Source organism: Glycine max, chromosome 2, assembly GCF_000004515.6.
Source record: "Glycine max cultivar Williams 82 chromosome 2, Glycine_max_v4.0, whole genome shotgun sequence".
Classification (NCBI taxonomy): domain Eukaryota; kingdom Viridiplantae; phylum Streptophyta; class Magnoliopsida; order Fabales; family Fabaceae; genus Glycine; species Glycine max.
The window spans coordinates 16363245-16435333 of NC_016089.4; the positions used below are offsets into that span (position 1 = coordinate 16363245).

At 34.1% G+C, this 72089-nt stretch overlaps 1 protein-coding gene and 1 long non-coding RNA gene across 5 annotated transcripts; both read right to left on the minus strand.

The window, feature by feature from the left end:
• Positions 1-2129: 2129 nt before the first annotated feature.
• LOC100804122 (hydroxyisourate hydrolase) lies at positions 2130-12009 on the minus strand. The gene is made up of 12 exons (XM_006575808.3): positions 11907-12009; positions 11261-11316; positions 11033-11108; positions 10856-10927; positions 10660-10747; positions 5533-5791; positions 4741-4856; positions 4284-4501; positions 3830-3858; positions 3645-3732; positions 2899-2989; positions 2130-2547 (listed from the first exon to the last, which is right to left on the minus strand). The coding sequence occupies exons 3-12, from the start codon at positions 11091-11093 to the stop codon at positions 2301-2303; spliced, it is 1269 nt and encodes a 422-aa protein (XP_006575871.3). The 5' UTR covers positions 11094-11108; positions 11261-11316; positions 11907-12009; the 3' UTR covers positions 2130-2300.
• A 12876-nt stretch (positions 12010-24885) lies between these two features.
• Positions 24886-26863, minus strand: LOC121173111 (uncharacterized). Of its 4 annotated transcripts, none has more exons than XR_005887322.1 (3): positions 26089-26863; positions 25870-26001; positions 24886-25184 (listed from the first exon to the last, which is right to left on the minus strand). It is a non-coding gene; the product is annotated as an uncharacterized lncRNA (long non-coding RNA). The 4 variants fall into 4 exon arrangements; XR_005887321.1 differs by having other exon boundaries at positions 25870-26019; positions 26089-26857; XR_005887320.1 differs by having other exon boundaries at positions 25870-25961; positions 26089-26826.
• Between the last annotated feature and the right edge of the window lie 45226 nt (positions 26864-72089).

Here is a 72089-nt window from a genome sequence, read left to right on the forward strand (position 1 = left end):
TAATTTTAATTTATAATAAATAATAAATAAATAAAATAAAAAAAAACTAAGAAGTCGGGGTGGCCAAAACCCAAATTTGTGTCATGAAATTATCCTCCTGCATCACTGTAGATCCCATTCAATAAAAATCTTATTTCTTGTCATGTAACAAAGAATTATACCATTTTTTTAGAATTGACATGCATATACTTAACAATAATGGCAATTAGCACGAGCAAACAATGACTACTTAGTGAGGCTAATGTTAGTTTGTATTCTCTATTTAAAATATTATGTTAGAATTTAATATTTTTTATCATATATTTTTATGCTTACTATAATTATTTTTATAAGAGTTTGAATGAATCTAATACATAATCCTTGCCTTCTACTTTTTTATTCTTTTATTTAAACTTGACGAAATCAGCATAATATGTAGTAATATAATATGAAAAAGCCACAATATTTTTTAACTATTATTGTTATTTAGAAATGATATAAATAAATCTGATGTATAATCAAGTATAAAAGTTAAATGTGTTATAGCACTAAGAAAACAATATGTTATAGGAGTTATGAAATAAGAAGAAGAAAAAAACAAAATAGAAATCAAATTTAAATTATGGAATTACAAATAAAAATTGTTTAATACAATAAAACACTCAAATGCAGAATATCCATTTATTACATTATGTCAATAAAAATATAATAAGCGTTTAATGGATGAATTTGGCCGTGCTTTGTTGCAAATACTATTGATTAAAATATAAAGTTAACTTGCCGAAATCATCATCATGATAAAAGCGTGTCATTTAATTGACCCAATTTTATAAAAATATCAACTACGACAACTTTATTACTCTCCCTTGTATGTTACAAAAAGGTAAGGAAACTTTGATTCATCATCAGTGACCAAAGAAAGACATGGTATCTCTTTAAATCTTAATATTTAACTTGCTGCCACCCAAAACTGTTGGAGATAGATAAATATTTTATATTTATTGGAATTGAGATAAATAATATTTGAACTTAAAAATTATATCAACCTTCTTGATGCATATGAATGAGACTTCTTGCAGCATTGTTGAATATATCAGATTGAAATATTGCCTTTGCCTAGACATGCTGGTTCCAAAAAAAGTTATCTTTCCTCTTTCAACTCTCCCCTTACTGCTCCCATGCAACAACATTTTTTGAGCTCGTTGCTTTGCTGAAGGCAGCTCCCTTACTATCCACATAAAATACACCATTCTCTGATGTCCATTAGCCCAAAAATATAAAATGAAAGAAATGAATATATTTATATTATAATTTAATATAAGTTTCAATTTTATTTTATGCATAAAAATATATTTTTAATTAATTTTAAACTCTTGAAATTTTTTATTTATTGATAAATTATTTTCATCATGTTTTTATTTTCAATTATTATATTTTTCATATTATATATTCTACTATTAATCATATATTATATCTTAAAATATTTTTTATCGAAATTAAAATAAAGTAAAAAAAAACACACTTAAGTACGTTAAAATAAATCATATAATATAAAATTATTCAAAAGTTAATAGAAAATTAAAATAAAATAAATTTAACATTTATTATTATCAATTTGGTGAAATATAATAATATAAAAAACGTGTACGAGGAATGAGTGAGAAAAATAAATAAATAATAAATCTGTTTTATTTAAAAAATGTAATAAGAAAATTTAATAAATATTTTAAGAATAAAAGGGAATAAAATATAAAAATTAGAAGTTAGGAATTAACGTATTTAAAAACATTACTTTATTAAAAAATGATAAAAATTAGTAAAAAAAATTATTTATCAAATAATCAAATAAATTTTTCAACTCATAAAAAAAATGAAATTAGTTAAAATAACTAAACATAATCTCTTTTAAAAGCATTACAAATTAATTTGGAAATAGCAAATAAAAATATTGAGTATACAAATACTACAAATAAAAGGAGAGTAATTTAATATGATTGAGAGAGAATTTTTTTTTCAAAAATAATATGCGAAATTAATGTAATTTAGAGGAAAGGGCAAAAGTAATATTGAAATTATCAAATTGAGAGAGTGAAAATGATGAAAGCTTTTACTCTAAATTACATTTCACATATTACTTTTAGTAAAATATCTTCAGAAAAGGAATATCTCTTTTAAACATTACCAATATTTGAGAGGAATTTTGCCCGGGCAGCTAGGCTCCCTCCACATAAATTCTTATTTTATGTATGTATACAAGGAAAAGTAAGCATAGCTAATAACACCACTAAGCATGATCTTGTGAAAAGAAATTAATAAAGAACCTACTCAAATAATTGGGAAACAAAAACAAGTGATGGATCCTTCTCAAGTTCAATAGTTCCAACTATAGAGGTCCTTCTACCCTTCAAAAACCGGTTGTACCATTTTGCAGAGAGCTTTGGGTATCTCTTCAACTCTGGATCATCCCTATCAACGTAGTATAGGCCAAAGCTCGACTTGTATCCATCTAGCAACTCGAACAAATCCAGGAAAGACCATGCAAAATACCCCTTTATATTTGATCCATCTCTGAGAAAATTTGGCAAGATATAGAAGATCAGAGAACACATTAGAGGTGTTTATGTGGACACTTTCAGGAAAAGAAAATGTTGTATTAAGTTCTAATGATAACCACTTTGTTCTTTCTATTTCAAGAATTTGTATTTTTTGCGTGTCAGTGTATGTTCTGGTTTGATTAATTCTTTGAGTAAGTCCCTTCTCAAGATGACTACAGAAATTAAAAACTTCATATATATAACAATATAGTTCAATAGATTTGTTATCCATAATTTAGATTCCCAAGTCATCCACAAAACTTTTGGAAGTGATTAAGAAAATATTTTTTTGATGTGTTGCATGAACTAGAGCAGGACTGCAAACCTTAAGGCATCAAGCACGCTACCAATATATCCATGCAAGTATTTCACCCTTGTCACGTCTTGCAGTGACGAATTACTTGCTGTCCGTTGACCTAACAACCCAAAATTTGATTCATCAGTAACTCAGCCCATTTAAGCTCGCAATGTTCCACACGAGCACCCTAGCTATCATCAGCAGAACTTCCTAATAATTTACCATTGGTACATGTACTATAAGTATACTGTATGGTTGAGTTCAAATTCCATGCAACTTAGGATGGCCATACATAGGAAAATACAAGTTAATAGCAATATGCTACTAACTAATGACATTGTTGGATACATGTATTAATGAAGTGGGAAAAGGTTATAAGAAAGAATTGACATGATTGAAACATTAAATGCTACCAAGTTGCTTTGTCTATTAGGTACATCAAAACTCTGACTCCAATTTAATATTCAACCCTCATAACAACTAGAGATGATTTTACTACAAAATATCCACCGGAATTATGTAATCTTCTTCAACTGTTACTCACTTTTGTCATTATATAACACTGTCATTTGGGAGGGGGTCATAGGAGGGGAAAACAAACCCACGCACACACATATAAATATATATATATATATATATATATATATATATATATATATAGAGAGAGAGAGAGAGAGAGAGAGAGAGAGAGAGAGAGAGAGAGAGAGAGAGAGAGAGAGTGAGTGAGAGAGAGAGAGAGAGAGAGAGAGAGTGAGTGAGAGAGAGAGAGAGACCATTTTCATGAATAAATATAGGAGGATTCCCATAAAGGAGCTTGAATTTATTCAACTCTTGACGCAAACCCCACGGTGTTATAAGGTACTAATCAATCAAGTAAAGCCAGTTAGTCATACAATGAAGTAATCTAAAAAATTGAACGAATTTATTATAAGACAAATAATTTTTATTTTATTGTTACCTCTTCATTTGAAAACAGATCCTCTCCAACTGCAAAATCAAGAAAGTGATGAGGCATTACATTACTTAGAAATGGATGAATCAGGCAATCGAGTTCATTATTGAAATTGATAAATTTAAATTATTCTACAACATTGTTCACATAATTCCCCAAAACCTAATTACTGAATAAATAATGCATTTGGTTTTTTTTTCATGTTTAAGATATTAAATACATTTATCTTTTTATTTAAATTTTTCAGATGAAAAGTATCAAGAGATTATTAGGTTATTGTAGAGGGATATTACATTCTTGTTAGAAATTGAGATGGTAAATGATGTGTAAGTTCAACAGGTTGGAAATTTCATAATGACGATGAAAAGGCGTCGTGAATTCAATTTCCACAGCAATCTTATATGACCAACTTTAATTTTTTTACTAAATATATTATCCTTAAACTTAACGAAGTACATACAGATATTTGCCGCCATGTCTGCAGTGAAATCTCTCAGTTGGTTCTTAAGGGCGTCAGAATTGTCTGAGACATTGAGATTGGTGTAGTGAATTACGCCTATGAAGTCAAATGAACCCTTAACTTGTTTAGATTCATGATTTGTGAAGGCCGGAATTCTTTCACCTGCATTTGTCTTCATGGAAATGGGATAGTCTCCATATTGCAGGGGTTCCATAATCCTGCAATATTAAAACAGGCTTATAATTAAATCTGCCATTCTTCAGCTATGTGTATGTCCAATGAAAGAAAGCAAGCTTTAGTGCCTTTAAGGAACTGAAGAAAGAATAGAAAAGCAGAAAGTTTAATGGATAAAACTTCATTTATATATATTCTTCTGTCTTAAGAGAACAAATAAGGAACACAAGGGGTAGAAAGAACTAAGAAGTAAAACTAACCAATTGTAGGGTCTGTAACTTACCAACCAACAAAAAAATCACGGGCTCGTTGAGATGCTACCCTGTCTTTTTCTGTATTTGTTTGAGGAAAAATCCCAAACGTGTAAATAGAGATACCAACAAATCCATGTTGTTTGTCCTGCAAAGCCACTTAAGTTACTTAGAAAATGGGAACATTCTTTGCTATCAGTGTCCGTATGAGAAGAATAAATGTCAAAAATATTAAGATTGAGAAGCAGATAAGGATCCTAAGTTTATAAGTTTAATTTTTATGCGTGCATAAAACCTATTACATTGTCCGCTAATAAAAAAATTATAACATCACTTTTAAGCTAGTCGGAGTAAGCAAAATCTTAATTAACAAACTTATGAAACATAATAATATGTAATTGGATAACATTACAAAAACTCATTACACTAACATTGCAAAGACTATTTTTTTTAAGTTTAATGCAAAGTATATAAGTGGCTTAAATACTTTTTTACTTATTGTAACTCAGCAGTTTTTTATAATTTTTTCGTCCTTACAAAATTATTTTTTTATTTTTAGTTTTTGTAATTTATGTTTGTTTTATTTTATTTTTTTATAAGGTTTTAGAAAATGTATTTTCACATTTCAAAATATTATCTTAAAAGAGTCTTTTAAGGATTAATAATAAAACAAATATAATTTATAATAATTAAAAATAAAAAAATAATTTTACAAGAACCAATAGGAAAAAACACTAAATGAGAAAGAATAAAAATATATTTAAACCTACATAAATTGAAGCTTTTGGCATTTAAACATATATATGTAAGATTAGGTGATATACCCTATATTTTCTCCAGTACAATCTAGCAGCCGAAGAATGTGATAACAAAATATGATGAACAGCCAAGTAGGGTTCATATGTTGAGTTGCCCATTGTGTCGTTTGTAGCACAAAATGGGGGAGAACATCGTCGAGGTGGGCTGTTTCCCTGATCATAACCACCTAAGGCGAAAACATTGGGCTCATTTACAGTGGTCCAATACAACACTCTGTCACCAAACTCTCTAAAACATACTTCTGCGTAGTATGTGAAGTCTTTTCTGCATTTATATCCAAGTAATTTATCCATTAGTATTTCTCGATTTTGTGCATGATTTAATAATATAAGGAGCTTGTTTGCTAGACAAAAGTTAACGCATGCACACCCATTTGTTAGGATAGCTACAATTTCAATATGCGGTGCAGGGGATTTTCATGAATTAATTTTAGTATAGGAGATATAAGGTTTGCTAGTTAAAGGATGAGGAGAGGGAGAGATAGGTCGAGGTTTCAAATTCTTCCAGTAACAAAAATTAATGAATTATAGTGCATGTTAACTGTTTGACTCTTGAAACAAATTTTTTAAATTGTTGCTAGTTTTTTTTTAGGATATGCTGTTATGCTGCAGATATGTTGTTAGGTTGTTATGCTGTTCAGATATGTTGTTAGACTGTTATGCTGTTTTTAAATTTATCTTCTATTTTTTAGGCAACAACCCATAGGAGTTTTATCTATATATTTTAGCATCTCTTTGTAAAATGCACTCTGCTTTTCAGATCAATAAAACAGCCTTTCTTCTGCAATAATATCCTGAGTTTCTTTATCTTTTAATCATTCGTATCTTTCTAAAAACAACAAATTGGTATCCTGAGCCTTATTCTGAGGGATCTGAGAGATTGAGAGAACCCATACACATTCAAAACACAAACACACATAACCTGGTCAGAATGAATCCAGAAGGTTCATCCATTCCACTTACACTTTCGCTGTTTGATGGTAAAAGTTATCATCTCTGGGCTTTTAGAATGGAAGCCTATCTCGAAGCAGGTGATTTGTGGGAAGCTGTTGAAGATGTGTACGAAGTCGAACCCTTGCCGGACAATCCAACGGTTGCTCAAATCAAAAATCACAAAGAAAGGAAGCAGAGAAAGTCAAAAGCAAAAGCAACTTTGCTTGCAGCAGTTTCATCCACCATTCTAGCCAGAATAATGACACTTAAAACAACCAATCAGATTTGGGACTTTCTGAAACAAGAGTATGAAGGAAATGAAAAGGTTAAAGGCATGCAGGTGCTGAATTTTATCCGAGAATTTGAGATGCAGAGAATGAAGGAATCAGAAACGATTAAGGAATACTCTGATAGGCTTCTTGGCATAGTCAATAATGTAAGGCTCCTAGGTACTGAATTTTCAGACGCTAGAATTGTTCAAAAAATTCTAGTCACAATACCTGAAAAGTTTGAAGCCACAATTGCATCTCTGGAGAATTCAAGGAATTTGTCAAGCATTACATTGGCAGAATTGTTGAATGCCCTACAAGCACAAGAACAAAGGAGGCTTATGAGGCAAGAAGGGTCTGTTGAGGGTGCTTTTCAGGCCAGATCACAGAATTACAAAGGAGGCAAAAATAACAAGAAGAAGCAGAGCAACAACAAAAATGGCCAAAGCAGCAAGACACGTGTCTTTTCACCTTGTCCTTATTGCAAAAAAATAATCACCCACACAACAAGTGTTGGTGGAGACCAGACATAAAATGCCACAAGTGTGGTCAATTAGGACATGTGGAAAGAATATGCAAGACTCAACAACAACAACAAGGAGAAGCCAAGGCTGTTGAAGATCAGCCTATGGAGGAGCAGCTGTTTGTAGCATCATGCTTTGCAACCAACACCACTACGGAGAGCTGGCTTATAGACAGTGGTTGCACAAACCACATGACTTATGATCGTGAACTTTTCAAAGAATTGGACGAGACAACTATTTCCAAAGTCAGAATTGGAAATGGAGCACTCATTGCAGTAAAAGGCAAGGGAACGGTTGCAATTGAAGGCCACTCAGGTTTGAAATTAATTTCTGATGTATTATATGTTCCTGAAATTAATCAAAACCTTTTAAGTGTTACTCAACTGCTGGAGAAAGGATATAAGGTGCTGTTTGAGGAAAAAAACTGTGTGATTAAAGATGCAAACAACATAGAAATGATCAAAGTTCAAATGAAAGGCAAGAGTTTTGTCTTGGACTTGATGAATGAGGAGCAGCAAGCAGCTGTACACAAAGAGGATGATAATACAATGCTTTGGCACAAGAGATTGGGGCACTTTCATCATGCTGCACTACTTTTCATGAAAAAGAACAACATAGTGAAAGATATGCCAGAATTAGACGATTTACCTCCAAACTGTGTTGCTTGCCAATATGGAAAGCAAACCAGACTGCCTTTTCAACAAACCAAGACTTGGAGGGCTTCACAAAAGCTACAGTTAGTACACACAGATGTGGGAGGACCCATGAAAACACCATCATTGAATGGCAGTAAGTATTATATTGCATTCATTGATGATTATTCAAGAATGTGTTGGATTTATTCTATGAAGTTTAAATCTGATGTTGCTGACATCTTTGTGAAGTTTAAAGCTTGGGTTGAAACTCAAAGTGGATGCAAGATGCAGGTGATCAGGTCCGATAATGGAACTGAATATACCTCTGAAAAATTTAACAAGTTTTGTGTAGATGCAGGCATTGAACATCAATTGACAGCACCATACACTCAGCAACAGAATGGTGTTGTCGAGAGGAAAAACCGAACAATTATGGAGATGACAAGGTGCTTACTTCATGACAAAGGGCTACCAAAGGAATTTTGGGCAGAGGCTGCACACACAACAGTTTTTTGCTGAATAGGTTACCAACAAAAGCTTTGCAGAAAAAGACTCCATTTGAAGCATGGCACGACTACAAACCAAAGCTAACAAATCTGAAGACATTTGGCTGCCTATGTTTCTCCTACATACCTCAAGTAAAGAGAGACAAGCTTGACAAGAAAGCAGAACCTGGAATTTTTGTGGGTTATAGCTCAACTTCAAAGGCCTACAGAATCTACCTACCACAGAGCAACAAAGTAATCGTCAGCAGGGATGTCAAATTTCTGGAGTCAGATAGTTGGGACTGGAAAAATGATAAGAGGTCTGAGTTTCAGGAGGAGAATGAAGATGTTGATGAAGAACCCATCAGAGGAACCAGATCACTTTCAGACATCTACCAAAGGTGTAATGTTGCTGTAATGGAGCCTGAGGGATATGAAGAAGCTACAGCTGATCAGAAATGGAGAAATGCAATGAAAGAGGAGCTTATAATGATTGAAAAAAATAAAACATGGGAGCTGGTGGACAGACCTAACCACAAGAAAGCGATTGGTGTCAAGTGGGTTTATAGAACTAAGCTCAACTCAGATGGTTCTGTAAACAAATACAAGGCAAGGCTTGTTGTTAAAGGATATGCTCAAGTGTTTGGTGTTGATTTTTCAGAGACTTTTGCCCCAGTTGCCAGACTAGAAACCATAAGAATGTTGATGTCTCTTGCTGCACAAAAAGGTTGGATTATACATCAAATGGATGTGAAATCAGCCTTCTTAAATGGATACTTGGAGGAAGAAATTTTTGTTGAGCAACCTGAAGGGTTCGTTGTTCAAGGACAGGAGGAGAAAGTATATCGATTAAGGAAAGCTTTGTATGGTTTAAAGCAGGCACCGCGGTCATGGTATAGCAGAATTGATGCACACTTGGTGAACTTAGGCTTCAAAAAAAGTTTAAGTGAATCTACTTTATATGTGAAGAAGACTAATGGTGAATTGCTTGTAGTATCTCTATATGTTGATGATCTACTGGTTTCGGGAAGCAGTGGGGAGCATATTGACAAGTTCAAGGAAGAAATGAAAGATGCTTTTGAAATGACAGACCTTGGAAGGATGACATTCTTTCTCGGTATGCAGGTGGATCAAAAACAGAATGAAATATTTCTTTGCCAGGAAAAATATGCAAATGAAATTCTCAAGAAGTTCAACATGGAAGGGTGCAAACCAACTGCAACTCCAATGAATCAAAAGGAGAAGTTTTACAAAGAAGATGGAGCTGAAAAAGTGGATGAAAAGCTGTATAGGAGCCTTATAGGCTGCCTAATGTATTTAAGTGCATCAAGGCCTCACATCTTGCATGCATTAAGCTTGTTATCAAGGTACATGAACTGTGCTAGTAGAATTCATTTTCAGGCAGCAAAAAGAATTCTTAGATATGTTAAAGGCACAATTGATTTTGGAATTAGATACCATTATGTTAAAAACTTCAGACTTCATGGTTATTCTGATAGTGATTGGGCTGGATGTGCTGATGATATGAGAAGTACGTCAGGTTATCTTTTTAGCTTTGGTTCTGGAATTTTCTCATGGTATTCAAAGAAACAGGAAGTAATAGCTCAATCCACAGCAGAAGCAGAATATGTTGCTGCAACTGCTGCTGTAAATCAAGCTCTTTGGATCAGAAAGCTTATGACAGATTTGCATATGGAACAACAGGACAGTACGCAGATATTTGTGGATAATCAAGCTGCAATTTCAATTTCAAATAATCCAGTGTTTCATGGCAAAACAAAACACTTCAAGATAAAGCTCTATTTTCTCAGGGAAGCACAAAAGGAAGGAGAAGTGAAATTAATTTACTGCACAACAAAGGAACAAAGTGCTGATATCCTAACAAAGGCGCTTCCTAAAGCTAGATATGAATTCTTGAGGCAGAGGCTTGGTGTGTGCTGTTCCAGAGTCAAGGAGGAGTGTTAACTGTTTGACTCTTGAAACAAATTTTTTAAATTGTTGCTAGTTTTTTTTTAGGATATGCTGTTATGCTGCAGATATGTTGTTAGGTTGTTATGTTGTTCAGATATGTTGTTAGGCTGTTATGCTGTTTTAAAATTTATCTTCTATTTTTTAGGCAACAACCCATAGGAGTTTTATCTATATATTTTAGCATCTCTTTGTAAAATGCACTCTGCTTTTCAGATCAATAAAACAGTCTTTCTTCTGCAATAATATCCTGAGTTTCTTTATCTTTTAATCATTCGTATCTTTCTAAAAACAACAGTGCAAGAGATCAGGAACATACATGATGTCACGACTAATCCATCCTCCATATTCATCTTCAAGTACCTGTGGAAGATCAAAGTTGTGTAGCGTGGCATGTGGTTGGTTTCCTGCTCCACGGAAATAGGGAAATATATCAGTTTTTTTATTTGGAGTGAATACGAGGCATGATTAATTTTGTAAGCTAATTAAGAAACTCGTATTTAATTAAGTTTAACCATTGCTGATAAGTTCGTTGATGAGATTGTTGTAGTACTGTAATCCTTTGGGATTGACGGGTCCTCTGCCATCTGAGGAGAAACAAAAGCATTTTCTTAAGTGTTGAGAAAGCTTTTACCCTAAAAAGAAATATAGATACATAAAATTCCAAGAGTTTGCGTTCAATATTACAGTACTTGGTAACAATCTTGACCATGAAATCGAAAATCTATAGGCATCAAGCCCTGTTTCCAGCATTAGCTGCACATCTTCCTGTATTATATATTTTCGTGAAAACAATTAATATCTTTTCAAGTCTTAAAGGGCATTATAAGTATAACAAAATAATGACTAAGCTTGTTTTCTTTGTCCAGCTTATGCCTCAATCTTTTTTATTTTCCACAAATGAGGTGCAGCGTATTCACCTTGTACTTGTGGTACCCATCACAGGCTACATCTCCATTTTCTCCATGGGCATATCCTGTTCATTAAAAATAATTGCATGAGACCCACGTTTCCTAAGTAAATGATCAGTAAACATGACATGCATCAGTGCTACGAACAAAAAGTAGTAATTTAAGATTTTGGAGGAATGAAAATTAAAGAATTTTTTTTACTAAGACCAAAACTAAAATTCACTCATTTTATAGAAATTGAAAACATATTTAATCATATTTTTTAATAGATTTCAGAAGAAATATAATTGTTAGAAAATAAAATTTTCTCTCCTCACTTTCTCAATTAGACATTTATAATATTCTCTTATTTGGATGCGCATTTCACGCACAATTTCCAACTAGCCAAAAACAAATTAGACGGGATGCTAGGTCCTTTTTATAATTACTCTTATCTTTATTTAGATCCTTTTAACAATTTATCCTTTTTAATATACTATCCTCCTTCAAGTCCAATTTATAAAAATCAAATTAGACGGGATGCTAGGTCCTTTTTATAATTAATATTTTTTTAAAAAAGAATTAACACATAAAATGTCACGTTAAATATCTATTTCTTTGAGGAAATTAAGAAATTTTCCAAAATTATCAAAGCCTATAATTGGTAACCACCAACCAGCGTAGGCAAAGGTGTCCCAGATGCTAGGAGTTCTTCCATCTTTGTTAGCAGCTCCTTCCACCTGTTTATAATTTATAATGATTATAACAACACCACTTTATACTATACTATATATTAATCTTTGCACAATACTTGCTAATCGGCTAAATTAAATTGCTTTTGGGACATATAAATAGAGTGATAGAAGAAATGAAATGATTCATAAGATACGAAGAAATTTGGTGAAGGGAAAACTGCAAGGAAGCTACGTTATAAACAGAACCTCGAAGAGAGTTAAGCTTCGTTCTCAGAAGGAAACAACACCAGAAAATTAGCCTTCCATAATTTCAACGAAAACATAGAACATAAATGAAACTAGAAGCAGAAAAATAAATAAAGATAAGAGCATAAAACGTAAATGAAACTAAGAACAGAAAACGTAAATGAAACTAAAGGCAGAAAGAAGAAACAAGAACAAAATTGTAATTAGAAGCAGAAAATGGAAAATTGCATTATGTGAACAATAGCATTAGAACAGAAAACGTAAAACCCTCAACCCTATGCTTTGAATAATAGTCTAACAGAATAGTCTTGCACGAATCCCAAGGCTGCTATTTAAAAGAGTCACTCAAAGTCACTGGGCCCTATTACATTATTCTGGCCCAAAACGAAATAAACACTGAACCACATAAAATAAAAATGCAATCTCCTAATTAGAAATTAACTAAGGTAAGCGCTATTTTATTTGCCCTCTTCAAGTCCACAACCAAAATCCGGATTAAGCCCAATGTTTCATTAATTCCTGAAATTAGATTAAAAACATCAAATTAGTTAAATGAGTCCAAATAATAAAACTGCCTAATTAATTTAACAATTAAGACTAATCAATAATTAAAATGGTGCAAAAAGAGTTTAAGAAATAGAAGAAAATGATGGCACATCAGAAGCAAAGCAATAATGATAGTGAGAAAGAGAGTTCTAGTTTCCATCACTTGGTGAGAGTTAAGAGAAATTGTAAACCATCCTTGTTGGGTGAGGTTGAGAGATATTCTCTTGTATTGAGAGAGTCTTTGCAATCCCACTTTTAATAGTGAAGATATGTATTGACATGGTCCTATAGTTTTTACCTTTCACGTTAAAATTTTTTGGTGTCATTTTTCTACTCTCTATCACTACTACAATAAAAGTATACTACATCAGTTATTTGTAGCTTACTACATCGGTTGTCGACTGTCGTTGAATTAGGCATTGTAGAAAGTATGGACGTTTACAACGACGGTTGTATTGAACTGTCGTAGAATGTATAACATTTTAAGATTGGTTCCTGCTCAGGACTGTCTTAAAATATACCACGTTCTAAGAAGGTCTTAAGGACAACCGTCTTAGAACGTATTATTTTTTTTAAAAAATAATAATTTCATTTTTTTGTAGTTGTCTCCATGTCAGCTATATTACAATGATTGACACCAATACACTGCTACTTAAGTGCCACGTAATAATTGATAAAAATGTGTGACCATTCAACTAATTAATGTGTAAGAAAATTCTTTTTGTCTATAACTATATTATAACAATCATTCATTCAGACCATTCTAATATGTAACAAAAGAAATACTAAAAGAATTATATATCCTTGCATACTTAAAGATGACTAAAAGACATGAAGAAAAAAAGAACCTTGTCATTTTCTCTGTCATACCTTAATTTCATCAGGGGACCTTCCTTTGCTAATGTTTTGATTCTTGCTAGCCGAATTGAGCGGCTTGATGCCAGTTGCTACTCAATCCGAAAGGTTTTTCGATGTTTCAGAAAAGAATGCGAAAAATACTCAAAAGGGATGACAAAATGGTCATTTTAAAACTTTTTCTGACCTCTAGCTCACCTAGACTAGCCTCTGGCTCACCTGGGCCACCAAATAACTTCATGATGAAGTAACCAGCTCGCCTGGGTGAGCAAGGTTGCTTCAAAATGAAGTTAACAGCTCGCCTTGGCGAGCTGTCATGATCCCAAGTGGCTGCTTTTGCTATAAATAAGCGTGAAGAGGGGCTAAGGAAGGGGTCCCAAGGTCCAGAGGTCTAGAATTGAGAAGAAAGAAGAGAAAAGAAGAAGAAAGAAGAGAAAAAGAAGCTAAAACACTGCCAAATCGCGACTACAATCGATTTCTAAATCGTTCTTCGGTCGTTCTTCATTTGTTCTTCATCCGGTTAGTGGTTGCTTTTAAGAATTTGAACTTGATTTATGGACCCATAGGGGTCCTCTCTATTGTTTTGTGCGTCTTCATCTCCTTCTTCGATCATCGGTAATCGCTTTTCTTTTGTAAAGTAAGTTTTAACTGATCATTAGCGTCGCAATTTATCTTTAAAAAATGATTGAAGATTAATAGGCAAAAACAAAATAAAACCAACTCATAAACTTCTTCATTTCAGCAAAAAAATCAAGAGATCGTTTCAAGGTCCAATGCCTTAACGATTCTCTCCTCTCATAAAAAATCAAGAGGTCGTTTCAAGGTCCAACGCCTTAAACGACTCTCTCCGCTTGTCAAAATTTAAAAGATCATTTCAAGGTCCAATGCTTTAAACGACTTTTGTTCGCAATAAAAATCAATCTTTCAAAAATATAAAATCAATGTAACACACAAAATTTCAGACTTAAAGAACTACGTAGGTCTGAATTCCTCATCGCACCTGAGGATAGTAGGAGGAAGGGCAACACCCTAGTCGACCCCAAAAAATAAAAAACATAAAAAAGGAAAAATACATAATTTTGAAGTCATGTCTTGCACACTCGATTAGAGGTTTCCGTCCCTTGTGACGGGCACGTGGGGTGCTAATACCTCCCCCCTACGGAAACAACTCCCAAACCCTCATTTTCAAAATCTGCAGACCATCGTCTTTTTGGTTTTTCTAGCATTTTCCTCAAATAAACATTAGTGGGGACTCCGCTTGTTCTCTCCCTCAAAGACAAACACTTTGGCCCATGATTTTGGCCTTTTCGCACCCCCGCCGAAGGGTAGGTTGCGACATTCTCCACCAATATTCTGATGAAAAAAGCTCTTGACAAAATCCTGATCATAGGCCAATACCAGAGAATTAAAAAAAAATCATATTAGTCTTCTAATACAGGACATATAACTCAAGAAAATTTCATACAAATTTATGTTAAATTATAGAGCAAATAATTTATAAAATTTATTTCTCCTACAATAAAAATTGAACTTATCTGTCAATAACTACCCATGGGTGGCATACCAAAAAGGTGGCATTGGAGGCATCCCCAATCCACCCATTGGTGGTGCAGGCAAAGCAAGAAGCAACAACTGAGCATACATATTGAGCATACATATTTTGTAACAGGAAAACATTATATTCAATCAGTATTTGATATTACAAAGTTCCATCAGTTAATGAGTGTTTAATAAGGAGATAGAAGTTATTCACTAAGTTATTAGAGCAGGTAACATAACCTCAAAGTCCAGCTAACGCTGATCTATTTTCAGCATCTAATTCTAATTTTTTTTTAAATCTAATACTTTAAGTTAGTTACAATTTAAACTATTACTATTTCATAAAAAAACAGTTAGAATATTTAATTTCAAAAAATAAAGAATTATGATAAAAAAAATAAATTTAAAAGTAATTTTATAGTAAAATAATATATTGTGGAATGATATGTATTTAAATTATATCATCATACAATAGTAGTGTGCAATGAAGCATGCATTAATGAATCCAAGATCTCTTAAAAAAATGAATCCAAAATAAATGTAGCATGCATTAATTGTTTTTCATGCAATATTTGTGAGTGTACATAAATAATTTAAAAATTTCTTCCAAATAAAACTACTAATCAATTATACGAAAGAAGAAAAGCAAATTTAAGTCCATTGACTAGTTTTTATGTTCTGCCAAAATTGAGTTATTGTCTCTAACTTCGATATCGTGTTACTATACAGTTTTGGCTTATTTAAGTTGGATGATAAAAAGGGCTACAACGTCAATCATCAATTGAAATACATGCATTATAGCACTCGTGAACAGAACAAATATAATTATACTAATTATCGGTACATAATATAATCTGCACTTTATCTAGCTTATCTATGAAAACATAAAACAATTTGGAGGATAAAGGTGAAATGAAGATGCAGAAAATGATATAGATATTAATTGAAGGATATCTAATTAATCATAAGAAAGTACCTTGCAGCCCTTCCAGATGTAGTAAAACAAATTATAATAGATACTTTCACCTTAATCACTGCTCCTACGTAACAAGTAATCATTAGCATGTAAGAAGCACACCTAAGAATCTACCACACCATGCCAATAAAGCAAAATGTAAATTACCATAGAGGATGCAATACATTCCAAGTGAGTCATGGGTTCTCCAACATACTTGATTGTCCTTTAAAAATAAAGGTCTTGATTGAAAACTTTCTCATCCTACAAGGACATGAAATGGAAGGCAGAGACTTGAGCCAACGTTTTGTGGGACATTTCAAATAGGATAACAACTCATGATTCAAAGGAATTCCCAACAAATGATTAGCAGGAGAATGCCACACTGAGATAAACCACCATAAGATAGAAAAAAGTAAAAATGGGAAAAAGGAAAGGGAAGTTAGGAACCCAGAATAGAAAACAGAAAATATAATGATTTAGCACCAACTTTTTAATTAATTAATATTCAAGAATTCTAAATTTCATCTAAAATTAAATTTCAATTAATTAATATTCAAGAATTCTAAATTTCGTCTAAAAATAAATTTCAAGAATTTCATATTTTTCTCTTCCCCTCAATTTATTTTTCAACATGAAAAATAATACTTATAAAATTTATCCACAATTGCTAGAACTATATCTGATAAGAAACTGCATTTTGCATAATCATAAGGAGTGATATTAATCTGGCCAAACATGAAAAAGAAATGTAAGAGTTACCACATTTCTTACTTTTTTTCACCTATTCCCCCTTTCTCTCCTATTCATCCATTTCACACCCCATTCTTCTGGCGTGAGAAAGAAACATTGCTCAATAATTAAACAGTTTATGCAGATATAAAATGTAGAAAAAGTGTAAATAAATAATATACAAAAACCAATAACTTGTTCGGGGTTTAATATCGGAGATGGAGACAATGCCTCTTGGCTCTTGAATAGATCCTGGTCTACAATTATTATTCTTTGAATCCTCTTTAAGCCGAGGTGCAAGTTCTCATTATAATCAAGTGCAGAAAAATTTAGGTTTAGAAGCTACAATTTTTTTTTAAAAAAAGAACAGAAAAAAAATTAGGTAACAAATAATTAATTTTAGTCATAAAAGCAAAAAGTAGCATACAACTAGTTTCGGTACACTATAATTGCTTTTAAGCATGGAAAAAATATCTACCTAAGTAAAATACAAAAGACCATCAATTCAAATGCATTTAACACCAATTGTTATTTGAAATGGAGTAAATAAAAGACGAAAGTACGTAATGGAACCTAAGCTGGTTTGCACACAATCACAATCATGAAACCAACAAAAAAATGGGAGATAAAATAGGAGTAAAAAACAAACTCAATATTAAAAAAACTTAAAAAGCCAATCAATTTGAGCTATTTTTGTTAACTCAATTCCGATTAAGATATTGATTACTACTGAAAAAAGATTACCAATGTGCAAAATATCTTCATTTACTCTACTAATTTTAGATGTTAAGCACCCAATTAATATTATGCCAGCTGGACCTAAACTAATGTGTTCCAAATCAACGATTGCCAACTCATATCATGAAGCTCTAGAGGAACTTAGCACAGATTTCAAATGCATCTGCCCCTCCAGACATATCATGAAGCTCTAGAGGAACATTCTCAAAATCACTAGAATCTGAGCAAAGCCTTCGTACAAGGCCACATTTTGGAAGAAGCGAAGACTGCAGCACACACAAATAGAACTGTAGATGTCACTAGAATCTAAGTTTGTTATTTTCTTTTATGCACACATCACACTCAATCTAATTCTAATACCTGGTGTAGCATATAAGTAGTGTCATAGATTTTTATCACAAGGTCAGCTGAAATATCTGAAACAAGAGTCCTTCATTTATGATGATAATATACGTTAATTTATGAATACATATATATAGGGAGGGGGGGGGGGGGGGGGGGGAATAGGTTGTGTACCACTCTTGGGCCAAAGATCAATATAAATACCTGGTAGCTTGTTCACTGTAGAAAGTATCTGGCCTTGTTCCAAGTTTCATGAACTTCATATCTACTTATTGAGATCTATCCCCAATAATCAAGAAAAACCTCTACTTGAAAGCCTGCACAAATTCTAAACACTATAACTTGAATGCTACTACAGATCCCATAAAGTAAAGGTCAAGATACTATGCTTAAGTAATTATAGAGAGAGAGAACAACATTATGTGTTTTATATTAAACAACCCTTTTATCAGGTGTGAATCAAAAGAGTTTTTAGTTGTTGCAAGATATTGAAGAGCATGCACACATGGATTATATCATGGTTCTGGTTCATGATTATGCAAGGTTCTGGTTCATGATTATGCAACACCCCAACATGATAGTAGCACCTTCTATTTCAAGAAAGCAAACTAAGAACTGGAGGAGAGGGTGAAGAAATCACTATATATGAAGGTTGAAGACCAGGACATGAAATTCACATAATATCATTCTTCATACTAATATGTATGAGAAAAACCCAGAAAATAAAGAACAGAAAGAATTGTGCAAAAAATGCTTACCTCAACTTTCATATAACAATGGCCCTCACAACCTCATTGCTTTGCATATAACTCTGCAAGAACTTCAATTTATAGATGTGGTGTCCTCATCTACAGATGAAATAAAGCAAGAAACAATAAATTCCAAATTTTGCCTTCATGCACTGAGAAAGAGTACATAATACAATAATTGTATAGAGAAGTACTTGTGCTAGATGCCATGCATTACAATAAACTGTATAGAGAAGTACTTATGCTAGATGCCATGCATTGATGCAAATTTGTCTCTACCCCGGTGCCTTTGGAAGTTACTTCCAACTTCAAGCTAAACTACGTAGGTGAAGCTAATAAATAAAATTAGATGGATGAAGAAAATAGTCCCTATCCCAGCTATAAGCCTTATGGTCTCAAGCCAAGCACAACACCATGAAGAAAATGGTCCCCATTTTGGACCAGCTAAATGGGCAGCCCAAAAGTATAGAGAACCAGTCATCTGTTAGATTGAATTGCAAGTCAAAGTTAGCACTCATCTTCTGCCAGACCTGCTCTCTTCAATGCCTTATCTTTCAACTGTTGCAGAACCTGATGAACAAATAACAATAACAATTGTTAAACATACAATGGCTTTCCAAAAGAGTGTCTTTTACATTGATTATACAAAACATGTAAATTAATTAAGCTCTTGTTAATAAAATGAGTCACCTCAACATAGGATTTAGAAACAACAATCCTAGTACGTCCAAAACTTTTCCAACCACTTTCTCAACCTCCAATAAGGATTGAATCAATTGCAACAGTGCTCTTTTCTGCATTTTCTTATGCAAGATAGACAATATATTTCATGAATTACAGGCACAATTCCAACACATGAAAATGCTTGTAGCACCCACGCATGCAATACAAGAAACTAGTTCCATTTACATACCTTCAACATCTTCAAAGAAGTGTTCACAAATTTCAAGGCCTCTTGGAGAGCACCAGTTAGAATCACTGGTGTTTGCAAGTCATCTGACATTTTTGTTTGAAACTCAACATTCAACTTCTTAATACATTCCTTGGTAGCCTCATTAATTTGAGGTACCTTTTCATTCTTCTTAGTTTCCCCTTGATGTAATGCTGATACAACATCTTTACAATCTTGAAGAGTCTAACAACCAGATGAAAAAAGCACTAATTTATGGAAATCGTAGAAGTAAAAAGAAGTTGTTTTGAACAATATCCCTAAAGTAATGTCATCAATTAAACCTAACAAAATTACAGTATTGCAAACAAGTATCAGTAGCTTTAATACTTTATGCCAATAGATTTAAATCATAGCAAAATTGTGGTAGAGTTGAGACACAGAGGAGAGATTAATCAAAAGAAACAATAAAAAACATTGTAAAGGTGTGAATCAGCTAATACACCAAATCAGGCTGTGAAGCAACTAGCTAAACTGACATATTGAATATTGTTGGCAACCTAATATAAAGGTACAATGGTTATCTCTGTTGGAGAACCTAATACACCATATAAGGCTATCAAAAAACTAGCTAATTGGGTTAAGTCAAATCAAAATAAGTAGAAGTTGTTTGAAATTTTGGCCAATAAGAAGCATTTTAAGTCACCTGTTGTAGTATATGTTGGCTCCAGACTTGGGGCAGATTGTTCACTTCCAGCAAGTGCATCGAATCACACAAGTAGTATAAAACGGTAAGAATCGAGTATCGAACTCTCGGGGAACTTGTGTTACTTGGTAAGCTGTTTCAGTGAATAGGTGTCTGGTGTGAAAATCTAAGTGTGAATATGAACAGGTATATAAACTATCTACGCAAAAAGGAAAATCACGCGAGAGAAATGATGTGTAAAAACAAGTAGAAAACGAGTTGGTCTTCCTAATAGGTGCCTGATGCTAAAAAGATATTTTCTATCTAACAATGCTCATATGTTCTTATGGTGTCTCCTGAGATGCTAAACCCTGATTCCTCATGATAGTTTAGCCTAATCTTGATTAAGCATCGTCCTCAGATTCCTCTTGTTGGACTAAACTCAACCAAGACCGCATTTACTACAACTAAATTATCACACCTCGATTCCTCATGATAGTACAACAACTTAGCCCTGTCCTATCAAGGTCATCAGAATTAGGCCAGTTTCCACTATTGAATGACCCTAACAAAGCATGCATCAATGTGATCAAGGTAAAGGCATACTAGAATAAAAAGTTGATAGCACAGAGAACACACAAAACATCATTAAATAGATAGAAAGATATTTACATCAAGTACCTACAAGGAAGATCCAACAAAGGATTTTAGCTTTCCATAACCAAGAAGCCTCCTTTACAACAAAGAGAAGAACAAGATGAAAGATTGCAAAAATACAAGTGGTGAGGATGTCTCCTTCACCTCTAGGATCTCACAACCAGTCACAAACTCATCTCAAGCTCTCAGAACGGCTTCCGCTTCCAACTCTAGTCTTTACAGATCTTCACACAACAAAATCTCTCAAAACTCTCTGGAACTTGGACCTTTCTCTCTCTAGAATCACTAGACATGCAAAGCTTCAGCTCTCAGCCCAAACTCCTTTCACAAAATCTGATTTCAGGCTTAAATAGGTGGCCTTGTTTGTGCTCATGCGCTTAGCACAATTCTGAATCGCTTAGCGCACATTAGTGAATTTCGGCTTAGCGCATGCTTTTCTCGCTCAGTGGATGGACTGAAACAGTGCGCTTAGTGAGATGAAGCGGTGAGCTCAACGAACCTGTACAGCTCATCTTCTTCCAGATTCTTCCTCGCACTTAGCCAATGAGTGTTCCGCTTAGCGGACGCTTGCTAAGCTAGCAGATTGGCTTAGCAAGAAGGTGAAAAATAACACTTTTCAGAGTCGCCTAATTAACCTAAAATTGAGAGAAAATGATTATTAAACACACAAAATGGAAGTACTAAGTATTTATTACCTATACTTAATAGAAAGTATTTATAACACTACAAAATAACCATAAACTGGGGAAGTTTGATACAGTTTACACAGGTTTTATACACAAAAGTTAGTTGTATTCATCGCCTAACACAGATCTCCTAGCTTATGCAATTACACTTTCCATAGGAATTAAATTAGTTTCAATTCACGAGGATAAGTTTGCATGACTTGAGACTCAGAAACAGACTTGAAGACATGCAAGTCGGGGTCTTCGAAAAGCTAGTTACTCTTGAGTACAAGGACAAGTTGTAACATTACAGGTGAAAAAATCAGCCAAAACATGCGTGACACCCTCTACCCCTCACATATATATTAATAAAGGAATAAAAATTCAAATATTAATTAAAAATATTTTTAAAACATTTTTAAATACAAGCCTTTCAAATGGGTAAAAGGCTCACATTCACTTTCTTCTACATCATATTCAAACTTGTCCAAATAAATAATAAAGTCATCTCGGCTCAAAGAAGGCCATCTAAGTTTCATACAATTAATATAGAACTTATATCCTAATGTCACATCCAATCAAAGCGTGGTGTTCCCGTGTCCTCTAGCATGAGGTTCTTCATAGTCATCCACCTATTCATCTGCTCCCCCGAACACAAAGTTCAAGATCATCACAGGATCCAAACACAAACAACAAACCGGGAGTGAGTTATCACATTTCTAACTACTAGAGAGAAACAACACAACATATAGTAGCCAAATACAATTTACTTAGCATATCTCACACTATTTCATCACTTTGTCATTCATCAATCACACTTTTCAATCATCAATCACAATACACAGGAATCACCCACTCCGATCAAGACATAATAACACATCAATTTCATAATAAACAATTAGCAAGCGTATGCAACAATTATGCTAAGACTCAAGCCTATATGCAATGTGGTACCATGTCAGTGAAAAACCTCGTCGGGCGCCTAGGAGTACATGACAAGACAAACCACACAATAGTAAGGCAAGTCACTCTCACTAGGTAATATCATAGGGAGACCAGTCAGGGTCACAGTGTTTTGCGAGAATGCTCTAACCATATGGGATCAACATAGGCTTAAAAGAGCACTCAAACCGTGTGACCCCCAAGGCCTACACTCCAAAGAGTCCGTCAGGGCCTCTCCCTCCTGATTCAGGTCCAACCCAGAAAACATTTTAGCACACAGACTCTATCTATGAACTGTACAAAACACACGACTCCTCAATTGTTCTCAAAAATAGTTTTAACTCGTCGCCCTAAAAGGGACTTAACATTAACTCGTCGCACTTAAAGGGACTTAACATTAACTCGTCGCACAAAAAGAGACTTAAGATTAACTCGTCGCCCTTAAAGGGACTTAGCATTAACTCGTCGCCCTTAAAGGGACTTATAGTCGTGTGATTGTACAATTCATAGTTAATACTCAATGCACACAACATCTCAATCACATACATACACAATTTATCACATACACTCGATCTCAATCACAATGGTATAATCTCAAAATAGCATATTATCACATCTCATTAATCATATTCACTTTACCTATGAACTATGCAATATACACAACTACTCAATTGTTTTCAAAATCATTTTAACTCGTCGGGTTCCCACAATGGATCCCATCACAATACTCGTCGCCCTTAAAGGGTCTTACAATTGTGTAATTGCACAATTCATAGTTCACAACTCAATACACACATCTCATCTCAATACACATGTATTTCATCATCCGTCACATGTTCAATTTATCACATAATCACAGTTTGAATCATCATTTCATAACCTAAACATAACAATTTATACAAAATATTTCATCACAACATGGGGTGTAAAATCCCTGAAATAGTTTCTCACAATTATATCAAAATCAATTAATCAAATTCATGGGTTAAACACAAAGACATCAAGAGCACTCAAGTTTATCAATCAATTCTCATCAGGACATCAATTGGTACATAGAACACAATAATATTGTATTTATAATCATAAAGGAAAAATAATAATTCAATAAACATCCTAAAATAAACCCAAATTTAGTTCTCTAAGGATCCCTACACATGTTCATTCTAACTCCCAATTGCGAATAACTCATCCCTTACCTCTGAGCGGACTCACGTGTCTTCAGTCAGCGATAGTAACATCTCTAGCGGTTTCCTGAGATTCCTTCAGTTATTCCTCCGACTGCTCCGATAGAATTCCCAAACGTCAGAGAGACGGAGAAGAGATTGAAACCTCCACTTGTACTGTCTTCATGCGATTCCTTTTTCTCCCTCCACGAATATTATCTCGAACATCCCAACGGTGGAAGTGGGAAAAATTGAATTTCGAACAATATATCCAAATTTCATTAAAATCCAACGGTTAACGAAACCGGGATCGTAGTTTTACCGAGACAGTTTTGGGTTTCTGCGGGAAAATAAAAGGTTACAATGCGATGGGTTTTCCTCTAAGCTCAGACATAATATCGAAATTCGCAACGGTGAGAATGCTCGAAATTAGGTTGCGAACGGGGTGCTCATATTTCACGACGATCCAACGGTGAACGAGCCCGAGATCATCTTTTTGCTAAGACAGGTTTGGTGGGCTGCGGAAAAAAGAAAGGGTTTTGAGAGAAGAGAGAAGAAACAAAATTGTGAGGCAGACTGGAGTAAGTCTGAAAACTGACCTAGCATGTTGATATTTATAGCTAGGGGCATTTACGACCTATTAGTTACTCTATTTATTTATTTATTATTTACTATTTTATTAAAACAAACTTTATTTTATTCTCTATCAAACAAATAAATAAAATACCATTTTTATTTTCTCTCAAATTATTATTTTAATTAATAATTATATCTCCTTATTTATTTATTTATAAATTCTCATCATTTTTTTATGAAACTCTATTTATTTATAAATAACAATCTTTTTTTAATTTAGTTTACGAAAATTGGGATGTTACAACATGAGCATGAACTATGGAATATTTAGGTAGACATTATGGACTTCATATGAGATAATTTTACCCTTTCGAACAAGCAGTAACAGATGAAAAAAAATAAAGAACTTTATATAAATTTTATTCGTAATTTATTCCATTCTTCACTGTTGCTTTTTAATAAACGATTGCTATATACCCTTCAAACTTCAAAGAGCAGGGCCTCTCCTTGTTTCGGTAATTATTATTTTGTTTTCCAATGCTGACATGATATCATACGAGGGAAGGAGAATAATAAAGCTGTAATGTTGTTTTTTATTCAGGGATCCTCTGTTCTTCACATTGATCATAGTAGAAACATCATGCAACATAAGAGGAAACCAAAATAATATTCATGTCAAAATTTCAATATATAACATTAATCAATCTAACTAGAAAATTCATCGTTGTTTCAAAGTTTACAAGCAATTCAGTTTAAAATTTCTTTTCATATGGGCACAGAGCTATTAATATGAAATTAAAATCATCTACTAAAAGGTCAACCTAAGATTTCATTGATTACCAACGCCCTCAAATAATGCCTTCCGCGGTGAGGAAGGTAACTTATCATCTTCTTTGCACACCACCAGAACTTGGTCCACGCTGTACAGCCTCACCGTCTCCCTCCTGCCTTCCAATGCCTCTTCAGCAAATATTGGAGCTCTGTTGAAGAAAAAAAGATTAGTTTAATTAGAAATACACAGTATGATGTTAAAGATAGCAGGTTTAATATTGTTCATTTTTGGATTTCTGATTATGTCCTGAAGCATATGAAAATTAAACCAACAAGGTATCTCATCAAATAATCAACGTTTGTTTAGCTTTAGTTGAATGAGTTTAATCCTGAGAGCAAATTTTCCTCTAAACCAAATAGATGGATGAGTTGGTTACTTAAGCATCTTAACAGCATTTGCAAAATCAATAACATAAGACTTGAATAAGCAAAATATAGATTGATTAGAAAACATTTGAACATTCTATGACAATATAGTGTGTTTCTATGACAGCAACATGAACTAGTGCACAATCCAACAAGATCTTTGCCAATTGAATAACACTAACTACTACTGGTTTAGAGATTCCATTAAATAAAAAGACATTACAGTGCCTCTGATTCTATATGCATTTGGCTACTGCTATAATAAATTTCAAAACCATAAAGCTTTAAAGCTAATAGCAATTAATGCAAACACATATATAGAGGAAGAGGGTTTTATTTAGCCCTTGGAAAGTTGCAATACAATAGGGGATAAAGATTGAGATTATGCAGAGAATTTCAACATTATAAGAACAAGTAACAAATAATAATTTATTGAATTTAAAAGAAGAGATTGGAGTGAGGGGTTACATGTTTTTCTCTGAGCAATTTAGTGAGTGAGGGAGGCAAGGTGACAAGGGTTCCATCCAAATCTTCGGTTGATGGTAAGATAAAGAGGGCATCTGCGATAGCTTGAACCAAGTGAGTGCCTTTCAGTAAACACTGCTTAATGAGGTCCTCCTTGTGTTCAATTAACTTGAGTAAGGGCAGTGTCAAAAAACAAAAAGAATAAGAAGAAGAAGAAGGTACCTAGAAAGAAATGGTTGAGAAAGGAAGGTGTCATAGGAGTTGAAAGCCATGAGGTTGCTGAGGTCCACATCAAACTTGTGTTTTTTCTCACCCTCCATCTCCATCAAATTAAACCAATAACAAACTACGGCGGCGTTGAAGGTGCCTAACGGCTTAAGGGTTTTGTGCTAATGAAGAAAGTAACGTTGTCTTTGTTTTTACTATTTTGAAAACTAGGTAGCTTAAAAGTAGTAAAAAAAAAAAAGGAAAGAAAAAGTTAAGAAGAAGCTAGAAGACAGCAGAAGCATCACCAGGTAGGAAGAGCAAGTCTGAAGGGCTACCTTCGCCACCGCGCCGTCTTAGTCCTTAGCGGAAATGGTTTTGTCGACTAGTAGCGTCTGTCGCCACCGTCGTCGGGTGGAAGTGGTAGTGGTTGGCACAACTACTCCATTTTGGAAAACCTAGAGAAGAGTCGAAGAGGGAGAGGGGGAGACTAAGACTCAGAGAGCAAAAAGGAGGAGTGGAAGACAAGGAGTCGCAGATTAAATATTAATTAAAAACAGCGAAAAGTCTTCTAAGGCAGTTTTTACAAAACTGTCTTAGAATGACAACCTTATAATACGATTTTGTAAAATCATATTCGTTAAAAATTCCTTATTTACAAAATTGACATTGCCTTTTATACTAAGACGGTTCCTCATCAACTGATGTCATTTCCCTGTTGTAGAAAGTGCATTTTATAGTAGTGTATTCTTATTTTTTTTGTTTATGCTAAATGTCTATTTTGAGTCTACAGAGAAAAAATAGTGTTAGTGTTTTCCAACATAATTGGGAGGAGAGGAGGTGTTGAACTAGCTTGTGGGTGACTTACTTGGACATAGTATAAGTATATGCTCAATTTGGTCACACTGTTTTAGGGGGAGAAGGGTTCGGAGATATAAGCATTTGATTTGGCACGTCACCTGTTGGAATTGTGGCAGCTGCGCAACAAGGTTGTTTTTAGACAAGCAACTAGCTGTTGATTTTTTGCGAGTTTTATCACAGATTAAGGAACTCTCTTGGATCTGCTTACTCTACGCCAGTGGAGCTAAACCTGGTCTAATGTTCTCACCGTGGTGCATGGAGCCTGTGGGTTGTTTCTATTCTTAACTGGCCTTACTCCTTATAGGATTTTTTTTTGGTTAACATACATATTGGTTAGGCTTTTTGGTATACTTCACAGCTTACACAGTTAAGCTGTACCTCTATTCTAATTTTTTATAATATTATTTTGCTTTCAAAAAAAAAAAAAAACTTATTTACATCCTCAACAGCTGATAAAGCTAAGGATTATTTTCCATATTTCATTAATTCCATTTTATATACATTAATTACTGTACTATTGTAATTTATGTCTTTACTTTTCATATCAAAATACCCAGTAATACAAATAAGATGCCAGAGGACAGTGTGACTGACTCACTGGTTTACACAAGTTAAGTTAGGGTTTGTACATAATCCTTTCTCTCACAACACTTCACTCCAGCTTCTCTAACTATAAACTGCTGCAACTGTGTTTATGCTGGTATAAGCATAGATTATTAGCCTGTCGAATAAAAAAAGATGTTGCATGATGGAGAAACGTTGATTGGACCGAGTAAAGGGATTACGTATCGTTTTTAATAGCAGCCCCAACTGACTATTATTTAATACTTAATATATACGATTTGAGGTTGAACAATCTTTTGTTTCCAGAAACTCCACAGGATAAACTTTTAAAAATAAAGAACAGGTAAACAGTGAAATCAGCATTAATAAGGTGAGTTTGAATAAATAAATTCACTAAATATTTATTTCATACAGTATATTTTTATTACATGAAAATTTATGTTATAGAATATTTATAAATTAATAAAGAATATAGCAATGAATTTCATAAAAATAAAATAAATTACCAAATTATAAAATCATAAATTATTTTGATAAACGTAAATACTTTTGTTTTAGCGACCTCATCAAATACCTTTTGTTTCTACTACAAACTAACGTATGGCATTTCATTAATAATCAAATGAGCAATATAAGAAGGAGCGTGACTAAACACTTGGGGACTGGGCTGCAGTTTCTTTTATTTAATTATTTTAACACCTTTCCTAATCAAAATACGTTTCAAAAATATAAAATTCAAAATCTGGTCAATTTCTCCTAGGCTGCGGTTTCTTTTAATTTCAAGTATCACAATTATGCAATTTAGTCTCTTAAGTTCCCGTTGAATCTCTTAGGTATAACATTATGCGATTTTATTCCCTGTGTTTAATAGACTAAAATAGTACTTAATTATATATATCAATATAAAGTAATATATATACCTAAGGTCTAAAATGGAAAAATTGTAATACTTGGGATCTTAATTGATGAAATTAGAAGATGAGGGACTAAAATAGTATATTTATGATACCTAATAGATCCAATTGACTCCATTGTAATTAAGAGGATTAAAATCACATAATTGTAATACTTACAGGACCAAATGAACATTTAAGCATGAAAAAAGATAGATTTTGTTACATATAGTTAAGTCTTAGATATCAATTTAGTCCTTAGTTCATGTTTGTTCAATATTATTCCATGCAAAAAAAATTTATTTTTAGTTCCGTTAAGCTTGTGTTTTTTTTTATTATTTTAGTCTATGTAAGTTTTTTGTTCGTTTTTAGTCATTGTTAATTTGTGTTTTTTCTTTAGTCTCTAAAATCCAAATTTACAAGGCCTAAAAAATGAAAAAAAAAACTTAAAAAAATTAAAATTGAAAAAGTCGCAAACTTATAGAGATTAAAAATATAAATAACAAAACTTACTGGACTGAAAGTGAAAAAACACAAACTAACAAAGACTACCAATTCAAGTGATAATTGAAATTTTTATATAATAACTAATTAAAATATATTAATTTAATTTATTTTAAACCTTATTCAATTTTATCTAAAATTTAAAAAATATCAACATGATTGAACTTATATTATTCATATAACTTTATATTTTCTCTGAATTAAAGTTGTCAAACTTGAATTGACAACTTACATAACATAAAAAAGTTTTATTAATCATATTTAAGCAATTGATATCGAATATTTTTCTTTAAACATTAATTAACTATAATAAGATACTATATAATACTATTAAAATAATCCTTTTGATTAGACTAGCCTTTTAAAACATTCTAAAATTAAGAGTCGTAAACTTTTTTAATAATTTTAAAAATATCTGACTTTAAATTTTTGAATATTTATTCCATATTACCCGTGTAGTGTTGGATAATATATGGTTTGAAATAAACAAGTAAATTTCTTCTATTCAAACCCTTCTTTATTTATTTATTTGAACCATTAGAGTCAATGTAGTGATGATGGTTGAGATAAACGCATGAGGACTTAGATTGTATCTTCATTACCGTCCTTGTAAGAAAAAAAAAAAACCTCTTAATTTATTCATTAATTCGTATTACAGTGATAAGGAAGATGTCGTATGAAAGTGATATTAGATTCAAGAAGGAAAAAAAATTTGAATGGTCTAACGTTCCTTTAATTCAGTCACATTTTTTAGTTGTCATGTTAGAGGGTTGACATGGGACCTAATGAAACTCCCCGCAAAACGATAAAAAAACTAGAAAAAAGAACCTTCAATGGTCAACACACTTGCAAGCTTGAACGAATTCTATTAATTGTTTTAATATGGTTAATTCGATCTTTGGCCATATATCTTCAAGTTTACATGCATGTGAAGGATTAAATATGTATAAAATAAAATAAAGGAGATAAATATGTTAATTCCTCCTTCCTTTTTCTTTTTCTTTTCAAAACAGATGAATGAACATTCAAAAAGTCACACGTGTATGTTGGTGTCCAATAGCAATTAAAGTGCAACGACAATTTCTATTTTGACTTAGTGTGCAACAGTTAGCAATTACAGCTTCAACGGTCAAGGTTTTCCCGACCATATTTGATGTAGTTTCATATGAAGCTTGTAGGTCTTGGATCTTCTTCATCAATGAAGTCCTTTGCTTTTTGAATTTTAATAACAGCGGAATGGAAAAGAATAAGAGTTAAGAGGAGGCGCCACTTCAAGGAGAAGATGAGTCAAGAAGAAGTTCACCACCATGAAGTCATGGATAAGAACTTGAAGGTAGGAGAAGATGAGTGGAGGGAGAAGGAGAGAAGTTGTGCCTCAAAAGAGGTCTGAACTTTGAAGTGTAATTCTCAAATGATCAAAGTTGAAAAAATGCACACAGATGACCTCTATTTATGGCCTAAGTGTCCCACAAAATTGGAGGAAAATTTAAATTTTTATTAAATTTTACTTGAATTTGTGGAGCCAAAATTTCACTAATTATGATTAGTGAATTTTAGTTATGGTTTAGTTCACTAATCCAAGATCAAGTAAAAGATTCTCCACTAAGTGTGTTTAGGTGTCATGAGACATGTAAAGCATGAAAGACATGCACAAAGTGTGACTATATGATGTGACAATAGGGTGTAACAAGCAAATATTCACCCCCCCTCTAAAATTTAATTGGAATGAGCTTCTCCCAATTCAATTAAATTTATTTTCCAACACACACATCAAATATTCACTTAATGCATGTGAAATTACAAGTGTCATGGGCCCGAAATCTATCCTAAGGTTCATGAGAATCCTAGGGCCTTCTCTTGCATCTCTGGCCCAATCTTTTTGGAGTCTTCTATCCAATGCCCTTGGGGGTAGGATTGCATCAATATTAATTATTGTTGCACAAGTGACATTTATCGATACGATATTACACAACTAGTCTTGGACCCATGCATATGCACGCGTTGTTTTGTTTAGTTCTGTAATTTTTTTTGTGTAGTATAAAAAATTATTTATATTTTTTAAAACTATTTGTTTGATGAATAAAAATGCGCCTTTTGTGTTGTTTTATTTCACTTGTAAGTTTCAAAAATTCTCATTTCACCCTTATTTAAACAACGTGTCAACAATATATGATAGCTGAAGCCATATAATTGGACCACCGACAATTTATGCTTCTAAAATATAAATAAAAATAGCTTATAAAGTTTGATAACTTTACCTTATTTAACTATAATTTAATTAATGAATAAGATGTACACAAATGATATTGTTATTTGATCACAAAACTATCATAATAAATTTATTATTCATTTTAACAATGGTTTTATAAGTTATACTCGAGAAAAATTTTTGATTGATTAATGATGCCAAGAATTTTACAAATAAAATAAAAAAGTGAGAGATATAAAAAAGAATAATAGTAATATCACATAATTGTTATGAGTTATTTTCTCACTACATTAAAGAGGTTTTATGCACTTTTTTCAATGCATGCCAATTGTGAGCCTCACCAACAAATATTTCATCCATTCATGGAAGTGTACATTATCATATTTTGTCTTTGGGGTTGGATAATATTGTCATCCGGTGATATTAGAAGGCTATATGGTTTCAAGTCTTAGCAATATTTATATATTTTTTTCAAAATGAATGAAAATGTCTTATAAACTTTGATAAGTTTATCCTCTTTAACTATAATCTAATAAATGAAGAATATATGTACATTTATAGTGTTACTTCATCACAAAATTATCATATGTGGTAAATTTATTAATTTTTAAAGTAAGTATATGGAAAGTTTTTCATAATGTTTTATAATAATTATTTTATAAGCTATACTAAAAAAATCTATGAATGATGAACAATTAAAATTTTTTGAAAAGAAATTAAACTTTTGAATAAATGTTCATATAAAATTTCTTACACTACTTGAATTGTTAATTATATTATATAAAAATTTTCATACCACTAAAATTGTTGTATCTATTATTATATTGTATCATTGGATTTGGATAAAGAGATCATCCTACTGTGGTATTAGAACTTTTTGTGTTTTTAGTAAACTATATTTTTAATATATTTATATATAATTTTAAAGTGAATGAAAATACAGAGAAAAGGAATGGTGAGATTTTGGATATTGACCGCTATTGAATGTTAGCATAAGGTAGTAAAGAAAAGAAAGAATAATGAGTTGTGCATTTCCTCCCGTTTGTTCCTTTTGCATTAACTCCTCAATTCTTTGTTGTTTGGTATAAGAAGTTTTGTGTATTTATAATACAATTTCTAAAAGAATTTTTAAATTTTTATTTGGTTGTTGTTTAAGGAATCTGTCAATAATCTAAAATAGTTGAAGCTATATAATTGGATGGACATTGAATTTATGTGTAAAAGAATTGAAAATAGTTTAAAAAATATGAAATTTAATTTCATCCAACTATAATTTAATTAATGAATAAGTTGTGCATAAATTATATTATTATTGATTCGCAAAATTATGATATGTCTTTTTATAAGTTATATCGGGGGAAAATTATAATCGATTGATCATGACAAAACTTTAACGAATAAAATAAGATGTGTTATTGTGTCTGAGATTAAAATATATAACACCTATTATATAATTATGTATACTATAAAATTTAATTTAACAATTGACTGAAACATAGTTAACACCTCTTTAAAAAGGCATTTACTAATCCATGGTTACTCTTGGTAAATATCATCATGAATGTAGATAGATATATGAAACATTTTTTCATAGCAGTTCCCTGTTATTTTGCATTCCATAGATTTAAACCGTGAAGTAGATTTAAACCATCAAACCCTAACACAAACCCATAATACAACACCAACCAAAAGATCACGAAAAATGGAAGCTTAGAGTTGAGGGAGAGAAGAATGGTGAGATTTTTATTACGTAAGAGAAAGAGAGACTTTTTTGACCTTTCTTTCCTATCTCAGAGAGTCTCTAATAAGGATAACTTGCAAAGGTACTGTTGTTTCCCCTTTTTTTAGTGCTTTGCATCTTTGATAGGACAACTCACTAGAGGGCATAGTAGTAAGCAAGTGGCACCAGACTGTAGACAAAGGATCAAGCTGAATGTTTTGATGATGCCAAAGGATCACATGTTTCTCAAAGCTTTATTCAAGACAAAGAAATTAAAGATATTCAAGATGGATGATCAAGACAGTCTCTAGAGTCTTAGGAAGGGTATATTAAATAGGAAGGGAATTCCTAATTGAACTAGCAAAAGGTTTGGCCAATAAATTTAAGTTAAAAAGTCTTTTTCAAGAGATTTACTTTCTGGTAATCGATTACCAGAGGATGTAATCGATTACCAGTGGCCAAAAATGCTTTACAACAGCTATTAAAATTTGAATTCAAAATTTGCACTATGTAATCGATTACACATATATGGTAATCGATTACCAGCAGTTATTGAACGTTTTAATTCAAATTTTAAAGCTTGTAATCGATTACACACATACTGTAATCGATTACCAGAGGAGATTTTCAGAAAAATATTCTCAACAGCCACATCTTTTCATTTGGTTCTTGAATGGCCATCAAAGGCCTATATATATCTGACTTGAGACACGAATTTACTAAGAGTTTTTCAGAACAACAAGTGTTTATTCTCTCAAAAAGCAACATCGTTTTATCCTCTTAAGAATTCCTTGGCCAATTCAATTGCAATTCATTAAGGAATCATTTGAGTGCTCAGATTGTAAAATCTATCCCTTTCAAGAGAGATTCATTCTTCTTCTCTTTCTAATTCACTAAGGGATTAAGAGACCGAGGGTCTCTTGTTGTAAAAGAATTCTAAACATAAAGGAAGGATTGTCCTTGTGTGTTTAGAACTTGTAAAAGGGATTTACAAGATAGTGGAACTCTCAAGCGGGTTGCTTGGGGACTGGACGTAGGCACTAGGGTGTGGCCGAACCAGCATAAATCTAAGTTTGCACTTTCTCTTCCCTTAAACTCCTTTATTTATTATTGTTTTATATTCATATTCAAATTGTTCTATTTGAATCAATATTTAAGAAGTTCATTATTAAGGGAATTTATAACTTGATAGAATTTTAATTGGGGAAATAGTTTGTAATATCTTAATTCAACCCCCCCTTCTTAAGATATCTGAGGCCACTTGTCCAACAAGTGGTATCAGAGCTTCATTCTTGTATAAAGTTTAGAAGCTTCAAGAAAAATGGCTTCAGCAAATTCCTTATTTCCAGAAGGAAATTCTATCAATAGACCTCCAATCTTTAATGGAGAGGGTTACCACTACTGGAAAACCCGAATGCAAATTTTTATTGAGGCAATAGACTTAAGTATTTGGGAAGCCATAGAAATAGGGCCATATATACCCACCACAGTAGAAAGAATTACAACAGATGGTAGCACATCAAGTGAAAGCATAACAATAGAAAAACCTAGAGATAGATGGTCTGAAGAGGATAGAAGACGAGTTCAATACAATCTAAAAGCCAAAAACATAATAACATCTGCCCTGGGAATGGATGAATATTTCAGGGTTTCAAATTGTAAGAGTGCTAAGGAAATGTGGGATACTCTACAATTAACACATGAAGGAACTACAGATGTTAAAAGATCTAGGATAAACACACTAACCCATGAGTATGAACTGTTTAGGATGAATGCAAATGAAAGCATTCAAGACATGCAAAAGAGATTTACACATATAGTAAATCATCTGGCAGCCTTAGGTAAAGAATTTCAAAATGAGGATCTCATAAACAAAGTGTTAAGATGTTTAAGTAGAGAATGGCAACCTAAAGTAACGGCCATTACTCAATCAAGAGATTTATCTAACATGTCTCTTGCCACTCTATTTGGAAAGTTACAGGAACACGAGATGGAATTATTGAGATTACGCCAACATGAAGAAAATGACAAGAAAAAGAAAGGAATTGCTCTTAAAGCATCATCTTCAATCCAAGAAGGAAGTGATAAGGAAAATGATCTAGATGATGATGATGATCTAAGCCTTTTTGTAAAAAGATTCAACAAGTTTCTTAAAGTAAGAGGAAATCAAAGGCGACCCAATTTTAAATCTAAGAGAAGGACAGAAACTTCATCCTCTACTCTAAAATGCTTTGAGTGCAATCAACCTGGACATCTGAGGGTTGATTGTCCCATCTTCAAGAAAAAGATGGAGAAGTCTGAAAAGAAAAATCTTAGTGAAAAGAAATTGAAGAAAGCATACATCACATGGGATGAAAACGATATGGAATCTTCTGAAGATTCAGAAAATGAAGAGATAAATCTCTGCCTTATGGCTAAAAGTTATGAAAGTGATGAAGAGGTAACATCTTCAAATAACTTATCTATTTCTTTTGATGAATTGCAAGATGCATTTGCTGATCTGCATAAAGAGTTAATTAAACTTGCAAAGTTAGTTTCATCTTCTAAGAAAATAATTTCAAATTTAGAAAATGTAATTTCAAAATTAAACAAAGAATTAGATCACCTTAGAAATGAAGTCTCAATTTCTAAAACAAATGAAAAAGTTCATATCTCTACTATTTCTTGCAAGAAAATATCAGATTCTTGTAGTTGTTGTGAAAAATATGAAAAAGAAATTAAAGAGTTGAAAAACTCACTTGCAAAATTTTCTTATAGTAAAAATAATTTAGATGTAATATTAGGAAAACAAAGATATGTTTCCAATAAGGCTGGACTAGGGTATAAATATGAAAAACAACAAAAGTTTCATAAAAACTTCTCTACTTCCACACAAAAATATAATTCTAGTTCTATCACTTGTTTTTACTGTGGAAGAAAAGGACATGGCATATCTACTTGCTACTTTAAGAAAAATTATAGCAACATTAAAATGATATGGGTCCCAAAAGGATCCTCAGTTTATACTAACACACAAGGACCCAATAAAGTTTGGGTACCTAAGTCAAAAACTTAATGATGTAGGTGTCTTTGAGGAAGAAGTGGTACATAGATAGCGGATGCTCAAAACATATGACTGGAGATGCATCAAAGTTTACACATATCTCTCCAAAGAAAAATGGGCATGTAACATATGGTGACAACAACAAAGGTAGAATCCTTGGAGTTGGTAAAATAGGTACAAATTCCTCAAACTCCATTGAAAATGTTCTACTTGTTGAAGGTCTTAAGCAAAACCTGCTTAGTGTTAGTCAATTATGTGACAAAGGCTATCTAGTATCATTTGATTCTCAAAAATGTCTTATAGAACATAAGCATGACATTAATATAAAGCATGTAGGACATAGAGTCAACAATGTTTACATGATAGACTTAAGCCTAAAACTAGAAAACAATCATTGTTTTCTTAGCAAAGATGATGATCCATGGTTATGGCATAAAATAATGGCTCACATAAACATGGATCACTTAAATAAATTAATTTCGAAAGATTTAGTAGTTAGTTTGCCTAAATTGAAATTTGAAAAAGATAAACTATGTGATGCATGTCAAAAGGGCAAACAAACTAGAGTCTCATTCAAACCTAAAAATATTATTTCAACTACTCAACCCTTACAATTATTGCACATGGATTTATTTGGTCCATCTAGAACCATGAGTTTTGGAGGAAATTACTATGCCCTTGTTATAGTTGATGATTTCTCTAGATATACTTGGACATTATTTATTACTCATAAAAGTGATGCATTCCAAGCATTTAGAAAACTTGCTAAAGTTATACAAAACAAGAAAAATCTTAAGATTGCATCCATTAGAAGTGATCATGGGGGTGAGTTTGAAAACAAAGATTTTGAATCATTTTGTGAAGAACATGGTATTGAACACAATTTTTCTGCACCTAGAACCCCTCAACAAAATGGAGTTGTTGAGAGGAAAAATAGGTCATTGGAAGAAATTGCTAGAACTTTATTAAATGATACTTTTCTTCCAAAATATTTTTGGGCTGAAGCGGTCAATACTGCATGTTACATCATGAATAGGGCCTTAATAAGACTCATTTTAAAGAAAACCCCATATGAGTTATATAATGGTAGAAAACCCAACATTTCACATCTACATGTTTTTGGTTGCAAATGCTTTGTGCTTAATAATGGTAAAGATAATCTAGGAAAATTTGATGCAAAATCTGATGAAGGCATCTTTCTTGGGTATTCATTACAAAGCAAAGCATATAGGATATATAATAAAAGAACTATGAATATTGAGGAATCCATTCATGTTACCTTTGATGAATCTAATGCTATCTTGTCAAGAAAAAATATGCTAGATGATATTGCAGATTCTTTAGAACAAATGCATATTCATGGACAAGATTCTAAAGGAAATGGTAAAGGAAACAATGAAGATCCTCCAGAAGAAGTCAAATCCAATGATGAACTTCCAAAAGAATGGAAAGCTTCAAAAGATCATTCCCTTGACAACATTATTGGTGATATCTCAAAAGGGGTAACAACTAGACACTCTCTTAAAGATTTATGCAATAATATGGCTTTTGTATCTATGATTGAACCTAAAAGTATAAAAGAAGCCATAGTAGATGATAACTGGATCATTGCCATGCAAGAAGAACTGAATCAGTTTGAAAGAAACAATGTGTGGAAACTAGTAGAAAAACCTGAAAATTATCCTGTCATAGGAACAAAATGGGTTTTTAGAAATAAATTATATGAACATGGCATAATTATTAGAAATAAGGCTAGGTTAGTAGCAAAAGGGTATAATCAAGAAGAGGGAATAGACTATGAAGAAACATATGCTCCAGTTGCAAGATTAGAAGCCATTAGAATGCTCTTAGCATATGCATCCATAATGGATTTTAAGCTCTATCAAATGGATGTTAAAAGTGCTTTTCTAAATGGCTTAATTCAAGAAGAAGTATATGTTGAACAACCCCCAGGTTTTGAAATCCCGGATAAACCAAATCATGTTTATAAATTGCAAAAAGCTCTTTATGGTTTGAAACAAGCCCCTAGGGCGTGGTATGAACGTTTAAGCACTTTTCTCCTAGAAAAAGAATTTTCTAGAGGAAAAGTGGATACCACATTGTTCATAAAGAGAAAGCATAATGATATTTTGTTGGTTCAAATATATGTTGATGATATAATTTTTGGATCCACTAATGATTCATTGTGCAAGGAGTTTTCCCTTGATATGCAAAGTGAATTTGAAATGTCAATGATGGGAGAACTAAATTACTTCCTGGGATTACAAATCAAGCAAACTCAAGGAGGTATATTCATCAACCAAGCCAAATACTACAAGGAATTGATCAAAAGATTTGGGATGGAAAGTGCAAAACACATGGCTACACTGATGAGCACTAGCTATTACTTAGATAAAGATGAATCTGGTCAGTCTATAGACATGAAACAATATCGAGGTATGATCGGATCTCTTCTCTATTTATCTGCTATTAGACCTGATATTATGTTTAGTGTATGCATGTGTGCTAGGTTTCAATCCAACCCCAAACAATCACATTTGAGTGCAGTAAAGAGAATCATGAGATATCTATTAGGTACAATCAATTTAGGATTATGGTATCCTAAGAACTCAACATGTAACTTAATAGGATATTCTGATTCTGACTTTGCTGGATCTAAAACTGATAGAAAAAGCACAAGTGGAACTTGTCAATTCATTGGATCTGCTCTTGTCTCATGGCATAGTAAGAAACAAAACAGTGTTGCTTTATCCACTACTGAAGCAGAATATATCTCTGCCAGCAGTTGTTGTGTACAGATTTTATGGATGAAGCAACAATTATCTGACTATGGTATCCTTCTTGATCGCATACCTATTAGGTGTTATAATACTAGTGCCATAAATCTATCCAAAAACCCTGTACAACATTCTAGAACGAAACATATAGAAATTAGGCACCATTTTCTAAGAGACCATGTTCTAAAGGGAGATTGTTTGCTAGAGTTTGTTGATACAAAGAAGAGAATTAGGCCTTTTAGACCTTAGTGATTTGGATAGGTAAAGTTTATGATTGATTGATTGTGTTTTGATTAAGTATGACGCTTGTTTCTGTTTAATTTATTTTACTTTTCTTGTTGGTATAATTAACTCTTAAGATAGTATAAGTTTTAGACTTAGAAATAAGTTTTCTTTTAGGAAAAGGCTATTGTTTTGTTCTGGTAATCGATTACATGAATACTGTAATCGATTACACTAGAACAGATGGCCTGTAATCGATTACAGTCTTCATGTAATCGATTACCAATAGGCTGCCTCCACCTGTAATCGATTACCAGTACTTGTAATTGATTACAATGCGTCTTGGTCTATAAATACCACGTTTTTCAGAAACCCCTGTGCAGCCTCTTCCTCCTTGCGACGTCCCTCCATTCCCAAACCTTCAAACCTTCCTACCTTACTCATTTCTTCATCAAATCGACTCCCGTAACTTGCAATATTCTTCTTTTTTCATTTTTCGTTTGATTTCACCGATTGCAATTTGCAAAAACTCCATCATATGGTAGAATCATCAAAGAAACGTAAGGGTTCATCCACCTCCACTTCGGCTTCAAGAGCTCATCGTTCCGGAGCCACCAGCGCATCCACAGCACCAATTCCACCCTCCTTATCCTCTTCCACACTGTTTTCTTCCGAAGAACAGCAGATACGGTACTCAAACCGTTTCTCATCTCATTCCATTATCGACCCTAAGTTCATAGATATGGATTTCTTTTCTGCTGAAAGTTTTGATTGCATTCAAGCATTTCAGAACTTAGGTCTCATACCTTTCATGTCATTACAATTGCCTGTTTATCCTGGATTGGTTAAAGCTTTTTATTGTAACCTTGAAATTTAGGAAAGCACTTTGATTTCTGAGGTTTTTGGGATAAAAATGGTCATTGACCAATCCCTTTTCCATAACTTAACCCAATTGTCCAGTGACGGTGTACCATTTGAAGGTACACTAAATGACGATTGGAAATTTGATTTCTCTGCATATGATGCCCGCCAGTTGGTTTGCACCAACCATGCGGATATGACTGGACGCCTTCTTGCCGGTTCATTGGCTTTTGAAAGCCGCATCCTTCATTATCTCATTGTGCGTATTTTGTTCCACGATCTTCCAACCTTGCCCAGGTTTCTGAAGAAGATCTTGTTATCATGTGGGCCTTTCATACCGGGCGTCAACTTGACTGGGCACACTTAGTCAGATATCGCATGCATAAGGCATTGCGATTAAATGCTCCATTGCCATATCCACACCTTGTCACTCTCTTTCTTCGCCGTTTTCAAATTCCTCTTGATTCTGAACCTTATGTTCCAATCAAGAGATCTTTTTGAATTGGTGCTGTTGTGATTGCCTCCTTTGGTTACCGCAAAGAGCATGATGGCTCTTGGGTCAAAAAGGGTGCTCAACCCGCTGATGATGAAGGCAACCTACCAATTGAAGATAATTCCTCTCTTCTTCGAAGGCTTTTGGACAAGTTCGATGGTCTTCAGACTTTTGTTGGTGACAAGTTTGATGCCATGGAATTGCAAGTCGACATGCGGTTCGATGCCATGGATTCAAGGATCACCAAGGTTGAAGAAGATGTCTCCTTCATTCGTACTTGCTTTGATCCACCACCACCGCCTCCATCATCATCTTAGCTTATTTTTTATTATGATTAAGTATTATTAGTACTTTGTTTTATCGCCATGTATTTGGCTTTTTGTTGCTCTAGTGATCGTAATCTTGCACTTCTATTATATTTCTCGACTTTGCTTTGCTTGGTTATGACAATGTATGGACTTATTTTGGTTTAATGTTTGGCTCTGTTTAGATATTGATTGTTTTGCTTAGTTCTTTTTGATGTTGCCAAAGAGGGAGAGAACTTGGGTTAGATATCAATTAAAATCAATTAGAAATCTATCATTAAAAATCAATCCTTAAAGTTAGGCATACATGCCAAAAAGATAGGGGGAGTAAGGGTTGTGTGAACGTGCTATCATCTTGTATATAGCTTGTCTTGATTTCAGGGATTGTTATCATCAAAAAGGGGGAGATTGTAGACAAAGGATCAAGCTGAATTTTTTGATGATGCCAAAGGATCACATGTTTCTCAAAGCTTTATTCAAGACAAAGAAATTAAAGATATTCAAGATGGATGATCAAGACAGTCTCTAGAGTCTTAGGAAGGGTATATTAAATAGGAAGGGAATTCCTAATTGAAGTAGCAAAAGGTTTGGCCAAGAAATTTAAGTTAAAAAGTCTTTTTCAAGAGATTTACTCTCTAGTAATCGATTACCAGAGGATGTAATCGATTACCAGTGGCAAAAAATGATTTACAACAGCTATTAAAATTTGAATTCAAAATTTGCACTGTGTAATCGATTACCAGCAGTTATTGAAAGTTTTAATTCAAATTTTAAAGCTTGTAATCGATTACACACATACTGTAATCGATTACCAGAGGAGATTTTCAGAAAATATTCTCAACAACAACATCTTTTCATTTGGTTCTTGAATGGCCATCAAAGGCCTATATATATCTGACATGAGACACGAATTTGCTAAGAGTTTTTCAGAACAACAAGTATTTATTCTCTCAAAAAGAAAAATCGTTTTATCCTCTTAAGAATTCCTTGTCCAATTCAATTGCAATTGATTAAGGAATCATTTGAGTGCTCATATTGTAAAATCTATCTCTTTCAAGAGAGATTCATTCTTCTTCTCTTTCTAATTCACTAAGGGATTAAGAGACCGAGGGTCTCTTGTTGTAAAAGAATTCTAAACACAAAGGAAGGATTGTCCTTGTGTGTTTAGAACTTGTAAAAGGGATTTACAAGATAGTGGAACTCTCAAGCGGGTTGCTTGGGGATTGGACGTAGGCACAAGGGTGTGGTCGAACCAGTATAAATCTGAGTTTGCACTTTCTCTTCCCTTAAACTCCTTTATTTATTATTGTTTTATATTCATATTCAAATTGTTCTATTTGAATCAATATTTAAGAAGTTCATTATTAAGGGAATTTATAACTTGATAGAATTTTAATTGGGGAAATAGTTTGTAATATCTTAATTTAACCCCCCCCCCCTTCTTAAGATATCTGAGGCCACTTGTCTAACACAGACGTGACACATGCAAGCGCCGCCATGCCACTCTCTTTCTCCATGCAACAATGACCGGAAGAGCCTTCAACTTCACGTGTTGGAATTGTAATAAAGTACGGGGAGTTGGAAAGACAAGTTCAAGGTAAGCGTGTAATGTAAGGTAAATAAACAATAAGAATGAATATGCATTAATATGTGTAGAAGGTGAAAAGTCTGTTGAAGCTGAAAAGGCAGATATAATTAGTGCATTTTTACAAAGTATATGTTTGATGAATAGAAATCCGTGTTTGGTGTAATTTTTTCTTTCCTAAGATTTCAAAATTTTGATTTTGTTCTCATTCAAATAATGTGAACATGTGGCTTCTTTGTCATCAAACTTGGTACACTTGATCAATATTGAATTGGTTATTAAAAGAAGTTTTTTTTTAACTAAAATAGTCAAGATAAAATTATTCTATCTAAATTTTTAAAAAATAAAAAAGATAACATTGGTGAATTTATCTTTCTCACTCTGTTTTCGTGTTGAATGTTTTCCTATGTCATAATATATATATATATATATATATATATATATATATATATATATATATATATATATATATATATATATATATATATATATATATGATGTTTTTTATTGAACGATTTTATACTGTGTATAAGTAACCATTTGATTGTAAAAATTCAATATATAAATAAGCATATAATGCTATTTTTCAAGAGTTTGCGGTAATCTTTCTTCTGCTTAACATTTTTCCAATTATAAGAATAATCTATTTTTGTTTTCCCAAAACTGCATTTTTTGTGATTGAGAACTAGGCTATTGTCTTGGAGGAGTTGTAATGTTGTACTCAAGTAATGAATGTGCTCTGACCAGGTTTTTGTATATACCAGAATATCATAAAAAAATACAAGGATAAACTTCCTGAGATATTTTTTAAAAATGTCATTCATCAAGTTCTAGAATGTAACTGGTGCACTGGTTAGCCCAAAAGGCAAAACCACCCATTCATAGTGACCGCTATGCGTTCGGAAGGATGTCTTGTGAATGTCCTCTTCTACCATTCGAACTCGGTTATAACCACTCCGGAGGTCCAACTTGGAAAAGTAACATGCATCATGAATTTCATCTAATAAGTCTTCAATTAATGGCATGGGAAACTTATTTTTGACTGTTAGAGCATTCAATTTTCGAAAATCTATGCAACACCTCCAAGAACCATCTTTCTTCTTAACCAGTACTAGTGGAGATGCATAGCAACTAGCACTTTGTTTAATAAATCTAGTGCTAAGTAATGATTTCACCAGCCTCTCAATTTCTTCTTTTTGTGCATGCGGGTATCGATAAGGTTTCAAGCAAAATGGTTTATCATTGAGCAATGAAATTTTATGATCATATATTCTTTTGGGAGGTAGAGTGGTAGGTTCTTTGAAGAATTGTTGATAAGTTGCTAATAGAGCATCCAACTCATATTGTTGACTTTGAGTTAGGCGTTGAAAATCAATAACTGAAGAATCATTGTAGCAATATGGTCCTCTTATAGCAAGCAACATAGCTTGACATTGTGTTGTCTTCAGCTTGCCAGTGAGATCACTCATATCTATTGATGCTTGCTCACCCTATAAGCAAACTATCTTCCCTTGATGTTCAAATTTCATGGTTAGCTGAGCACAATTCCAACTTATTTCCCCTAGTGTCCTAAACCATTGCATTGCTAGGATCACACCAAAAGTACTGCTCGGCAAAACCAGGAAGTCAGCTACAAATACAAGATCATTAAATTTCCATTGTACTTGACTACACTTCTTAGTTATCATAAGTTGCTTATCTGATGCAACCGTGACCGAAAAAACTTGAATATTTTGAGATTTGAGACCTAATGTTTTTACCCAATTTGCACTGATAAAATTGTGTGTGCTTCTGGTGTCCATCAAGAATGGCATAGCTTGTTTCTTAATCATGCCTTGCATTTGCAGTGTACTACCACTAACTACACCTTGTAGAGCATTAAGGGAAATACAAACATCTGCATCCTTGACTATATCTAAACTGTGCTTTATGAGATCATTGTTGTGATCCTCATCAGATTCGGATTGTATGTCAATAGTCTCTTGATCTTGCGAGGAAAAAATAGCATTTAACTTACCCCACACCTTAAATTTTTGCTTATGATCTCGATCCTATTTTTCACCACAAAATTGACACAACCCTCTAGCAATCCTGTCACTAACCTGCTTCCTGGAATTATTGTTGGCAGTAGATACCTTAGAATTGGTTGGATGTGTTGGCTGAGTTGGGTTTTGAGTCTGTTGCTGATGCAAAGATGTAATTGGAATCGTTCTATGATGTTGTGATGTAATAGATCAGTTTCTTGAATACTTGGCCTGTGAATCTACTTGAATCAGTCTCATTGGAGAAAATTTCTTGGTCATCTCGTGAAGAACCTCATCTTGAAGTCTGGCTATTCTGATAGCTTCCTAAATTGAAGAAGGTCTATGAACCCTGACAGATTTCTCCAATTCGACAATCAAACCAGAGAGAAAGAAGCTCAATGCCAACTCTTCTGATATAGAATGACGAGCCAAAAGTATGTCAAACCTCTCAAGATACTCAATCAAGGAATCTTCTTGCTTCAGTTGAGCAAGTTTTGCCACCGGGTCGTCAAATGCACCAGTGTCAAATCGACTGCTTGCGTCTTGCAAAATCTGCTGCCACGTCTTGTGTTTGTGATTCATATTCTGCATGTAATGCCTTTGCCAAGCAAAAGTCTTACCATCCAAGGACAATACCAACAAATGACTTTGTTACTCTTCTGGTGTTCCTTCCAATTCAAAAAATTGTTCGGATTTTTCCTTCCATTCTCAATAGTTAGAACCATCAAAAGAGGGAAAAGGGATTTGCGCCCTATCCACCACCGAGACAATGGGTTCATGAGTCCCACTATGATTTTCATCTTCAGTTGTGATTTTAGGTCCCTTATGTTGGGTTGCAATCGAAACCATCAGTTCCTCGATAGATTTCTGCATCATCTCAAATGAATTTTCCATTGATTCTTGAAGATCAGAGAAGATCTTCTCATAAGAATCCATGCGTGTCTCAAGCTCTTTTGTTGTCACCATCATCACCTAGCAAACTGATACCAATTGTTACAATTAGAAATAAATTTCTAATATAACTTCATTCACTCTTTACTCACACAGCGAAAGAGGAAACATACTAAATAAATTTTATTTTCTGAATGTCTTCTATGAGTACATATTGATATTTATACTCTCACTTCCTAATCTTTTCTAATTGTTTAAGATAAAATCCTAATCATAACTTCCTAATCTTATCTAGTTGTCTTTTTAAAATAAAATACTAATAATAACTAACTACTAATCTTATCTAATTACTAACTAATTGACCCTTTATTTTTGACTTATTACAGAATTAAAGACATAGAGGTCGCCATAAGGGTTTTGGGTATGATGTTAGTGTAATGGAAGATAACAACACTAGGGAAGGCTAGGGGACTAATTTTGAGGGTTTCATTGAGGATTATGGGCTGACCATGAGAGGAGCCAAAATTCGAGTGTGGTGAGAGAATTATGGTAGGAAGTTGATAATTAAGGAGGTAATTTTTTTAATGAGTGAGAGAGGTCCAAGAAAGCGTGGCAGAGGCGATGTTTGTTTCTTATGCAGTTGCCAAGGAGGCTATGTCAAGATTAATAGACATTCATTATTTTCTACGTCATTGTGAATCTTGCTCTCGCTCTTCTTCATGCCATCATTAGCTTGCATCAACCAATTTTCAAATTAAATTACTTGATCTTATGAGCTGTTTTAATTTTCAGGTTTTTTTTTGTTGAAATTTTTGTTTTTATTGTTCAATTGACCATTTTAGGAGTATGGTTGGAGAAAGCATGGGATAAGGCGTATCAATTAGTGAAGTTTTTTTATATCTTTAATAGGAAGCAATTTTGCTTCAATAGCTAGTATTGTGAGTTTAATCTTGATTTGATGGAGCCATAATGCTTTGGAAGCTCTATGATCTCATGAATAACTATTGAAACACAACCAAATTACTTGGATACATATTCGAAAATGCAAATTCAACAAGTTTGTAAAGAATTTGTGCATAAAAAATAAGTGAGTTCTTAATGTCATTAGATTTTCTTTATTTCATTTTATTATTTATCATGAACAAAGATATATATTTCTTGCAAATTTTAAACATTAGGAATTCCTTAACTTATTGAGGAAAATTCAGCCAACTTTTAGCCACTAGAAAAATAATTGCCACAAAAAGTAACTGTCACATCAACACTTATAGGAGAAACTTGACAACAAGGACTAAAAAAATAACGAAAAAATAGTTTATAGATACTAAAAATGAAAGTTGTTACAATGATTATTGTTACAATGAATATTGAGGGGTTAAACACATAATTTGCCAAATATGAATATTGTTACAATGAATATGCTAATTTGTAAATTTGCAATAATTCCATACTAGATGCCAAGAGCCATCTAAATGGCGACCTCCATCAATGTGGAAAAATAATTGAAGTTGATCAGTTGGTCAGTAAAATGGGGTTGAATTATGACACAAGAACTGACCAGGTTATTTCCTACACAAAATACGTTTGCTTCTAATTTTTGTTTCTCAAGCTTCTTGCTTGAAAATCAGAAGATATTAAGGAGTTTGACTTTTTGTATTAAAGTAATTGGATAAATGAATAAGACAAAGTAAAATCTCCAAGTAAACTTGTATATTGCTACTTCCAAAGCTACTCTTACAATCTCAAATTTTGATACCCAACAAACCATGGTTTTCACTTTTGTTACTCAGAGTAAGTGTTTTTTCTTAATGTTGTGCCAAGATCAGATTATAATTCACAAAAGAATGAGTTTCTTGTATGAACAAGAATAAGCAAAATGCAGGAAAAAGGATGAACAGAAAAAATTGCATTGTGCTTACAGCAGCCCCTTTTTTTCAATCTCTGTAGGATTTTTTCTAAGTACAGAACTCTCTCTCTAGTTACAGAAAAAAAACTCTCTTGATCTAGGCTATACAAGAAGAAGAAATAGAAGCACTATTTCAATCCTAACTAACCTAACCAACTTAAAACTAATTATTTGTTACATGTTATAACAGAATAACAGAAAACATAAAAATACAAGTTGGTAAAGAGCAAGAGAACTAACTAATGGTTGTTAATGAACCAACATACAACAATTTTCCACCTTGGTTCAATAACAAAACATTAACAAAAACAGTGGCTGCTGTAGAAACAGGATTTAATTATCCTTCAGTTGAATTAAATCCAAACAATGGACAAACTTGCTACTTGGAAGAGCCTTTGTGATCATATCAGAAGGATTGTGATCAGTTGAAATCTTCTTGACTATAACTGATCCTTGACCAATAACTTCTCTGACAAAAGGCAGCTTAATATCAATGTGCTTTGTCCTCTCATGATGCACAGAATTTCTGGATAAATCAATGGCACTTTGGCTGTCACAGTGTACTGTGATCACTTCATTTTGTATCTTCAGCTCCTTTGCAATGCCTTCAAGCCACATAGATTCTTTCACAGCTTCTGTAAGAGCAATATACTCAGCTTCAGTGGTTGATAGCCACTACCTTTTGAAGGCTAGCTTTCCAACTAATTGCAGTGCCAAAAGCAGTGAACACAAATCCTTGAGGGATTTCCTTGAATCTAAATAGCCAGCATAATCAGAGTCTACAAAACCTTCAATAACAACTGTCTTTCTGCTATTCCTAGCTCCACCATAAACCAGAACTCTTCCAAGTGATCCTATGATATATATGAGTATCCATTTCAGGGCCTGCCAATGTGCTTTGCCTGGATTTGCCATGAATCTACTTACTAAGCTCACTGCATGAGCTATGTCAGGGCGAGTACATACCATAGCATACATCAGTGACCTTACAGCATTAGCATATGGAATACCTTCCATGTAAATTATATCATCATGTGTCTTAGGTGCTTGACTTGTACTGAGCTTAAACTGCTGTGACATAGGAGTAGTTACAGGTTTAGAATTTGACATTCCAAACCTTTCAAGAACTTTTCTGAGATATAACTCCTGGGACAAATACAACAATTTCCTTTTTCTGTCCCGTTTGATTTCTATTCCCAATATTCTCTTGGCTGCTCCCAAATCCTTCATTTCAAATTCCCTGCTCAACTCAGATTTCAATTTTTCAACCTCACTCTTGCTGTTACTTGCTATCAAAATATCATCAACATATAATAGCAATATCACAAACTCAGCTTTAGAAGGAAATTTGAAGTAAACACAGTTATCATAGTGACTTCTATGAAACTGTATGTGAGCCATAAATTCATCAAATCTCCTATTCCATTGTCTTGGGGACTGTTTTAGACCATACAGGGATTTGTTTAATTTTCAAACATAATCCTCTTTACCTTTGACTTCAAACCCCTCGGGTTGTTTCATCAATATCACCTCATTAAGCTTCCCATACAAAAATGTTGTCTTCACATCCATCTGTTCTAACACAAGATCAAATTCTGCCACCATAGCCATAAGAATTCTGATTGACCTGTGTTTCACTACAGGAGAGAAAACTTCATTGAAGTCAATTCCCTCATTTTGAGTGAACCCTCGAGCAAGAAGTCTAGCTTTAAATTTGTCTGGTTCAACTCCTTGGATGCCTTCTTTTTCTTGAAGATCCATTTGCACCTGACCACTCTAGAACCAGGTGGTTTTTTAATCAATTCCCATGTATGGTTGTCATGGAGAGACTTAATCTCTTCATTCATGGCACTTAGCCATTTTTCTTTCTCCTTACTAGCTAAGACAACTTTAACAGTTTTTGGATCTTCCTCCAAAACTTCACTAGCAGCTACCAGAGCAAATGCTATTAGATCAGCATATTCATACCTCTTAGGTTGTTTGATTTCCCTTCTGATTCTATCCCGAGCCAGCACATAGTCAGCTTCTTCTTGTTCCTCTTCTTCAAATTTTTCTTCATCAAGAGGCCAATTAACAGTTTGTGTTTCAACATGTTTATCCTCAGTCTCCACCTTAAAATTTAATTTTTCAGAATCAGTTTCCTTACTTTGATCAGTGCTGGACTGAACCATGCCGAGCTTAGTCTTGTAGGCCATTTCAGTTTCATTGAAGACAACATCATGACTCACCAAACACCTCTTAAAACCAGCCTCCAAACACCACAGCTTATACCCTTTCACTCCTTCAGGATATCCTAGAAAAATACACTTGACAACTCTAGGTTCCAATTTATCTTGCTTGATGTGAGCATATGCAACATAGCCAAATACCTTTAGTTGTTTTAGACTCGGTGGATGGCCAGACCAAATCTCCTCAGGGGTTTTAAAATTCAGAGATGTTGAAGGACACTTGTTGATGAGATATACAGCAGTGATTACTGCTTCAGTCCAAAAAATCTTGGGTAATCCTGCACTCAGCAACATACATCTCACTCTCTCCAAAATGGTCCTGTTGAATCTTTCAGCTAAGCCATTTTGTTGAGGAGTGCCCGCAACTGTCCTGTGCCTTGCAATGCCATTCTCTTTGTAGAAATCATTGAAAGGTTCAGAACAGAACTCAAGACCATTATCAGTACGGAACCTCTTGATCTTTCTGCCTATTTGGTTTTCCACAAGTGTTTTCCAGCCTTTGAAATTATCAAAAGCCTCATCTTTTGTTTTCTGAATGTAGATCCACAACTTCCTTGAGTAGTCATCCACAATGCTCAAGAAATACCTTGCTCCAGAATGAGAGGGAGTCTTGGTTGGACCCCAAAGATCAGCATGATCATAATCAAGAGTACCTTTTGTTCTTTGTTGTCCAGCATTGAATTTGGCTCTGCAGGCTTTGCCATAGACACAATGTTCACAGAACTTTAATCTTTCCATTCTGTCCCCATATAACAGCTCCTGTTTTGCCAATTCAATCAATCCCTTCTCACTTACATGGCCCAACCTCATGTGCCATAACTCTGTTTTTGATAAAACTCTTCCGGTTGCAGTGGCTGTAGAGCCAATTACAACTTCACCATCAACAGAATAAAGGCCATTCTCCAAAATACCCCTCATGACAACCATGGAGTCTTTAACTACATTCAGTATTCCTTTTTCACCCTTGAACACATACCCTCTTTTATCAAATTCACCAAGAGAGATTAAATTTCTCTTCAACTCAGGTACATATCTGACCTCTATGAGAATTCTTTCAGCCCCATCATGAAACTTGAACCTTATAGATCCAATTCCTTCAATTTTGCAAGGCTTGTTATCTCCAAGGAGTACTAACCCATCTGCTCGATCAGAAAATTGTTCAAACCATGATCTGTTTGGTGTCATATGCCATGAACACCCTGAATCCATTATCCATTTAGTTTATGGATTCTTTTCAGACACCATAAGTGCCTCTGCAGATTCATAGCCATCATCTTGAACAATTGCAGCATTTCCTGAGTCCTTCTTCCTATTGTTACTGCCACCATTTTTCTGCCTTTCAAGACAAACTTTCCTTGTATAACCCTTCTTTTTACAGTGATAACATCTGATTTTGAAGATGTTTCCTTCACCATTCTTCTGATTTTCTGGCTTTTGCTTCTTCTTATCAAATTTACTATCTTTCTTGAAGGTCTTGCCTCTTGCTGTCAGCCCTTCACCACTTGCAGAGGACTTCTTTTCCTTTCTTTCATTCAATTCCTTTGAATTCAGAGCAGCCTGCACTTCATCAAGAGAAACAGAATCTCTTCCAAACAATAAAGTCTCTTTGAAATGAGAGTAACTCTTAGGCAAAGAGCACAACAATAACAAAGCTTGATCCTCATCATCAATAGTGACATCAATATTTTCAAGATCTAGAATCAGTTTATTAAACAAATCCAATTGTTCTCCTACTGATCTATCTTCATGCATTTTAAACGAATACAAAGACTGTTTTAGGTAAAGACGATTAACTAAAGATTTGGTCATGTGCAAACCTTCAAGCTTTGACCAAACCCCAGCAGCAGTTGTTTCCTTAGAGACTTGCCTCAGCACCTTGTCTCCGAGACTGGGGATAATTGCACTGTGTGCCTTATACAGTAGTGCTTTCTTATCCCCATCAGCCATCATCTTTCAAGTTTGGCTTCTCCATCAAGTGCTTCCACCAGGCCCTGCTGAACAAGAAGAGCTCTCATCTTCATTCGCCATAGCCCAAAATCATTTTGCCTTGTGAATTTTTCAACCTCATACTTGGCCGAGCCCATTTCTTGAATCAAACTCAAAATCGCTCCACGCTCACCACACCAATTTGTTGTGCCAAGATCAGATTATAATTCACAAAAGAATGAGTTTCTTGTATGATCAAGAATAAGCAAAATGCAGGAAAAAGGATGAACAAAAAAATTGCATTGTGCTTACAACAACCCCTTTTTTTCAATCTCTGCAGGATTTTTTCTAAGTACAGAACTCTCTCTAGTTACAGAAAAAAAAAACTCTGTTGATCTAGGCTATACAAGAAAAAGAAATAGAAGCACTATTTCAATCCTAACTAACCGAACCAACTTAAAACTAATTATTTGTTACATGTTATAACAGAATAACAGAAAATAGAAAAATACAAGTTGGTAAAAAGCAAGAGAACTAACTAATGGTTGTTAATGAACCAACATACAACACTTAATGATATATAAAATCCTTTTGATAAAAAATCAAAGTAAAGCTTTTCTTAACAAGGTTTTCAAAAGCAAAATTTAAGTGTAGAAGAAGTGAAATAAACAAGAAGCAATATAGGCTTTTGCCACTGTATTGTCCAAGGTTCACAAAATACACATGGCACCCTACATGACACTCTAAGATGCGTGTCAACCCTCACATCAGCCCTGGAATAGGAGTGTCATACCCTAATTTCGTCCGGGGACTTTTGCTTGATGACATGCGACCTTTCTTTGGTCCTTGTGAGGTGCTTGGTACCCATCATTAGGCAATTTGTGAAATTCCAGGACATGCTGAAAAACCAAAAAATATTGATGCACAATTCGTAAGTTTCCGTGACACACCGGAAATCAAATGGAAGCATCGTTGCATAATTAAGTGAGGTTCCGTAACATTCCGTAAGTCAAAAAAGGGGATGATTATGTAATCCGCAAGGTTCCGTAACATTACGGAAAGAAAACAAGTATCGTTACGAAATTCGTAAGTTTCCGTAACTTTACGAAAAAAGAATCACCAAAAAAAGCCAAAGGGGGGTGTATTTAGTAAAATGGGGGGTGCAAACAGTAATTTTCGAATCTGGGCCCTTCTAGAGGTTTCTGGGCAATTTCTTGCTTAAGGTTGAAGTAACCTAGCTCGCCTGGGCGAGCTAGATGGCCACCACACCCCCCGTTTTGTTGAAAAATGGGATTCCGGGGCTTCCGGGACACCCGTAATGCTTCCGTAAAATTCCCATAACTCTAAATAAGCATAATTAACTTAATACGGGTGAGACGGAAGAGAAAAAAAGAAGAAAATCAAGTCCTATATGCTTCCGTAAGGCTTCCGTAACTTTTCCGTAAATTACGAAAGAGGGGGGGTGAACTTATCAAAATTGGGGGGGTGCAAATAGCAATTTCGAAATTTTGAATTGGGCCTTCCAGAACGTTTTTTGAAGCTGGGTTGCTTCTGGAGGAAGCAACCCAGCTCGCCTGGGCGAGCTAAGGTCGCCTGGGCGAGCTGGGCGGCAACCTCCTCCCCCTTTTTCCTATAAAAAGGCTGAAGGGGGCTGTTCTAAGGATCCCTCAGCCCCCTGGCTATGTATTTCAGCTGTTTTGGGTGAAAAAAATTGTTTCCGTGAAGAAAATCCAAGCCGAGGTGCTTCCGTAACGCTTCCGAGATGTTTCCGTAAGCAAATCCGTGAAGGTTTTCGTCCGTTCTTCATCGTTCTTCATCCGTTCTTCGTTCTTCAACGGGTAAGTTTTCGAATCCGAGACTTTCAATTCATCTCTTGTTTTTTTAAGCTTTCATCTTTATTTTCGATTTCTTTTCTTCCGTCTTTAACGCGCTTTTACCGTTTATTTAAGCCGTTTTCTCATCTAAATAATGATAAAATGAATTTCAACCGATCATTTGTGTTGTAATCTCATTTAATCACTTTTAAAATGAAATCTAACCGATCGTTCACGCTATAACCTCGGTTAAACCAAAAAAAGTAAAATAATAATAAAATAATCAAAATATCTTGAAAAATAATAATAAAATAATCAAAATATCTTTGAATAAAATAAAACAAAAAAATCAATCGGACGTTTTTTCTTTGGAAGTTTCCTTGAATGAATTGATTAATAACCAAAGTGAAACTAAGACTAAAATAGACTCACAAATCAAGTTTTGTCCAAAAATCACTAAAAACCGTTTTAAGGTCCAACGCCTTAAACGGTCCTCTTTGCTTTTATCGGTTAACATGGACCGTTCAAAAGCATAAAATCAACATGTAACTTTACCGCTTTTGAAAGAACTACGTAGGTCTGAGTTCCTCATTGAGGATACGTAGGAGCAAAAGCCCCGCTTTTGTCGACCACCCCAAGAGATCGTTAATGGTCCAATGCCTTAACGTTTCTCTCCTTTCAAAAACAAGAGATCGTTAATGGTCCAATGCCTTAACGTTTCTCTCCTTTCAAAAACAAGAGATCGTTAACGGTCCAAAGCCTTAACGTTTCTCCCCTTTCAAAATCAAAAGACCGTTTAATGGTTCAACACCTTAAATGACCTTTTGTTCAATAAAAACATATTTTGCAAAAAAAGACAAAAACAACTTAACCAAACACTTTGTTCCGAAAGAACTACGTAGGTCTGATTTCCTCATCACAAATTGAGGAATACGTAGGAGCAAAGGGAAACACCCTTGTCGACCACAAAAAAGAAAAAAATATAAAAAGGGTATAAAGGATATAAGAACATAAAAGGGAACATAAAAATCAAAGTCATGTTTGCACATTCGATTAAAGGCTGTCGTCCCTTGGGACGGGCGTGTGGGGTGCTAATACCTTCCCCGTGCGTAAATACAACTCCCGAACCTTTCACTAAAAAGTTCGTAGATCGCGTCTTTTCCGGTTTTTCCGACGTTTTCCTCAAATAAACGTTGGTGGCGACTCCGTGCGTATTCCTTTCGTGGAACACGCATCCCGCGAGTCACGCGTCGCCCTCCCGCCGAAGGGTAGGTTGCGACAAGGAGCACAGACACTCAGCCCCTAACAGTCAAGCTCCCTAATTGGCAGGTTATCTCTAACCTATTAATATTTGAATCTCTTTATCTATTACCAAATATTTAATCATCTACAAAGCCACACATTATCTACAAGGTACAATTATCTACTAGCTTTTATCTATAAGCTACAGTTTATCTCTTACATTATATACAAGCTACCGACTATTATCTATAAATCGAGAATTATCTACAAAGACTATAACAGCTCCTACAAACAAATACCTGCAGCTACGCTCCACTCCTATAAAGACCAGGTTCCATCGAACCCTCAACATCATCCCACACACATATGCACACTAGCGATAAGCATGTGCACATATCTCTCTATTGCTTACTTCAGCCTACAGTTAAGCATATACTTGCTTTATCTGCTAACTCATATACTTACTTGAGTGTTAGAGTCCTTTATTTTGTAGGTCTCCTCTCATGTCCTCTTAAAAAAGGTGCTTTTCAAAGCCGACGTGTGAAGTTCAAAAGCCCACCTTAGTCACTAAGAGCAAGCACCCAAATGTGGAATTTTTTCATTCCTAAAGCCTCCATAGGCTCCCACACTCCCAATATTTCTAAACCTCTATATGTTTCAATCAGTATTCTCTAAGCATTTGTAGGCTTTACCTAAATATTATTTTGAAAAGTCTCTCCTAGCTTTACCCCCAATATTCTCCAAGCCAGCACAAGCTCTACCTAAGTATTCTTTCAAAAAGCCTCTTCAGGCTTTACACCTTGACTAGCAACCACTACTAGACTCACACAACACCTGCTATATTCACTCTGAACTTTAGAAGTGGTAATCCTTTAACTGTTTTTCTAATTTTTCCCCTCTAACCTAAGGGGATGAATACTAAACCTTTTTGGGATAGCTTCTACTTATACTCCTCATATGAATTACAGACCATTCTACAGAGTTGGCTCCACATAAAATGTTTTGGCTTAAGAAGTTTCATCTAAATTTTGATAGCATAAATGTTGTTGTAACTATTGTGTAGAGTTTCAATTTCCATTTTATTCGTTATTGTTTTACTAGGACTTGTTGTTTTCTTCAAGTTCCTTTGGTTGAAAATATTTAAGGATAATGAGGAACTCATGGCTTTAGAATCAGTGTTTCCAAACAATGATTGATGCATGTCTTCAAATAGGTGTGTTTATGGATGGTGAAGGCACGTTTGTCTTCATAAACAAATCTTGTAATGCAACTTCTGATGATCCCTTAGTCATGTATAGATTCTTATATTTACCCCTAACGAAATTATATTACCCCTAACGAAAGCAACACCCAACACCAAGCCTCTAATCATATACAACTTTTGATATCTACACTTTGATCAAAAAACATAACTATCTTTCCAATTTTTGAATAGTTCTCCTTTTGGTATTCCTGCTTCTTTATGAAAAAAATGATATCTTGAAAAACATTCACTGTAGGCCTACACTTCACACCTTCTCTATGCTTTTATATCCATCCTGTCTTATTTAAGAACACTCAAAGGAACAATAAGTAGTTAAGTTCATATAAGTTGAGAAATGATTCTTAATGGTTTGTCATCATTAAAACTTTTGCTTTTGGAGGAACTTTGTCTCAGTAATAATAATAATAATAATAATAATAATAATAATAATAATAATAATAATAATAATAATAATAATAATAATAATAATAATAATAATAATAATAATTTATAACATCTATAAGGGGAATACACCATTTTGATGTACACATTTGTTTAGACAAATTTTTCCATTAATTATAATTCTCTCTTTGAACTACAACTGCAATGTATAGATGTCAATTAAAGGATAAAAGGGGAACAACAGTTAATAGAAAGAGTTAATTGAGGTTCTCTTTTTGAAGTCGTGTTGCACATAAGTTTTGTTAGGTCAAAATAAAATTTTGATCTCTTGTCTAACTTTTTAGTTTACATTTGGTCCCTTAAGTTTAAAAAAAGTTCCACATTGATCCCTTAGGGTTGGTTTGGTGACTAGGATATGATAGTTGTGCATCTCATATTCTCAATTACATGAACAAAAAGGTCATCTCGTACCTCTTTCTTTAGGAGCTTTTAGGATGCCCAACTTGCATCTAATGTCTCATCCTTTTCTTGGAGAATGATACTATACATAATAGAAACAAAAGTCAACCTAAGGAAGATGAACATCTTTCTAGATAACATAGATTTACTGTCCCCATTTGGCTATCAAAAGGAAGAATCGATAGAGCATCTTACGGTCTCATGTAACTTCTCTTCGTATATATGGAAATTGACAATGTTATGACTAGCTAGGAGTTTAGGTGATGATGTCCGAAGATTGTAGGAATCATTCTCTACTACATTGCTATGGATTTATACGGAAAGTTTTTTAAAAGGCTTGGTAGGATATATAGTTTGCTTCAATATTGACACTATTGTTGTGCCAAAATCATATAGTCTTTCAAAGTACTTCCTCCAGTCTCAAATATAAGTAACAAAGGTCTTTTATTTTTTTGTCTCAAATATAAGTAAATCTCAATTACATATGTCTTATTTAATGAGAATATCTCCAAAATACACTTAATTTAATAAGGCCAAAAATTTTTTTATGTTTGATATTAAGTTTCAACGAAGGATAGTTTAGAAAAAATATTTTCTTTTTAATTGAAAATGACATAATTTAAAGAAGTTAACTAATTTTCTTAATAAGTGTGAAGTATGTATATTTTTTGTTTATAATGGAGACCGGATGGAGTAAAAGAATAAATGTCGTGCAAGTCATGGATTTAGTAAAATTTAGATATTGGTCGTGGTTCGTTGCCCAAATGAAGGGCTTTTCTTTCCCTTTTTATGAATGGTCTACGGACCCTAAGTTGAGTGTGAAAGCATTGTAAACAGGATACTGTGTGATTGTGGGTTGGGGTACCCCATGTACTCGTTATCTAATATATTTCCTTTTGCTAATAATTTGGTGAAATTTGGATTGGTCAATGAAAAAGGATGAACATTTTTTATGACATTTTAATTGTTTGTTTACATCCTGAGTGAGTTTTTTTCAACTGGACGGTTTAAATGGGCTGTTTGGTATATTACTCATGGTTTTAAATAGCACGCTATAGCGATTCAGAGGTGCAGAGCATCCCCTGCCCACTAGAAGGGCTGCCATAGCGGAGCAGTTTAGTGTAACAGTCGTGGCAGCACTATTGTGGTGCTGTGTTGATTCAATAAAAGCCCTCTAAACAGAGACATTAGTGCTTTTTCGGGGACTAATTTTGGGATTATAATTTTCTAAAATGAAATGTACAGTTGTAATAATAGTGAAAATGGTAAAAAAGACGACTTGGATTTAGAAGACGATGATTGATGATTGATTTGTTTAGGAAATTTGTATTTGACTTGTGTTGGCACTTGCTCGTATGTTTTCTTCAAGACACCTATACTTTTTTAAACCAAAGCATACACCACAATATTCAAGACTCGTAATGTTCCTTCCCTCTCAAGACCATGTGAGATCTTGCCTCTCCAATTTCCAAAACATAAAACTCTGACAGGCTTTGTTCCCTTAATTTTGTTACTAGGAGAGTGTGACGCTTATGTCTCCGTATTTCTATTGTGCTACATTATTTTTATATTTATTATTTTTTAATTGATGTATATACTAATTTCAGTTCATCATATTTTCTAAATACATGTTGGTTTATATGAATTTTCTTACTTCTTATAGTATTTTTTATGCATTTTTGTAGTCTATCGTATTTTAATATTATTACAAAAAATAGTGAAATGCAAGAAATTTAATAATTAGTGAAATAGAGAGTTGTCTTAGTCTTTATAGAAAAAAAATTCTATAAAATAACATGAAGAAGAAGAGCATAAGGTAAAAAAAAAAAAAAAAAAACCCTATAAAATTCAAGAATTTTTTCTCCACGCTCGCCTGACAGCTTTTTCTCTCTCTTTAGAATATTCTTTTCAGACTCTTTGTTCTATGAAGCTCCTAAACTATCAATTAATCTACTGATTATTTGTTTTATATATCTATTCAACTCAAGTCTAATCGTATCACTTATAAAAGAAAAAAGTATATATATATAAAAGAATGATTATTTAATATCTAAGATAATAGTAATCACATATTTACATACACATATCAAGATTATGAAAATTAAAAAAATAAGATGCTAATAAAAAAAATTAAACCACAAAAGATGAAACAAAAGGAAATATAATAAATCAATGGAGGGAGTTATTATTTTTTTTCTCCTCCTGTGTATCCTCATTTTTTATTGAACTATCCTATTTTATTGAACTAAGTTTGATTTGTTGTAATATTCACTCTTATTTTATATTAATGTGTATATAATATAGTGTGATCTAACAGAGACAAAAGCTGATATAGTGTGACATTTTCTTTTATCACACATTAACGTGTATACTTATTTTAGTTTTTTTTAAACATAATAGTTATCAATACAATTTAATACTTTTTTTAAAAAAATTTAAATTTTTTTATTGAAATTAATCAATATTTGTTATACTTGTTTGGTCAATCCTCAGCTAAAATACATTTTCTTTTAATTGTTTGATATTTTTCTCTTTTTTATTTTAATATTTGAAAGTTTTGACTCAAAATTTTCATTTTATTATATAAGTTTAGGGTAATGCTACCATGATTTTAAATACACCCTCTTTTAATAAAAAAAAAATATCACCATAAAAAACCTGAAAACAGAAAGGATTTGAAGACATTGATTAATTAATATTTAATACTCCTAAATAAAATATTTTTAATCAATATATAAAGAAAACAAATTTATTTTGATTTCTTTAGCCTTTTAAATATTTTGCGGTTTAATTTAATATTTTCATTTTTAAATTTATCTCAAATTCCATTAAAAAGAGAGAGAGAGAAACCAACAGTCTCATTCCTTAGTTGTGATAAGTTAAAAGAAAAATTAACTGTGTGTGGGTAGTGATAATTTGGGAAAAATCTACTAAAAAAGATGTTCAATAAATAATGTTTAAACTTATTTCGTATATATAATTTTTTAAATTAGCAAGATATATTGAAAAGAACATTGTACCATTTTTAATCCAACAGATCAACAATAATTTAGTATGCCACTACATTGGTTTAGAGTTAAATTAAACGGAGTGCAGAAATAAACACATTTTGAAATAGAAAATTATATTTCATATACCTTTTAAGTGTTGGATGGTAAAAAGATGTCAGCTGTGCATCATTCATTTCTTCAAGAAAACATAAAACGTAAGGAAAATCCAATGTTGACCTTTATCTAGCCTAGGAAGCTATATAATTGCAAGCATAAACCAAAAATTACACAAAAACTCTGAACCCCTCAAAATAAAAAGGGAAGCTGGTGCAATAAAGCCCCTGCAACTGCACTAAGATGCATGTTAATTAATTTAGCACCTAATGATTCAGTCAGCTTATTAGGAGTAGAGTTGTCATTGTTTGTTTGATATGGCACTTAGGCAACAATTATGCAAGCAAAAAAAAATAAAAATTAATTAAGTAGGCCAAAACAATAATTTTCCGAGGATATAGTTAAGTGTAATTGCAACATGAAAATAGTAATTTTTATGCCGTTGGGATCGCTTGAAGAGCTTCAGACTTATTATTAATAGATTCACCAAACAATATTTTTTGAGAGGCTTACCTATCTTTCCTCCTAAGGAATCAATTATGTGAAACTTTCCTAACAATTGGTAGGTCTCTATATAAATAAAGTTGATGCTCAAGATAAAGTATGATCCATAATACATTAGAGAATAACCAAGTCTATAATGACAAACATATATAAAGTGTTTCAACGGTTTTTTGAAAGTTCAAATAGAAAAATATGACAGAGAAATAAGAAATCTTAAAGAGGCAAATCAGAAAACATTAAACATAAATTATATATTTAATATACCTTTACTTCAACTTTCTGATTTATGTAGTTTCTCCCCCATTGCTAGAGAAGATGAGGATTTGAGAGTAAAAGATATGGGACACAAGAAAGATGTGATACTAAATTCAGAGGAATAAACGACATCATGTCCCCTATTAGAAACACCGGATACTTAGAAGGTTTCAAAACACAGACACATTCAATGACGCTTCATGCAATTGTTGAATATACCTAAATTCTAATGTAGTTTCATATAGAACTTGTAGGCCTTGGATCTTCTTCATCATTGCAGTCTTTTGCTTCTTGAAGATCAATGACAACGGAATAGAGAAGGAGGAAAAGTGATTGGAAGCACCACTTCAAGGAGAAGATGAGTTAAGAAAAAGTTTACCACCATAGGAAATCATGGATAAGAGCTTGAAGATAGAGAAGATGAATGGAGGGAGAGGGTCGGGGAGAGGGTAACAAAATTTTGAGAAAGTGAGGAAGGAGAATGAGGTCTGAACTTTGAAGTCTAATTTCTCAAATGATCAAAGTTGTAAAATGCACACAAAGACCTTTATTTATAGCCTAAATGTTAAACAAAATTGGAGCAAAATTTGAAGTCTATTCAAATTTCACTTGAATTTGAATTTGTGGAGCCAAAATTTCACTAATTATGATTAGTGAATTTCAGTTATGGTTCAGCCCACTAATCCAAGATTAAATCCAAGATTCTCCACTAAGTGTGCTTAAGTGTCATGAGACATGTAAAACATGAAGAACATGTACAAATTGTGACTATATGATGTGGTAATGAGGTGTAGCAAGAAAATGCTCACTTCCCCCTTTGACTGGTCTAAAATTTAATTGGAATGAGCTTCTTTCAATTTGATTAAATTTTTTTATTAAATTTCTCTCCCAACATACACATCAAATAGTGCAATTAATGCATGTGAAATTATAAAACTACCCCTAATACAAAAACTTGTCTAGGTGCCCTAAAATACAAGGGCTGAAAAATCCTACATTATTAGTGTACTCTAAACTTGTAGGGTGCCCTCCCTACAATATGGAGCCCTAAATACAAGGAAAAAAAATTAATGAAACCCTAATCTAATATATACAAAGATAAGTGGGCTCAAAATTAGCCCATGGGCTCATAATTTGCCTATGGGCACAAAATCTACCCTAAGGCTCATGAGAACCCTAGGGTCTTCTCCTACACCCCTGGCCCAATCTTCCTGGAGTCTGCTAGCCATGGCTTTGGTGAAAGGTGCCCTCCTTAGGAGGATTGCATCAGTTCAGCCCACTAATCCAAGATTCTCCACTAAGTGTGCTTAGGTGTCATGAGGCATGTAAAGCATGAAGGATATGTACAAAGTGTGACTATATGATGTGACAATGGGGAGTAGCAAGCAAATGCTCACCTCCCCCTTAGGTTGGTCCAAAATTTAATTAGATTGGCCAGACTTCTCCCAACTCAATTAAATTTCTCTCCCAACATAGACGTCAAATGATGCAATTAATGCATGTGAAATTACAAAACTACCCCTAATACAAAAACTAGACTACGAGCCCTAAAATACAAGGGCTGAAAAGTCCTACATTACTAGGGCACTCTAAACTTGCGGGGTACCCTCCCAAAAATATGGAGCCCTAAATTCAAGGCAAAAAAAATAATGAAACCATAATTTAATATATACAAAGATAAGTGGGCTCAAAATCAGCCCATGGGTTCATAATTAGCCTATGGGCCCAAAATCTACCCTAAGGCTCATGAGAACCCTTGGGCCTTCTCCTACACCCCTAGCCCAATCTTCCTAGAGTCTCCTAGCCATGGATTTGGTGATAGGTGTCCTCCTTGGGAGGATTGCATCAATTCAGCCCACTAATCCAAGATCAAATCCAAGATTCTCCACCAAGTGTGATTAAGTATTATGAGGCATGTAAAGCAAGAAGGATATGCACAAATTGTGACTATATGATGTGGCAATGAGGTGTAACAAGCAAATTCTCACCTCCCCCTTAGGCTGGTTCGGAATTTAATTGAATTGATCTTCTCCCAATTCAATTAAATTTCTCTCCCAACACCATCAAATTGTGCAGTAAATGCCTGTGAAATTACAAAACTACCCCTATTAGAAAAACATGTCTAGGTGCCCTAAAATACAAGGGCTGAAAAATCCTACATTACTAGGGCACTCTAAACTTGTGGGCACCCTACCTACAATATGGAGCCCTAAATACAAGGCCAAAAAAATAATGAAACCCTAATCTAATACGTACAAAGATAAGTGGACTCATAATTAGCCCATGAGCCCAAAATCTACCCTAAGGCTCATGAGAACCCTTGGGCCTTCTCCTACACCCCTAGCCCAATCTTCGTAGAGTCTCCTAGCCATGGATTTGGTGATAGGTGTCCTCCTTGGGAGGATTGCATCAATTCAGCCCACTAATCCAAGATCAAATCCAAGATTCTCCACCAAGTGTGATTAAGTATTATGAGGCATGTAAAGCAAGAAGGACATGCACAAATTGTGACTATATGATGTGGCAATGAGGTGTAACAAGCAAATGCTCACCTCCCCCTTAGGCTGGTTCGGAATTTAATTGAATTGATCTTCTCCCAATTCAATTAAATTTCTCTCCCAACACCATCAAATTGTGCAGTAAATGCATGTGAAATTACAAAACTACCCCTATTAGAAAAACATGTCTAGGTGCCCTAAAATACAAGGGCTGAAAAATCCTACATTACTAGGGCACTTTAAACTTGTGGGCACCCTACCTACAATATGGAGCCCTAAATACAAGGCCAAAAAAATAATGAAACCCTAATCTAATACGTACAAAGATAAGTGGACTCATAATTAGCCCATGAGCCCAAAATCTACCCTAAGGCCCATGAGAACCTTAGGACATTCTCCTGCATCTTTGGCCCAATCTTCCTAGAGTCTCATAGCCATGGCTTTGGTGATGGATCCCCTCCTTGGGAGGATTGCATCAGACCCTCATTGCTTATTTAGGACAACTTGCTCTTAACAATACAATACTCACACTTTCGTTATTCAAAGGCATAATTTCAAATACAAAAAGATGTATTCTAAAGCTAAAGGTGACAACAGCTTCAATTGATCATTCTGATTTAAAGTGTTATAGAGAGAGTGAATAAGAATAAAATTTGTAATCAACAGAAAGAATGAGTGTCACGCACATCACTACCAGCATTTGAACACAAAATGAAGTACATTAAAAAATAAAAAGAGTCCAGATATTTTTCTTTTAATACGCTCCCTCCCATTATCATGTACCTCTATATCCCTTTTCTTTCCTCATCTGCATCATCCTCACTGCTATTCTTGTATTTCTACAATCAACTAGTGTAGTGTTAAAAAATGGAAAAAGAAACAAACAATGTTTCATGGCTTCAGATGTTATGAAAACATAGAACGATTACTATGGAAGAGAAAAAGCATAGAAAGAAAAAGATTTGAGTTTGAGATAGATGGGAAGCAAGAGAGAGCCAATATTGAATCCAAAAACATGAACAATATATGATAACTACAATTAAAGGAAATGTTTTGGATTTGGTGTGGGAAGCTACAATTTAGTACACTGAAATTTGATATGCATGGCCAAAGGAAGAGGTCTAGGGGATGAAAGACATATTGCGTGTGACATCCCAATATTTAGGTAGGCCCCCTATGTTTTAGGACTAATAGTGCCAGCTCGTACATCCAAATAAGCTCAGAGAAAACTTATGATGACGTGGAGGGTATACCTCATTTTGAAGTATTTTTCTTAGTATTTTGAAAAGTTACACATAATGAGATTATTTATCTGACAACCGGTATTGGTGTTAGCATACCAAGTTGGATGTTTAATGTACAACTATAGGACTGTAGAATGTTTACTACACATGAATGGGACTATGGAAAGTTGACGTATACTAACTCCCCATCGCTTCCAAAAGGGTGAATTGTGATTAGTGGTTGATCAACTGAAAGTATAGATCCATACAATGGCGATATGAAGATGATCATGGTGTATGTATATACGTATGTACATATGTATGTTATCATGTGTTGGAGTGAGACAATTTTGACTCTTTCATGGGGTGACACTGAAGAATACAACCTCACCCCATTCCCGTTTTGTTGATATAGGTGGACCCCACTTCATTAAAATTGGAAGTGATGTTCTGTTCAACTGGGCAATGGATTTTCTATAGAGACAATGGCTAAGTTCACTATCATGGAGATCATATCCTCCATAATGTACCATCGCTAGATGTACTATTGGTGACAACTGAGCTTACGTTTCCCACCAGAGTATTCTCCACATTTGATTTTGAGCATCTAGATCTGAATCTTATCATCGATGATATAAACATATGTTCTCCTCCATTGCATCTTGTACCTAGCAGTCATGATCGACAGCCTATCAAGTTCGATGATGAGAAACACGAATAGGCTAGTGTAATAGGGTAATACTCAAATGGGGTTTGGGTGTTTTGTAATCTCGTATGGCAAGTATTTTATCAGATCTTTAAGATGTATTTCCCTTTAGTTGTATTCAAACTCCCGCTATATTCTTTTGAGATTATGTTGAACTATCAATGAATTTATGATTATGATCAAGTTTCCTTTTAGACAAGATGATGTTCTATTGTTATTTGTTGTTTTGTTATCATGCAGAAAAATGTACACAATTTATTGTAAATAAATTAATCAAGAGTTTATTAAAAATAATTATTAGGTTATTTATGTGTCTTTTTGGGCATTGAAATGGGGGTGTTACACTTTATGGTTGGAATTGATGAGTTTTAAGTCCTTAGGGGGGGTTTTGTAAGTTTAGTATCCCTCTCAATTGTTTTAATGGGTGCCTCCCTTACTAATAGTAAGTGTTAGTGATATTGTTTCCTTTTTGTTTTAGTGCAATTTAACTTGGTAAAGATCTTGTGCTTATCATGGAGGAGTTTCGGGGCATTCCATTGAGCATTGTATGACCCTGAAACATAAGGTGCAATGTCTGATTGATGCAGGTTGGCTGAGATTTGAGGAGGAGAATTGCTCATGAATTTTGATGTTGTCAAGCAATACTATGTATGATGCTTAGGGCAAAGTGAAGGTTGTTGTTAGATGTCTCCAATGACTCATTAGGATTTTAAAGTTTATGCCATTACTATAAACAACAGTCACAATGCTAATAATACGGATAAATTTGATGTCTCTCATTCTCTCAATTACATCTGTACTTATTTAACTTTCACTGGAATGTGAATGTAACTCGATGGTTTGTTTGCCCAAGCGACCTGCGCTCCTGAGTTTGACTTCCAAGTCTATTCAATCAGAAATTTCTCGTTCTACACGTTTGGTGAGGGTTCTGTAAATGATTAGTAAAGTAAAAAGTTAATAGAAAAATGTTTGATTGACTGTGTTTAAATAAAAAAGTATACACATTCATGTGACCTCATTTTATCATTCCAAAAATTTGTCTTTTTGAGAGAAAAATGAGTTATTAAGAACAAGAGTCGTTCGACTTAATCTGTCAATTGAAAATCCTTTGAATGTTTCTCGTCCTTGAAAATTCATTTTCAAGAATCTACACAGTTTCTTTCATTTTTCCTTGCTACAAGGTCGTGACAAAAGACAACAATAAATACCTCAGAGCCCTACACTGGGGCAATGAGAGGCACCGTGCATGAGCCACAAGCGAACCTAGGGGCAGATCAGAAGTTCTTACCCGATAGGTCGACAACCCGAAAGGGTGGCCTAGGCAAAAATTAGGGTAATAAAAAAATAAAAAAGGAAATAAAAAACAATCAGGGGTGTGTTATTAAGGTTTTGTCCCAAAATCCAAACTACAAAAGGATCTAAGTCAAGATTTTAAATGACACAAGGCCATGTTTCAACATCCCAAACACTAGTTTATCCTTTACTACGCCCTCCGAGCCAAAACATATTTGTTTTCTAAAAATAACAAAAAAAAAACAGAAAAAGCAAAATAGAAACCCTAAGTAGGAACCACTGCTAAACCAGGAAGAGCAACGCAAATAACACATGCATGAAGTTGGGCAACAATGAAAAGAAAAAAGAAAATAGAATCCGCCAAAGGCGAGTAAAGAAAAAAAAAGAGACAAAGATCTCCAGATTTTACAAGAAAGGCACAAAAGTGCAACGAAAGATTAATGTATAAGACAAAATAAGTAGAGCCCAATCCAAAAGTTGAAAGGAACAAAAGTACAAGCAAGACTCTCAAGGTTCTTACTCAATATAACCCTTAAACACTCTTTGGGCCTCTTTGATCTTTTCTTTCTTAGCCCTCTTACCCCTGACCATGTTACAAGCCCTAGGATCAATATTTTGGTTGATTAATTAAATGTCAAACGACTCCTTTGCTATCACTCCAAAATTGTTAACTAACTAAATCAAACAAAACATACACTTTGAGGGAATCCCTAAGTTATTTGCAAGAAGATAGGATGATGTCTCATGAGTTATCACATCTTTCAAAAAGAGAAAGTCAATTTTTGTTTTCCACAAAAAAAAAAAAGGAAGCAAAAAAATCAAATCAAAATCACAAAAATAGTAAAGAATGTCATGAGCATTATACATTTTTTATATGATTCAAAACCTTTTGCATTACTAGCATTTCAAGGTGAGGATTGCATGCATCTACATCCCAAAAATCATCTTCATATTAGGCTATAGATTTCTCTTTGTATACCAATTTCCCAAATCTAATGCCCTATCTTTTGAGTTTAGGATGAGAGGCCCTCTCAAAGAGTCAACCTCTTTCTTTCTCATAAGGTTGAGCCCTTTTGTACCAGTACCTATTGGCTTGTTTTATAGGACTCAACATCCTTTGCTTTATGATTTCATGGGACTCAAAGTCCTCGCTTTTATCTTTTGCAGGACTCAAAGTCCTCGCTTTTATCTTTCATAGGACTCAAAGTCCTCAGTCATTTATATTTTCAAAGACTTCAATGTCTTTTGTCAAAGACTTCAATGTCTTTTGCCTTTACATTTCAAAGACTATCAAAGTCTTTTGTCTTGCAAAGACTTCAATGTCTCCTTCCTTTACATTTCAAAGACTATCAAAGTCTTTTGTCTTGCAGAGACTTCAATGTCTTCTGCCTTTACATTTCAAAGACTATTAAAGTCTTTTTTCTTGCAGAGACTTCAATGTCTTTCGCCTTTACATTTCAAAGACTATCAAAGTCTTTTGTCTTACAGTGACTTCAATGTCTTCTTCCTTTACATTTCAAAGACTATCTGACAGAAGCTTGCTTGTGGGGCTTCTATGGAGGTTGGATCTTTGAGCTTCAATGAGGTCCTTTAATGGTGATTTTCCATCATGGAGATGCAGCGGAAGACAAAGGAGAATAGGTGAGAGGATGTTTCAATGGAAGAAAAGAGAGGGGGGAGCACGAAATTGAAGGAAGAAAAAGGGAGAGAAGTTGAACTTTGAGTTGTGTTTCAAAAGACTCTCATTCATCAAAGTTACAACAAGTGTTACACATGCTTCTATTTATAGACTAGGCAGCTTCCTTGGGAAGCTTTCTTGAGAAAACTTCCTTGAGAAGCTTCTTTGAGAAAACTTCCTTGAGAAGCTAGAGCTTGGCTACACACACCTCTCTCATAACTAAGCTCACCTCCTTGAGAAAATACATGAAAATACAAAAAATTCCCTACTACAAAGACTACTTAAAATGCCTCGAAATACAAGGCTAAAACCCTATACTACTAGAATGGCCAAAATACAAGGCCCAAACGAAGGAAAGCCCTATTCTAATATTTACAAAGATAAGCGGGCTCATACTTAGCCCATGGGCTCAAAATCTAACCTAAGGCTCATGAGAACCCTAGGGCCTTCCCTTGGATCTCTGGCCCAATCTACTTGGAGTCTTCTATCCAATGCCCTTGCGGGGTAGGATTGCATCATTTCCTCCACCTTGGAAAGGATTTGACCTCAAATCTTGAGGTTCTTCATACTCTGGGCTCCTTCCATCAACACCTGTAAAAAGAACAAAAACATATGTATTAGTGGTGTTTGGTATGTTGAAGTAAGGTAAGGTCTGAAAACCCATTTCCTGGGCATCTTCCCATGAAGGAACATGATTCCTCACCAACTCAATGAGTGGTGCTACAAGTATAGAAAAATATGGGACAATCCTTTTGTAAAAGTTTGTTAAGTCATGGAAGCCCCAAATTTTTCTTATACTTGGTGGAGTGGGCCACTCAGGAATGACCTTTATTCTCTTAGGGTTCATGGGAACCCCTTGATCACTATTTGAAAAATTAAGAAAAGTAACGCAATAAAACATACCCTTTCTGTATTTTCATATTGATTATTCCTATAAAAAAGTATGACAAACCTAAGGTGTCCCATATGAGTACCTAAGTTTGTATTGAAACTAAAAATAAGAACAAACCTACCTAATGGGTCCCTATGTACACACACCATGAAGATGTTATGTGTACGAGTGATTTTACAAAAGAGGGTTGCACCACTCAAAACATTCATCATACCACCTATTTTAGGGACTTGGTGCCTAATAATACCTATTTTGGGCACCAACAAAGCACAAGGATTTAAGCTCTTGCGAACCAAACCCACATCCAACAACTTCTTTACTTGAGGAATAAACTCAAGGCCAGGAGGTGTGGCAATGCTAGCAAGTGTCTTTTTACAAAAGAGAAAATGTGGAGGTTGTCTAAGAGGGAAAGTTTCTTTAATGTTTGTCTTTATTGTAAAATGAGTTTCTTTCTTAGCTAACCTCTTGGAGGAGACACTTACCTCCTTACACTTCTCTTTAACCACTAATGGTTGTCCTTCTTCTTGGGGGTATATTTCTTCATTAGATTCTTGCCCTTTTGCTTCTTCACTTTCACTGGAGGAAGGTGAAGTAGTAGCCTTTGTAGCGTCCCCAAAATAATGACTGGTTTAATAGTAATGATTTAAATAACAAAAAAAAACCATGGTAAATTTTTTTTTCTTTTTCATTTCTTTCTCTTTTCACAATAATTAGGTTTGGAAGGAAAATTCTCACTATAGAGTCTTGAATGGTCAGTTCATAACTCTTTTCGGAGTCATTTCTTTCTTACCACTCGTAATCTCTAAACTATTTTGTTGTTCCAAAAGGAAGAGTATACCAGCCATTACTTTAGGTCGTCACGTGAAAATAATAAAATAAAATATGGTCGGTAAACTCTTTTGCAAATAAAGTTTGCTAATACTTTCTTTTCAAATAGCAAGGTTAAACATAAGTACATTCATCATTTAAAAGCTGTCCAAAATATAGGAGTTTTACCAAATACATAGTGTCATCCAAAGCAAAAGTATCCACTGAAGTAGCTTCAGCCACATGTGTACAATCATCAAATTCCTATACAATAGGTCTACCCGTACAAAAACAAAAGAGTAAACCTAACAGTCAGTGCTAGATACACCCACCCTCAAAAAGTATATAAAACTAGTCCATAGAACTGTCTACTATGATGAAGAGCCTCCACTGATCGCCATATCTCCGGGGCCACTATCCTTCGTAGAGTCTGCCTCGGATGCCGACATGACGTCCTCGGGAGAATCCACCTCAGGGAGTGGGTCCTCATCACCCTCTAGAAAATCAAGAGCATCCACAGCAGGCTCAGGAGGTAGCTCCTCGGGATCCTCCTCAGGGTCTTCCTCGGATGACGTTACCTCAATCACTTGGACTGGCTCCACTAGACGGTATGGTGTAGGCGTGGGTAGTATCCACTCCACAGTACGCTGAAGCGTGCGCGCAGGTTCATCTGGATGCACCAATGAAGTAGCTGTAAATCGAATCGTGCCCCGAAATCGGCACCTTGTATTGCCTTCGAGGCTCTCCCAAGCTCCCTCTAGGCACTCCATCTCCACCCGGTCATGGATTAGCTACGCCGCCATCACGATCTACAAGAAAGAAAAGAAAGGGGTAGACTCTTTCACACGATATCTAACTACGTAGCAACACGATGCGTCCCATAACACTACATGCAAGTAAAAGGGGTATCTCTAGGCTTTTCATCTCTGATAATCGATTACACAGCCTTGGTAATCGATTACCAGAGGCCACACTCGAATCACACAGCTTCAGGACATGAAAACCTGAAAAAGGCACTGTGTAATCGATTACACATACCTGGTAATCGATTACCAGTGACCCATTCCTCTATGTAATCGATTACACAGACTGGTAATCGATTACCAGAGGCCTCCACAACCTTCCAGTTTCCTTTTTAAGCCTGGTAATCGATTACACCCCTTGGTAATCGATTACCAGAAGCTCTCATAGCTTCCTGACCTCATTTTCAAGCCTGGTAATCGATTACCAGAGACCATCTTAGCCTCCTATCTTCATTTTTAAGCCTTGTAATCGATTACCCACCCTTGGTAATCGATTACCAGAGGCCATAACCCATATATCACACAAGATTCACAGCTGGCCAGCCACCACACAAGCCTCCTTGCTTTGTGGTCTTTGTTCCTTTTATCTGTTGACTGCCAGGAGCTCGCCTGCTTAGGTACATCACAGGTTCTCACTGACTGACTATGCCCGGGTTGGGTCGGGATTGGTCAAGCTTGTGAATGTATGTATACATGATTTTGATGATGCCAAAGAAGAATCTAACAAGGCTGCTTCAAATGATAAGCATTTGCTTCAAGAATAATTCAAGATTGCTTCAACAAACAAAGCCCTTGTTTCAAGATTCACTAAAGACCAAGCCTTGCCTTAAAACAATGTGCTTTCAAGACATGCAAGGCTCTGGTAATCGATTACCAGGAAGTGTAATCGATTACCAGAAGACAGGGTTGAGAAATAGCTGTTGAAAAAGGTTTTGAATTTGAATTTTCAACATGTAATCGATTACCATATGTCTGTAATCGATTACCAGCAACGAAACTTTGGAAATTCAAATTCAAAAGTCATAACCCTTCAAATTATAATTGTGTAATCGATTACACAAACATTGTAATCGATTACCAGTGGAAAGTTTTTAGAAAATCTGCCAACAGTCACATCTTTTCATTAGATTTGTGAATGGTCATCAAAGGCCTATAAATAGGTGACTTGGGCACGAATTTTATGCAGAGAGTTTTGCTTGGCAAAAATGTCTTATCCTCTCAAAAGACAATGAGAGAGATTCCAAAAGAACTTCATTGTCAAATGCTCTCTCAAAAGAAATCCTTGGCCAAACACTTGCAAAATCTATAAGGATTCCTACATGATCTTTATTGTAATATTCTTCTCTTGAAGAGAGAATTCTTCTTCCATTCTTCTTATTCAATGAGATTGGTTAAGAGACTGTGAGTCTCTTGTTGTAAAGGATTCCTGAACACAAGGGATGGGTTGTCCCTGTGTGGTTCAGACTTTGTAATGGATTTTACAAAGATAGTGGAAATCTCAAGTGGGTTGCTTGAGTACTGGACGTAGGCACGGGTTGTGGCCGAACCAGTATAAAACTGTGTTTGCATTCTCTCTTCCCTTATCTCATTTATGTTATTGCAATCAATTTTGCCTTGCATGTTTATAGAACATTATTGAATTGATTGTTGTTGCTTCTTCTGCATTCTAAGCCTATCCCTCTTAAGATTATTGAGGCCACAAGGTCCAACAAGTGGTATCAGAGCAAGATTCTTGTATAAAGTTTAAAAACTTCAAGAATAGATATGGCCTCATCCAAATTTCCATTTTCTGAGGAAAATTCTATCAATAGGCTCTTATGTTCAATGGTGATCATTATTGGAAAACCCGAATGCAGATCTTTATAGAAGTCATAGATCTAAAGATATGGGAAGCCATTGAATTTGATTCATTTATTCCTACAATGGTAGAGAGAAATGCAACTACATAAAAAAAACTAGAGAAGAAAGAAGATGATGATGAAAGAAGAAAGAAGAAAGTTCCTCTTTAGCCCCAAAATGCAGAGTGCGATCAACTTGGGCACATGAGATTCAATTGTCCTGTGTTTAAAAGAAGAATGGAAAAA

Coding starts and splice junctions, on each gene's coding strand:
- LOC100804122 (XM_006575808.3), bottom strand. CDS start 11,093: ATGCTGGAAACAGGGCTTGATGCCTATAGATTTTCGATTTCATGGTCA. Junction 4,857..5,532: donor TGTACTGGAGAAAATATAGG/GTATATCACCTA, acceptor GTGGCTTTGCAG/GACAAACAACATGGATTTGT. Junction 2,548..2,898: donor AGCGTGCTTGATGCCTTAAG/GTTTGCAGTCCT, acceptor AAATTTTCTCAG/AGATGGATCAAATATAAAGG.